The sequence below is a fragment of the Sorghum bicolor genome, chromosome 2, assembly GCF_000003195.3.
Source record: "Sorghum bicolor cultivar BTx623 chromosome 2, Sorghum_bicolor_NCBIv3, whole genome shotgun sequence".
Taxonomy (NCBI): domain Eukaryota; kingdom Viridiplantae; phylum Streptophyta; class Magnoliopsida; order Poales; family Poaceae; genus Sorghum; species Sorghum bicolor.
This window is the reverse complement of record NC_012871.2, coordinates 55,577,185-55,649,273: the sequence shown is the minus strand read 5'-3', so window position 1 is coordinate 55,649,273 and position 72,089 is coordinate 55,577,185. Positions and strand designations below refer to the sequence as shown.

The window sequence follows — 72,089 nt, the reverse complement described above, 5'->3', positions numbered from 1 at the left end:
TAACTGAAAGTAATATTTGTTGATTTATTGTGATAGAAAAAGCTGAATGATTGGTAGATTCGGCAGATAAGCTCAAGTGAATGAATAGTACGGAGTGTGGTAGTGTGCAGCATGCAAGTGCGTGAATCGATCGTTTAGGAGCCGTAAAGACCCAGTCATGCACTGATGTATCCAGGAGGTGAAGAAGAAGAAGAACGCGTAAGAATAATCTCTGGTCAGTTTTAGTAATCTAGTGCTGCTGGCTTGCTTTTTGTAGGCAGCTCTGCACTTGTTATGAATATTTATCCTTTTTGCTGGCTGGCTGGTTTCTCTCTTTGTTTGGTAAAATGTTCCCCAAACCCATGTATTACTAGTACTCGTATTCTTCTTCTTCTTCTTCTTCATGGTTTAGTTACCTGCGCACAACTTATGAAAGCCAGTCACAGACGTCGTTTGTCTGCCTCCAAAATTTCCACGGCGTACACAATGCATGTACTCAACGACTGTGAACGCTCGATCTCACTCAGAAAACTGACATCTGTGTAGGCGTACCGTTTTTTCTTCCTCGCTGACCCTGACCCAAACTGCATGCATGCTTTCCGGTCTTTGCTTTGCATTGGCTGCTCTACTTTAGGCCTTGTTTTAGTTCCACCCGACAAAAAAAAACTTTTTTTTTAGATTTCTCGTTACACCGAATCTTGTGACACATAGAGCATTAAATATAGATAAAAATAATAATTAATTGCACAGTTTATCTGTAATTTATAAGACGGATTTTTTAAGCGTTAATCTAGAATTAAATAACAATTACCAAATATAAGTTACAATATTTAATTTTTTTTACCTTCTCAACTAAACAAGACCATAAATTACCCGGTCCAAGTCAGCCGGATCGGAGTGTGGGACGTTTGACTAGATGGCCGTGAGACCCCATACGCGGTAGCAGGCTCCCTCGGTCAAGGTCATGCATCATTCAATTTCAATCAATCAGAAAAGGCCATGCATCATGCACAGCTGCACTGCACACGTCCGTCCCTATATATCTTCTTCACTGATCTTCACTAGTGATTTGCGCGCGTCCATGCGCGCGAGTCATGACGGTAGCTCTATATGGGAAGTGAAATAACGTTGACAAATAATGAAGATGACACACAAGATTTTCATACACTACATATGTATTACATGAGGCATATATAAAAGGTATCCCAGTACAAGGTGGACGAACTGGTTAACAGCAATGCTCAGATTCTCATCATCAAGAGTTATGCTAAATGGGAGCGCAGGTCCAAAGCTGATGCATGCGCGGGGGTTAAGACAGGGCGACCCGCTGTCACCTTACTTATTCATCTTGGCGATGGATGCTCTGAGCAGGATCTTTGATATTGCCACTGAGGAAGGACACTTATCACCACTAAAAGGACGACAAGCCAGGCTTCGCCTCTCGCTATACGCGGATGATGTCATGATTTTCACCAACCCAGTTAAGGAAGATATTGCCTGCATCATGAGGACAATGAAGGCGTTCGGAGAAGCTACTGGCCTGAACATAAACATGGCAAAAAGCTCAGTGGCTACTATCAGGTGTGCTGACTTGAACATGGATAAAATACTCTGTGACTTCACAGGAAGTAGAGTATCCTTCCCCATCCAATACCTGGGTCTACCTCTCACTATTGGGCGAACGAGGTTGGTACACTTGCAATACATACAAGATAGAGCAAAGAGCAAGCTAGCTGGATGGCAAGGGAAGCTTGTCAATATTGCGGGCCGGCGGGAGCTGGTGAAATCAGTGCTCAGCTCGCTGCCAGTGTATCTACTAACTGTTATCAAGGCGCCAAAACAATTCTTGAAGGAAATTGATAAAATGAGAAAGAAATTCCTATGGGCTGGTGATGGGGAGCTCACCGGTGGAAAATGTAAGGTGGCATGGCCAAGAGTCTGTACACCTAAGCCTAATGGTGGTCTCGGCATCAAAGACCTGGATTATTTTAGCCGGTCACTTAGGCTCAGATGGTTATGGTTTAGTTGGGAAGAAAGACCAAGACCTTGGGAAGGCCTAGAAATTCGTGTAACTGAGGAGGATAGTGCATTTTTCAATGCTGCCACAGTTATCCAGCTTGGAAATGGCAAGAGAGCTTCCTTCTGGAAATCAAGATGGCTCAGTGGTCAAGCTCTGGCTACACGCTTTCCGCAGCTGTACAAGCATAGCAAAAGGAAAAATAGGTCCGTGGCGCAAGCGCTCACTGACAATAGATGGATCAGTGATATTGACCACAGCTTAACACAACAGATCATTGTCCAATACATTGAACTTTGGGAGTTGCTGGAAGACATAACGCTCGTAGATTCTCAAGAAGACACCATCACCTGGGTGTTCACATCTGATGGCGTCTACTCAGCTAGTTCTGCTTATGCTGCACATTTCATTGCAAAAACCAAGTGCGAGCATGCAATGCAGCTATGGAAGATCAAGGCGCCTCCTAAATGCAAATTCTTCCTTTGGCTACTGCTACAAAATAGAGTCTGGACAGCAGCCCGTCTACAGGTCAGGGGATGGCCAAACGAATATTTCTGTCAATTATGCCTAAGAAATTTGGAAACTGCACATCATCTCTTCTGCGAATGCCCAACGGCCAAGGAAATCTGGAAGCATGTGGGGATTTGGATTCAGGTTCCCTCCCTGATGCCTGAAAACTGGACTCAAGAGGAAAACTTGCAAGACTGGTTTGTTGCGCTGATTGCTGACACTTCAAAGTCTGCTCGTCCTGGAGTGGGTTCGGTAATCGTCATTGCCATCTGGGAGCTATGGTTGGAAAGGAACAACAGGGTTTTCAAGAAAACTGCCAACACGGTCCAGCAGATTGTACACTCCATCCATGATGCAGTGCGGAACTGCATAACTGCAAGGAACAAAGGCCTAGTGCAGCTCATTCAACATCGGTCGACAACGACGGCTCCCGCTTAGAAAACTTGTTTTTACTTGTTGTCTTATTTTACTAATGTAAATCAATATTAGAGATTCAGGGGTGGCTTGGGACCATTCTTTGGTTCCTGAACAATTTGTATTAGCGGCGCGCCTTGTGCCGCTAACTCATACTGTAACTTGCCCTTTTCTAGATCAATGAAAGCCGGTAACGGATCTTTCGAAAAAAAAGGTATCCAGTAACCTACATGAAACAGTCTCGCCCAGGGACAGTGGATGACCAAATACGTAGTACATAATTTTATAACAAAGCAGTCTTAGAACACTAAGGAGGTGGTCTCGTTTTTTTGTTGCATCACAAAGGCTCGACATCCGCACATAGCAAAATTCATAGCAACAGATAATTAGACATAGCTCTTAAGAAAAGTGGCATCAGCTTTTGAGGTTCCTTTGATCTCTAGGGCCACTAATGAAGTTTCCAGCTTTGATCTGACTGGGGACAATAGCCTCTAGCTTTGCTGTCGGTGCTTGAACACCTGTTGATGGTGACGGCATTATCTCTTTGTCAGTCACATGCTCCATTGGCTGTGTATAAGAGAAGAAGGTGGCTATGATATGTCATGGCACATGAGAATATAAAACAGCAGACTAACACTCAATTGTTTTTGTCGATGAGTAACCTATAAATTAAGCACCAAAATAGAAATAGATCACCAAGATACAAACCAAAACATCTGACACAGCTTATCCAATTTAGTGTGATTCACAAAAATCAGTCAACATGGATTCATATCGTAGAAGGAATGCAAAAACAAAATCATGAGAAATAGTTGTAGAGAAAGTTACCTGGTTTCTCAGCTTGAAGCCACCGATCTGATACAACAGTCAGTGACTCAGTGTCCAAATACGTACAAAAAAACTGAATCTGCACATGTATAGAGGCTGGGATGTTATTCTCATGACCTTATCACTGTAGCCACTATAAAAGGGAGGTTACTTTTTGTTACCTCTGAGCTTGAGAACTCATCTGCTAAGGTAATAATCTTGTTATAGTAGCTCTTCATGGTATTACCAAGCTCAGCTACTGCATTATCTAAGTAGTTGATACTCTCAATGCTATGAGATGCCACATTGTACTCTTTTAGTAATCGATTGAAACCTTTACAGGCCTCATCTAAGTCTGTTGTGACATACGATGCACAACTTTGTAATAGACCGATGTGCAGACTGAGGTTGTTCAGGGAAGTTACCACCTATGCCAAGATTGGGTAGTTGAGGTCAACTATTTGATATCCAAGCACATTTGAAATTTTTTTAGGGAGCAGTAAATGGCAAGCGCTTCAATTGATGCTGCAGTTTTTTGAGGAACCTCGTTGAATCTGCGTGTGGATCCCTGTATGGTTACGGAAGCTTCAAAATGGCATGTGGATGTTTCTGTGGTTGTAATGATGCCTTCTGCTCCATATACCGCCTTGGTGACTGCAGCATATATAGCTTTTAGTCGAGTGACATACCTTGCTGGGACCGGAACCTACATTGGTAACGTCTATGTTAGTTTCTAATATCTGATGTAATTCATCCACAAAGGTAACAATGTTTCAGAAATATATGGTTCCTTTATATAGGGAGACTATACCTGATGAAACGGTGAAATTCTTTTGAAACCATTCAGGTTGATAGGCTCTTCAGACTGTGCTTGAATTAGATGTATGTGCTGACCTATAAAGGTATGTTTCATACAAGCATGGTTTGCATCACAACCCAAATGACCAGCAAAATCACAAAGGCATCTGTACCTATCATCCATGACATTGTTTGCAAGAGCTTGAATGGTGTCATGAATGGTGGTAGCTTGGTTCTGGAATTGCCGTAGACACCCTTGCAGCAGATGCTGCATCTGGATGGTTTTACTCTTGCATGTTCTGAAAATTTCAAACTTTTGGTGGTAGAAGTCTCGTAATTCCGCAATCACCACAGGTGCTGTGAGGTCATAATCGACGCCTATCATACTGGCATAGGTATCCTTGAGAGCTTTGTTGCCTAAATGGACTGTCAGAGTAAGGTTTGAAGTTCGCAGTATCTAGCTGAGGAAAAGAGGTGATGCATTGATTACCTGTCTGTGTTTGCAACTGGGATGGCACCGGTAGTATCGTCAGTGGGTCAATACTAATCTTTAGATCACCCGTTGGATCAGCTGTGTGTTTAGAACAAATAAGAGTTTTAGAGTTCAGCACAGTAATTTACAAACGGTTTGGTAGTAGCAAATCATGTCATATACTTATTTTACCTACAATCCAAGGTAGTTTAGCTAATTCATGTTCCTTTGACCATGGCACTAATTCTAGGCAAAAGCTTCTTGTCCATAGAGTCGAAGATAACAATGCCTGTCTCTGTAAGTGATGGTTGTGCAGATTGATGATGAAGTTTGGTGATTTGTATATTACATCAGAGGCAGTGATATATGTGCCTAGCTGATTTGCTATTGTGTCAGCAATTTCTTTTGAGATCCGGTGAAGTGGTGCTCTGTATGTATGTGTTGGCTTTGCGATAACAGCATACCACCAACGTGTTTCTGAAACATTGAATGCAGATATATTTGTACCAAAAAATGTAGGTGCTAAGATGATAATTATTGAGAATGAGAATCTGTACCTCGACTATTTTCTAGTATCTCCATGACCGTTGCTAACACATGGTTAGGCATCCTGAAGTGGTATGGAGAAATAAGACAGAACTAAACAGGCGGTCAGTGTGAAGACATAAAATGAAAATCTATATGAAACTACTGCCTATACTCAACCAACACCTCAACCACTACATATGTGATATATCGTGATTTCTTAGCAAAATAAAGAAGCCAAATAGGCAATGTAAAAAAACTATTCCAGTTTTTGACACTACATGAGCCTTAACCAAGCCAACCAGATCATCAACCTTGAGTATTAATGTTTTTTTAGTAAAGTCCTATAGGAATTGTAAACTAAACAAATCTGTGAAATCCTACAGAACTGTAGTGTCACAATGTGCTAAAGCCAAATTTCTCCTATCTTCCATTGAGAGACGCCAAAAGAAATAGTGTCCTTTCATTATTGTTCAGTTTTGGGAAGAATGGACATCCATTCAGATAAATAAGATATGAACAACCTATTTTCTGTTGACTGCAGTTTTCTAGCCTTCAAACTCTAATGTGTAAATAGTATATCAACAATGACATATTAATATAGAGGTTACATCCTATTCTGTGCTATCTTCTAATTTGTATAGAGAGTCCAGGTAAGTCATTTTTACGATGTCATACATAGTACATCTGCTTAAAATGGTCCAGACCTTGAAACAAGAGTGACTAAAATATCCCAGCTACAAGCACTGTTTCCACTCAATTCCTGACTTGATATGCTCCTAGGCAAAATGCCTGATTCTAGGACTTTCAAAATTGTTGATTCTAAGACTTTCAAAAAGCAGTGAAGTGATAACTAAATTACCTAGGTAAGCCTCTGCCAGGCTCCAAACAATAACAAAAATTAATTTAGTTTCAGCTTCAATATACACCTGGCAAGCGGCAAAACAAAAATAGAAAGCAAATCAATTTGTGGAGCATATTCATAGGACAATACCAAAATGGTAGCAAAACCTATAGGAATACAGGTTACTGGTGCCTAATTGTTCTCAAATTTGAACCTCGCACAATAGAAAAGGACATACTGAAAGGATCGGATAATTCAGTGTCAAAAGCTACAGAGGCGAACATATATTGCTTTTCCTATGCAATAATAACTGTATGACCAGAGTGTAGTTAACAGCAAAAAATAGCTGATAAGAAACATCATTCGTGCTTTCAGTTCTAGACCTTCCTGAACACCAGGCAACATTTAACCCAATCATCCAATAGTTTTAATAAATTTTCCAGTGTGTTGACATACATTTAACCCAACATGCTTATACACAACACATCAGTTGACTGTGACAAGGAAAAAAATATAGCCAGTGAACGAAACATCATGCCTCAACTAATCTGGTTGTGATGGAACCATCCAACCAGACAAATCAGTTAGCTGTGACAAGGAAAAAATATAGCCAGTGAACGAAACATAGATTTATGGAGCAATCTGATAGAATATGAGTGGAAGAACTGAACTGCAACAAACCAAAATTAACCTGAATTCAGTTCAGAGTACCTAACCAGTAGAAGCAATCTATCCCAAGCAATAAACCTGCACCTAACTTTACTAATTTTTTAGACACCACGTACAATCATAATGCTGCAAATCGAGCAACATCTTAAAAAATGAACTAAAATCTTAATTTCTATGGAATCCAAGCAAACAAAGCAAGCCAAACAGGTCAGCTAAACCATAAAACTTTGTCATCTTTACTAAGTAAATAAGGCAAGAAAAAAAAACTGGGACAATAAAGCAAAACAGAACCCATCAAGATATGAGGCACGTCTACGAGGCGATCTCATCATGAGCTACCAAGATCCCCATCTGTGAGCCATATTCCATGGACATTGTCGAGAGCAGGCATCATGAGGGACATAGTGCAGCACTGCTACACACCATAGATCTACTGCACCCTTTGAAGCACATTCAACACCTACAAATCACACACAGCGAGCCACGCGGAGAGGCAAGCCATGAAGCACAACAAATAGATGAAAAAAAATGAAGAAAAATCAAGGATGACGATAAGCCAGGGCAACTCACCTCGCACAGCCGGCAGGACGAAGCCCGGACGCCGCACCCACCGACAGGACCTGCCCTCGCCCCACCGCTGCGCCGTGCTCGCACTCACCGTGAAGAAAAAGCGAGGATGACGATAAGCCAGGGCGACTCATCTCGCACAACCAACAGGACGAAGCCCGGACGCCGTGGCCACCGACAGGACCTGCCCTCGCCCCGCCGCTGCGCCGCACTCGCACTCACCGTCGGGGCCCATCTGTGCGTCACGTCGACGGGCGCCCTTCCCCTGGTTAGTCCGCACCAGTGCCGCTGCTGCGCGGCGCCGCGTGAGGCTCAGAATGGCCCGGCACCCACGCCGGTGTGCCGCCGCCAGGCACCACTCGCCACGGAGAAGCAAACGATGAGGCGCGACCGATGGACGGTGAAACGAAGGAAAATGGAAAATGGGGAGAATTGGGTGTCCTACCTAGCGCAGCCATCAGGAAGAGGATTGGGAGACGAAGGAAGGCATGGGCTGCTGCCCAAGTATTGCAAGGTAGAGCACCCCACAGCCACCGGAAGACACTGAGCAATGGGCCCTTCTACGCCTGCAGCAGCATGACCCCATGGGCAGCCTAGCGTGGCTAGACGCTATTCGTGCTGCGAGCATGGACGCGAGGCCGCTGGAGCCACCCAAAAAGCCTGCAGAATGCCATGCTTTGGATGAGACAATGACTATTGGGCCCGTTGTGCTGCACCCAATCGTGGTTCGACAACAAATGTACATAGCCAACGGGCAGACGACAACGCACGCGACGCACAGATGCTCTGACCAACCACAACTCTACTCCCTGGGTCAACACCATCACAACCGTCCAAGGGACATCCAACCACCTGCATTCATTTCACTGACGTGGCCTAGGCCTTCTGCCGCCGGCGTCGGTGGTTCTCTTGTCTTTAGATGCATGCATGCTGATGCTGGCAAATGTGGTCCGAATTTTCTCTCGCCCGCCTCTCACATGTGTTGTCGGGGTTGTTGACCATAAGGCCCTGTTTAGTTCCCTACCAAAAAATTTTTCATCCATCCCATCGAATCTTTAGACACATGCATGGAACATTAAATGTAAATAAAAAATAAACTAATTACACAGTTTGGTTGAGAATCGCGAGACGAATCTTTTAAGCCTAGTTAGTCCATGATTAGCCTTAAGTGCTACAGTAAACCACATGTGCTAATGATAGATTAATTATACTTAATAGATTTGTCTTGCAGTTTCCAGACGAGCTATGTAATTTGTTTTTTTATTAGTCTCTAAAAACCCCTCTCGACATTCTTCCGACATATTCGATGTCACATCCAAAAATTTTTCATCTCCAATCTAAACAGGGCCTAAGTCAACTCTAACGATACCCTCAGTCACATGCATGCATGGCTCACCTCCAAACATGACTGCAAGTAGTACACACTTTACATCTTTACTGCATGTGATTTGGGCCTTGTTTAGATGTGAAATTTTTTTGGATTTTGCTATTTGTTGATGCAAAAGCTGATCTGCAAACACAAAGGGCTAATACCCGATTCAAACGTTAAAGCGTGCCAGTCGATTTGACCTCACAATCGACGAAGGTGGTAACTCGAACACTTTGGTCCCGACAACAGCGATGCGCCCGGATGTCACGGCCAAGAGGTGCTCACGCGGAACTCGAGAACACGTCGAGTTTGACTCGACGGATTCCTAAGAACTCATAGTAAAAGGAAAATATGACGAAGTCGTCGAAAAGTAGATGCTGGAATATGAGTAAAAACTTGTGTTTGATTGATTGATAGATGTTTCATTACATTGTCCTAGGGTCTACATTTATACCCTGTCCAAAGAGCTACAACCAGACATGACTAGGACTCGAATTCCAAATTAAACGGAACCTGTATACAAAACGAATCCTAATAACTAAGGAAAACATTAAACTATCCCCCGTAACCGATCGGAACACTGCCACGAATCAATCGGCAACCTCCGCGCTTTTCTTGAGGGTCATCGGCAGACTACCTGTTACAGCCATCGGCAAACACCGACACTGGTCATCGGCACGAATACGTCACCACTTCTGGGCTTAGTCATATTCAGTTATTTCCCCATCGGCAACCACCTTCATCGACAACTCCCTTATAGACTAGTCATCATTGCTCCATCTGCCGATCTACATCCTATTGACTCCAGGTGCGTTTCAAAAGATACGTGTCAAAAAAAAGTATCAACACATGCCCCCCAATTTCGGAGTATAAAATCATTAATGCTCCGAAATTCTCTGCAGTAATGACGCCTTTCCGCAATTACTTCTCCTAATTTGGTAATCAGCCGCCAAATCCGAACAACCTTGGCCCGATTCTCTTGTAGATTCCTCGAATTTCTCAACCTCTCGAACCAAACCTCCCCACTTATGCGTTCATCGGCAATATTACCGTTAGAGAAAATTACCGATGGGCCGACCAGGCGATCTTGCACAGTAAAATATCTTCAAAATCATGACCGCTTGCTGTCAAATCACCTGCGCAATCCCTTGATTATCATGCGAACAGTTACCATATCCACCTGAACACCCTTGGATTTCACGGATGCGGCAAAGAGATAAGTCAGATTTGCCGCTGCCTGTTTTGTCCTATAAATACTTCCTTCTCCGGTACTCTTTCTCCATCTTGTCATCATTCTACAGCCACAAATCCACCTTTCTGGCGGCGACATTGCCTGAGAACTCCAAGAACTCCAGCAAGGGCCTCCTCCACCAATCTTCCAACTCTTCGATCTCTCCTCTTCTTCGGGAAGAAATGGCCATCAACTTCATCGTTCCTGAGGTCAGTCTACCGTCCTTCTTTTATACTTTTACTGTACTCCTGTTCATCTGCAAATCTGGTTACTGAGTACCCCTTTTCTTTCCTTCTTTTTTGTTCCTTCATCCTCTATCTCTTTAGGAGTTGGCTGATAAAATTGTTATTCCTACCGATCAACCTCACTTCTAGTGCCTGGGTCCATTGGGAAACCCAGATCCTACCGATCTGATAAACGCAGAGACAAATAGGATCCCTTTTAGAGCCGAAAACTTCTCCTTAGATATGTGGAAAGATGCTTTTCGTTCCTGACCCAGTCCTACCAAGAGATGGAAAGACTGGTTCTTGAGAGTCAGCCATTCAAATGAAGTCCAATGGGGTGAGCGGAAACTAGACCAATGCATCAGATTATCTATTGCCGATATGGAGAGGAATGAGTCACTACTGATAGTTGCCTCGTACTTTTGGTCAGACACACTTAAGGCTTTTGTATTCGGCCATGGTCCTGCTTCACCCACTCTTGCCGATGTACTCATGCTTACTGGCTTAGACATATCAACTGCCGATAATAGTCATCTGTATGATACCAAGCCCAGTTCTAAGGTAGAGACTCGCGCTATCGGCGGTTGGTCTGGGTATATTCAGAAATACCGAAAAACAGGACCTGTCGGGGAAAGAGAACAAGCCATTTTCTTGAATATGTGGCTGGATAAGTTTGTATTCTGTGGCCGATCGGCAGGACCAACTTCTGTCTATCTATCGGCAGCAGAAAGACTGGCCAACGGTGGCCGATTTCCTCTTGGCCGATATCTGCTCGGCTCTGTTTATCACCTCCTTCACCACGTAGCTAAGAAACTCCTGCTAGGCCAACCCATCGGCAACTTAGGGGGACCCTGGTGGTTCATCAACATGTGGCTTAGTGTTCACATGCATAAGCGCCTTGAATTCAACCTTTTCGCACAGTGTTTCCCCAGAGATATAGCCGAAGATCATGAGCTAGACGAAGAAGAATCGGCAACTCGCTCCCCTTTGAACTATGGTGAAGCTGCCATAGTTCTACCTGGTACCGGTGGTAATGAAGATCAGGTTACCCGATTCTTTCAGACTCTTTATGAGGGTTTGACCAAAGAACAGCGGGCATGGATGCCTTATGAAGACCCAGACACCAGATTTCCCTTGACTTTCCACCCCTTTGATAATGCTCTCAACAAGGACCATGATCTGATGATGGCAATCATCACTCCGAGAGCTATACCAGTGAACTTCTTTGGTAGTGGGAAAACCTCCAATCTTACGTACGAGTTCTACAATCCATCGGCATTGGCTCGTCAATTGGCCTTCGGACAGCTGCCGATTGCGCTCTGTTATGCCGATGTGGTGAAACCAAGGGAGATCATCACCAGTGGTCTCGAGTGGATCAGAATAGCTCAACTCCCACCAAATGCCGATACATCAGATATCGACTTATCGGCTTGGATCCCAGCTCTCTTCATCACCCAGGCGTACAAACAATGGTGGGCGGAGTGGAAAGAGCATTTGTTCTGCAGATCGGCTCTTACATACCGCGGTATGATCGACTCCACGTACAAGGTCCCTGAGAACACTGTAAGTCTTCAACCGATGCCTCAATCCTATTACTTTTGCTCTTATTGGCAACTTACTTCCTCTGTTTTACACAGGTCGATGATACTCCACCATCAGTCAGCAGAAGTGGCAAACCGATCGAACTCCTCCCATCGGGCCCGATCTCCTTGATCGGCAACAATGCACCAAGTTTGGCGGGTCTAATGCACTGGGGTGTGCGTTTCAAGAAAATCACCACCAAGCGGGCCAAGACATCTCCATCGGTCGCTGCTGCTGCTTTGGTGCAAGCTTTCAAGGTAGAAAGTTTTTATCTTTTCAATTTATACCGATTCCATTCTATACTTACACAGCTCTTTCAGGATACATCGGCTGCTATGGGAACTTCATCGGTAACTTTCACTGTTTCAACCAAAATTCTATCAATACTCTGTTACACTTGTACTTATGAAACTTTTATCGTTGTATCAGCAAACTGGCAAATCAGCAAAGACTAGAAGTACCAAGACAACTGCCGATGTCCCCCAGTCCAGCCAAGTAAAGAGAAAGGGTCCCAAGAGTACTAAGTCACAAGCAAAACGCCAGAAGACAGCAACGCCTCCTCCTCCTCCTCCAGGGTCACCGATTCATGTGGAATCGTCCCCTTCTTCACCAAAAGCTCAGACACAACAAGCACCGTCTCCACCTCAGCCACAAGAAGAACCTCAACCAGAAGAGACATCGGCCGATGTACATGAGCAGACCGCCGATCCAGTGGGGTCAATCATAGCATCGGTAGTTTCCTCAATTCAAACAAGCACTGCACCCCCTCAAGGTAAAGCATTGTCTATGAAATCGTTGCCGATGGATTTACCTTTCCAACTTATAATTATCTTTATTAATTTTCAGCTGACATTGTCTCATCGGCAACTCCAGCTAATCAACCTGTGGTACCATCAGCCTCAACTAGCCAGATGCGAGAGATAGCTTTGAAACAAGTAAGCTATTTGATTCTCATCCTTTATTTCACTAACATTTCATCACCAAATAACTTATCTCCTTTTCCTTTTTAGAAACAAGACTCTCCCGACAGCCTGTTCTCCTTCGCCATTGAAAATTCTGATGATGAAGGCGAGGAAGCAAGCTCTTCTCAAGCAGTCGGGATTTCATCGGCAGAAATCAGAGCAAAGTTGGAAGATTTGCTGGCCCTGCTTCATCAGGATACAACCTAACTGGTTGATGACTCCGATCCAGCCAAGGCTCTGTTTAAAACTCTCAGAGGCCAAATCCCTGCCGATGCCGAGGAGACTCTTTTTCAGGCTGCACACTTAGAGAGCCGCCAACTTCAGTATCAAAAAGCTGCCCAACGCCTTGCCGATAGAGCCACTCATGCCCAGCTTTCAGAGGAGGCGATGAAAGTGAAGCACCTTGCCGATGAGAAACACAAGAGCATCGGCATTCTGAAATCCTCTGGAGATACGCTGAAACAAAAGATCTCCGACCTATCGGCAAAAAGGGAAGCCCTGTTGGCAGAGCTTAAGCAAGTAGAAGAGGCTCTGTCCTAAGCTCAACAAGAAGAAAGTCAGCTGCCTGAAATGATTAAGACCCTTGAACAAGAGCGAAACATTCAACCCCGCAAGGCATTGCAGATGAAGAAGAAGCTGAAGCCAGTGGAGGGTTCTGCCGATGAAGACATCAGGGAGATAGAAGAAGCCGATCAAATTCGTTTGCGCGCTATATCGGCGATCCAAGCTCTACTAAATGTATAAGCTTCTCATCGACGGCGTGTTTTGCTCTTTCTTCAAAAAACTTGTTGATTGTTTTGGTCTAGCCGATAGGACTGTTATCGGCATCCTTTGAAACATCGCATTCTGTCCCAAATACATTTCAATCCAGCCGATAGGAGTGTTATCGGCACTTAAACTTTTATGCATCGACCCATATGCTCGGGTAATACTTCTTTAAATATTTTCCATTTAATGCTCTAGGAAATTCAACTCCTTCGAGAGTTTCCAAAATATAGGCATTACCAGGAGCAGACCGACTTATCCGATAATGACCTTCCCAATTAGGAGACCACTTTCCAAACTTTGAACTTTTAGTTCCAATCAGTAATATTAGTTTCCATACCAAATCTCCATCGGCAAATTCCTTAGTCTTTACCTTTTTATCATACCATCTGGCAACTCTCTTTTTATTTTCTTCTATACTTATCAAAGCCCTCAACCGATGCCCTGCTAAATCATCTGACTCGTCTTTCATTAAAGTAGCATAGTCATTGGCAACCAGCTGATCTTGAAAAGATAATCGCCTAGATCCGGTCTTAATTTCCCATGGTAGCACCGCATCGTGTCCATACACTAACTGATAAGGTGAAACTTTAGTTGACCCATGACATGCCATCTGATACGACCATAAAGCCTCACTTAGCAATGTATGCCATCTTCTAGGATTTTCTTCAATCTTTCGTTTGATGAGTTTAATAAGTCCTTTGTTAGACGCTTCGGCCTGCCCATTGGCTTGAGCATAATAAGGAGAAGAATTCAACACTTTAATTCCCATACTGATTGCAAATTCATCAAACTCTCCTGATGTAAACATAGTACCCTGATCGGTAGTTGTAACTTTCTTCAAAGGAATAGCTTCAACCCACTTAGTGAAATAATCAGTGGCATCTAAGATGAACTTATGCCCTTTGCTCGATGGTGGGTAAATCTGACCAATTAGATCAATAGCCCATCCCCGGAACGGCCAAGGTTTAATAGTGGGATTCATGGCCGATGCGGGTGCCCTTTGAATATTACCGAATTTCTGACATCCTTGACACCCTTTGAAATATTTAAAGCAATCCTCAAGTATAGTCGGCCAATAATACCCGTTTCTCCTGATCATCCATTTCATCTTAAAAGCCGACTGATGTGCTCCACACACTCCTTCATGGATTTCACCCATCAAACTTTTAGCTTCATCATTACCTAAACATTTGAGAAGAACTCCATCCATAGTTCGAAAATATAATTCATCCTCGAGGAGCACATACTTGGTAGCTTGAAATCTGATACGTCTTTCAACCCTTTTAGATGGATCCTTTAAATAATCAATGATCTCCTTTCTCCAATCATCGGCACCGATTGCCGATAACGTGTTTAATATGGGTTGATATCCCGAGGCATGATGGGCCAACTGATTAGCCTCCTCACTATGTAATCGAGGAATATGCTCTAATCGGAAATTCTTGAATTCCCTTAATAGTTGCATACTTTTTTCATAATAAGTTATCAAGACTTCGCTTCGGCATTCGTAACTTCCAGCCAACTAATTTATGACCAGCATAGAATCCTCGAAGATTTCGACAACATCAGCACGAACTTCTTTTAATAATTCCAACCCCTTGATCAAAGCTTGATACTCAGCTTGATTATTCGTCGACGTGGCAACAATCGGCAAAGAGAATTCATACTTCCTTCCCTGAGAAGAAATTAGTACTATGCCGATTCCTGCCCCCCGATCACAGGTAGATCCATCAAAGAAGAACGCCCAAGGAACAATTTCCAAAGTTTCCACTACACCGCAATGTTGAGTCACAAAATCGGCCATAACCTGTCCTTTTACTGCCTTAGCCGATTCGTAACGTAGATCAAACTCCGACAGTGCCAAAATCCATTTGCCGATTCTACCACTCATAATCGGCATAGACAACATGTATCGGACCACGTCATCCTTGCATATAACAGTGCATTCGGCCGATAGCAAATAGTGCCTCAACTTAATGCATGAAAAATATAGGCATAAACATAATTTTTCTATTGCCGAATACCTGGTCTCAGCATCAATCAGTCTTCTACTTAAATAATAAATTACACGCTCCTTCCCTTCAAATTCTTGAATCAAAGCTGAATGGATGACCAATCCATCAGTAGACAAATATAATTTGAAAGGCTTTCCTTGTTGAGGTGGAATCAGAACTGGAGGATTTGTTAAATAATTCTTGATTTCATCCAAGGCTAATTGTTGCTCTTTTCCCATATAAACTCTTGATCAGCTTTCAATTTAAGCAAAGGACTAAAAGCACGAATTTTACCAGACAAATTAGATATAAACCGTCTGATAAAATTTACCTTGCCGATCAAAGACTGGAGTTCGGTTTTGTTAGTAGGAGCAACTATTTTATTGATGGCATCAATAGATCTCCTACTAATTTCAATTCCTCTCTGATGCACCATGAAACCAAGAAATTGCCCTGCCGATACACCAAATGCACACTTATTAGGATTCATTTTTAAACCATGCTTCCTTATGCATTCCAACACCTTTCGCAAATCGGTAAGATGTTTTGTGAAATCTCCAGACTTAACCACCACATCATCAATGTAAATCTCTACCAGCTTGCCGATGAACTCATGAAAGATAAAATTCATAGCCCTTTGATAGGTAGCACCAGCATTTTTCAAGCCAAAGGTCATGACTATCCATTCGAACAGCCCAACATGACCAGGACATCTAAATGTAGTCTTTGGAATATCTTCCTCAGCCATGAATATCTGATTATATCCTGCATTGCATCCATGAAGCTAATAATTCGATGTCCAGCTGCAGCATCAACTAGCAAATCGGCAACTGGCATTGGGTAACTGTAATACCCGATTTTAAGAACAAAACCAGATATACACCATATGTGAGTCTTAAAGGCCAAATCTCACATATAGCTACAAGTAAGGGGTGATATTAAAAGATAATGCATAAATATATAACGTACTTAGTATAAAAGAGATAACCTTTAATAGCAAACAGCGGATAGACAACTCTAAACTTCGGGTATTAACTCCTCTCCACAGGATCCAAGTGACTGGTTGATCACAAGCCCAAAACTTCTCCTGAGGTGTGGGGGAAATTGCAAGAGTGAGCACATATCGTACTCAACAAGTATAACCAGGGGTTCATGAAGCTCAATAAGCTGACACTGGTTTGACTGCATTTAGCTTTTATATGTGGATAGCATATTTAATCATTGGATAGCAATATCAAGGTAGCATATGAAATCCCATAACCACATGATCAATTGTATACAGGAATTATGAATAACACATATAAACAACATAATAAACCATCATTTATCATTATTAATCATGTTCATCAGTGTCCATCTATTCTGTCAGTTTTTCGGGCCGCCCGTATCTGTGGGCACGACTAGTATACCAGATTTAACACTCTGCAGAGGTTGTACATCTTTACCCATGAGTCATGATTTACCCTTTCGCCCGAGGCCCATCGACCTCTTAGCTCACTTCCAAGGAAAGCCAGCAAGGTTCACTATGAAGTCTTTCAAAGGTTCGTCTAACAAGTTAGGGCCGCTTGGTTTCATTAGTCAGTCCATGTGATTCACCCGCAGGAATCCACGGTCTGCTATTCCCCAATTGCGCCACAACGGGTAACTGCTAACGAGCTAGAAAAGTTACTCATACTTGACTAAAGCCAGAGCCATATAGCCCTCATGGTTGTATGAGTTGTCCTAGCTTTTGCCAAGAGATTATGGAGGGTCAAGATCAATCTAGCGAAAGCCAGAGTTCTTTCCACCCTTTATATTCAAGTTGCTAGAAAGCTTATTTTATTGTGTATTGTATATCCAAACATTCATGTTACAAGATCATGGATTATATTCAAGCACTAGCAAGAACTACCCAAATGCATATCCAAAATAGGTAACAAGGAGTTTAGGATAACAATCATCTATGATTTTGCTAAGGTCATCAAGGTAGACACATGCATATGATCTATTGTATTAATTGTGTATAGGTAACAAGGATGATCCCAAGTTATACTTTCCTTGATCAAAGCTCTCCTGAGCCTGCTGCTGGTCGTTAAAAGCTTGATCTTGATCACCAACGTATCGCTCACCGTCTATACCCGATCATCAATCAACAACACGCAATCCAATATAGACAATCATACACGAAGCAAACAAGCTATAATTAGAACAATACAACAAACAGTGGTAAAACAAATATAAAAGTTTATCAAAATGTTCTATGCAGCGCTACGATCACACAAACGTAAAGTTCACGAAAATCAGAGTTAAAACGTAGAAGTTATGAATTTTCCAATATTTCCTATAGATAAATAATTAATTAATTGCTACTGCGAAAATAAAAAGTTTCAAAACAGAGAATAAATTCTTCTAACATGTAGAACTCGTAAATACAAATCTAACGAAATTTGAATGGACCAAATCGGATTTAAAATGAGCATTTTATGGCCAAAAGAAAATCAGTGGCAATTTTGTAAATACCAGAAAGCGTATTTTGAAGTGTCCCGAGAGAGATTATGTTTTCAAAACGACAAAACGTATTTTCTAAATATGTGAAGGACTGCGGGTCTGATAAATAAAAACGTCAGGGTCTCTTTAGGAAGATGCGCAGCGAAGGGGTATTGGCTTATATGGGCCGTTGGATCGGCGATGGATGGCACAGATTAGACAGAGGGGAGGAGAGAGAAGTCGCCGGCCGGCTACAGGGTCAGCCACGGTGGCGCCATGGCCGGAAGGAGGAGGAGCTCGCCGGAGTTGTCGTTTTCGCGATTTAGTGCACGATTTGATGGGCCAAAAGCACGGGAATGAAGAGGGGAACAAGGGGAACTCACCCCGGGCTGAAAACAAAGGCGAGGTGGACTCAGAGATCATCGGCCGCGTGACCTGACGGATAACAGAGGCCTGCACAATTTCGGCGTCGGTGTGAGAGCTACGTGATGCAATAGAGAGTAAGTAGAGGGGCTAGACACCTTCGTAACCTCGATCCGAAACGCGGCACACGGTCTTTGGTGCCCAGAACGCGATTGAGTACCAAGGCCACGGCGGCGGGCGGGTGATGCTCCTCAGCGAGATCCGATTCGAGGCCGAGATAGGGCAGACGACTTCTAGGCGTGTAATAGGAGGAAGAAGGGGTCGCAGGCGATCAGCAAAGGTTTTGTAGGGGTTTGATGTTGCTCTTAGGCAACGAATCCCGTGGGAAACGGGATTGGAAGGCGCAGCTTCCCTGGACAGAGGCCGGTTCGGCCACGACGCGAGGTAGAAGATGAGGGTGTCCCTGTCAAGTGGGTCCCAGATGTCAGCTGCAGGAGAGAGAGGAGGCGCGCTGGGCTGCCTGGTCAAGCAGGCCGATGGATGGGCCGAGGGGAGAGGGCGCGTGGGGAGGAGAACGGGCTCCGGCCCAAGAGAGAAGGAGGGGGAAAGAGGAGCTGGGCCGAGGCCGCGAGGGAGAGAGGGAGAATTTCTGTTTTTATATTTTTATATTTTCCTTTCTTTTATTTCGAAACCATTTTCCAAAATATTTAAAAAATCACTTTGAAATATTTTTAAACTTTAGTAAAACCACTCAGCACAATAAATAAAATGCAGGAGCATGAGTGCACAGAAAATGTTTCTACTCCCTATGATAAATTTTATTTTAATGAAAAATATTATTTTTCCTATGTTTCATGAGCACAAAAATACAAAATTAAATTAATTTTCATCTATTTTAAAAAGAGCAAATTTTAGGGTGTTACACTAACCATCCATCGGCGTAGCCTTGTTAAGATTTCTAAAATCAATACAGACTCGAAGCTTCTCATTTTTCTTGTAAATTGGAACAACATTGGAAATCCACTCGGCATACCGACACTGCCGAATAAATTTAGCTTCGATAAGCTTAGTTATTTCGTTCTTAATATCAGGAAGAATATTAGGATTACATCGGCGAACTGGCTGCTGATGTGGCCGAAATCCAGATTTGATAGGCAACCGATGTTTAACAATGGATCGGTCTAAACCAGGCATCTCAGTATAATCCCAAGCAAAGCAATCTTTATATTCCTTTAACAAATCGGTTAACTGTTGCTTACACTTAGAATTTAACTTAGCACTAATAAAAGTAGGTCTTGGCTTATCACCACTACCTAAGTCTACTTCTATTAAATCATCGGCTGATGTAAACCCCTGGCCTAACTTTCCATCATCGGCGAACCTATCCATTAAAACTCCTCATCAGAACCGACTGCTTGGATCGGTGGAATTTTATAATCGGCAACTTTGAGGAAATCCTTCTCCCAAATCTCCCCTAAGATGCACCTGGTCCTTTCATAGGTATCTGCTTCTGCCGATGCGATGACATAAGAAGAATCTCCTAGGACAATCTCAATCTTGTCACCTACCCACTGAACCAAGCATTGGTGCATTGTTGATGGAATGCAACAATTGGCATGGATCCAATATCTCCCTAGTAGCAGATTATAAGCACCCTTTCCACTGATCACAAAGAAAGTTGTCGGCAAGGTTTTGCTGCCGATGGTCAACTCGACGCATATCGCTCCCTTAACTGGAGACACATTTCCTTCAAAGTCCTTCAGCATCATATCGGTCTTGGTCAAATCTTGATCTCCTCTCCCAAGTTTCCGATATACTGCATATGACATAATATTAATAGCAGCCCCACCATCAACTAATATCTTGGTCATTGGCTGCCCATCAACCCTTCCTTTAACGAACAGAGCTTTAAGATGTTGCCTTCCATTGTCGGCAGGCTTTTCAAAGATAGTCGTCATCGGATCAAGAGCCAACTGAGCTATTTGGTCGGAAAATTCCAGCTCCTCATCATCACTGGACGGTGCAAGGAACTCCATCGGCAACACAAATACCATGTTAACATCTGTCGATGGCCCTTTCCCTTTAGGATCCGGTTGCTGCTGATTTTCAGGTTTGCCAGAATTCTCTCCTTTGCTCCAATCTTCTCATCTCTCACGCTGCAGCCTTCTTTTCTGTGTCCTAGTCAGCCCCTCTGGACACCATGGAGGAAGTTGCGGTTGCCTTACCGATTGCCGACGAACTCCTCTTGACTCCACTCGGTAAGTATTGGCATCTCTACAAAATATGAACTCATCGGGAACTCATGCATCTGCCATCTCCTCAAGTTCCTCTTGGTTCCTAGGAAAGTATCCAACACGGTCACCAAGTCGGTCGTGCACACTGAGCCTGCCCCCTAGCCGATCATGAACTGAGGCTCTTCCCCTAATCGGCTCATTAAATCGCCGATCATCGTTCTGATACTGCCGACTAGGTCTATCATACCGATCATAACCATTGCACTCAGGGCAGTCTCTAACAGTGGGCAACTTGATGTTCTGTTCCCAACAATGGATAAAGAACGGGCAGTTCCAATGATCCTTATGCCGATTCCATTCCTGCCGGCGTCTTTCTTCTTTCCGATGATGATCCTCCTGTTGGCGCCGATACCAATCCTCATGTTGCTGCCAAGTGTCCCGATGCCTTCTATGAGTTATCACAATGCCAGATCGGGGAAGCCTTGCTGAGCTGGTTCCTTCCTGCACCAGACCCTTGCCTTTAGCGTCATCGGTAGTAATCTGATGTTGAGGATCCATCGATGCACTTCTTTCAGCTGCCTCTGACGTCAAGACCTTGGTTTTTACCTTAGCATCCAACATATTTGTTGGGAAAGGATGTTGATCGATCTTCATCGGCTTCTGAGCTTTAGAATTATCAAACTTGATTCTCCCAGATTCTATAGCCGATTGTAGCTGCTGCCTAAAAACCTTGCACTCATTTGTACCGTGAGATGTTGCATTGTGCCACTTGCAATATTTCATCTTCTTTAATTCTTCAGCCGATGGGATCACATGATTGGGTGACAACTTGATTTGCCCTTCCTAAAGTAGAAAGTCAAATATCCTATCGACTTTGGTGATGTCAAATGCAAATTTCTCTAGCTCTTTATGCCCGAAAGGGCAAGACATCGGCTTCTTATTTTTCACCCATTCTGCCAAGCGATGACCGGTTCCTCATCAGAATCTGAGCTTGCTGCCTCATCAACAAATGACACCTTTTTATTCCATGCTCTCTGTTGACGGTCCTTAAGTATCAAATTTAATTGTCAAATAAACAAAGAAAAGGATCCAAATGAAATCAACATCTAGACTTAGGGTTTTATCTAACAGAATTCCACGAGTTTTGGTGTTTGTCTATTTCTGCAGGGGGTTATCAGGAAATACAGAAGAAAGTCCCACACATCGGGATTACAAAGAGATATTAACGTGCCGCGCAATTATCTTACATCTATAAAGACTCCAGAAGCCACGGGAAGGAAGCGGAGGCCGAGCGGGGCCAGGCCCTGGGCGCCCGCCCCCCTTCTGAGTCCAATCAGGACTCTCTTTCGGGAAAGATCTCCACCGACCTAAAGGATCAAGGATAACCGTTCAATCAATGTCGGTTTGATCCAACGGCCCATATTCACTTGAAGGGACTATAAAACCAGACCCCCTGGCCCGTGGAGGGGAGAGCCTCTCAACCCTAATTCATTATTCCTCAAGGGAGAAGAAGCCTCTGATCAAGATTAGAGCCACCACATCAATTAGATATCTAGATTAGCATAGCTACATAGGATTAGAACTAGAAGGAGTCAATCTTCGATTGGTTTCCGGATCTGTCAAGAGGATTCTTGGTAATTCTCTAATTGTGCTTCTAATTGTTTTCTAATCATCTTTCTTCTTCAATATTATGAATATGACTTTGTTCTACTTCAATATATTGCTTATGACTTTGCTCTACTTGTTTATATTCGCAATTATATTGTTCTTAGTTTATCATAGTTATATACTTGGCTTAGTTAGATTGGATCTATATACATTCTTAGGATCATATAGCGTTTATCCATCGGATCCATGGGTAAATGATAGATATTGTGTAGGCGTGGTGCTTATACCGTATTTATCTGCGATTGTACCCAATATGCCAGATCGTGGGGTAGTTCGTGATAGTGACAGCTTCATTGATTCTTATATAGTCCCCCTCTCGTGTATTGGGCTGGCAGAGCAATATTATTACAGGGGAGTGATTGTTATGTTTCTCATTTACCTTGCTAATATCACTATGCATGGGCGTTGTCTTATCTCGCAATGATTGCTAAGTATACTTGCACTAACTATGATAATGCTAGACTATATAGTTGAGAATAACTTAGGAAATATTCTTGTAGTTCGTTCTAATTCCATGCTAATGACTTTCTAGAGTATCTAATGGAGGTGCTTATCATATTTATTATGTGGCTAAGTTATGCTGATCAGATTAATTATCTTTGTCACTATTCATTACTTCATATATCCTTTATGTGACACTTACCCCTGTATGAAAGAGTTAGATAAATGTTCTCAATTATATATGCAATGATAGATACTCAATCTCATATTCTATTCTGTAATCAATTTTGATGATTGTTAATCTCTTCCCAGTGGTAAAAATATAAATAACGATACTTGGAATACTTCCCGGTTAAAATACTACATCGGTATTAATCTGTGCGCTTGTAGATCCCATTCATTATTTATTTAGAAGAGCAATTGCATATTTCAATACTGCGTCTCTCATGTCATGCTGGGGATGACAACTTGGCTTAAGTGGTATGAGGGATAGGTTTGGCATTTTTGGCACCGTTACTAGAATTAGAAAACTGTCTACTTTTGGTAATGATGTTAAGAATACCCAACACTCTCTTAGGCTCAAAGGGTCTGATGTCTTGGTCAGAAATCCTCTGCACCAAGTGACTTAGGCTCTCGAACTCTTGAGAAGCATACTTGTCTCTGATATGTGGCAGCAATCCCTGGAAAGCCAAATCGGCTAGCTGCCGATCATCTAGAACCAGACTATAGCACTTATTCTTAACCTCTCGCAACCTCTGCACAAAACTTTCAACCGATTTCATCATTGCGTTGCTTCAGCCTGACTAAATCGGTAATCTTCTTCTCATGAACTCCAGAAAAGAAGTATTTGTGGAATTGTTTCTCTAGATCGGCCCAAGTGATTACTGAGTTAGGAGCTAACAAAATAAACCAAGTAAAAGCCGATCCAGATAAAGATGATGAGAACAAGCGAACCCTTAATTCATCTCTGTTAGCAGCTTCTCCACATTGGATGATAAACCTATTAACATGTTCCATAGTTGATGTATCATCCTGTCTAGAAAACTTGGTGAAATCTGGTACCTTGTACCGATTTGGAAGCGGAATTAAGTCATATGCGGGAGGATACAGTGTCCGATAAGAGTAAGTGTTGACTTTGGACTTTATCCCAAATTGGTCTCTCATCATTTCAGCTATCTTATCGGCCCAATAAGCATCGGCATCTTGCCGATGAGGCGGCTATGGATCTGGCACCTACTGATAAGCTTCTACGTGTCTCTGAGGTGCACGATCTGCATGGAACATTGGATTAACCATCTGACCACCAATTTGCTGACCAAGATTCATCGGCTGGTTGACCAACCCTTGATTCTGAAACCCAGGTTGGATTTGTCCTTGTTGAAACCCTACAGCCTGATGATTCTGCTGAGGCATCTGTGGAAAGACAAACTGCCTAGTCCATCCATTGTTAGCATTCATCGGCATAGGCCCTGCCGATGACTGGTAATTGGGCATCATCATTGAATTGACATACCCTAGCTGTGTCATGAACCTCTGCTGCGTTGGCATTGAATCTGCCGATGCATTAGGCATCTGGAACGTTGGGGCTTGAGAAGTCCCAGTGTAAGGTCTTGCAGTAGTAGTTGTAGTGTACTGGGGACTCTGATTCATCGGCGGATTTGGAGGTGCCGATGCCATAGGAGCCTTGCCTGTCACGTCAGCCACTTGAGATGTTCCAGGACCTTTTGCCATGAATTCTAGGGGCATACCATAACCCCACCAGTTGGGAGGAACAGTCCCTGACATTGCCGATGCCAATAGATCTATGGCAAGCTTGATTTGCCCGTCTGATGTTGATGGATTGGTCGTCATTGGTGTAGACTGCGCATTAGTGATCCCTAATGTGCTTGGAGGAGAAGTAACTTCTGAACCCGCAACGGCTGTGGTAGCCGATGGAGCTGTGACCAATGATGACCCTGGCTGATGATAGGCAGGACCCACATAAGTTGGTGGTACTTGTCCTTCTTTGAAAGTTCTAGCCACAGCATTGAAAACTGTTGGACAGCACACCAGCTTGATTGATCAAGGCACGGTTAATAGCACTGTCAACCATGTCTTGAAGTTTACTAGAATTGGCTTCAAAAGTTACCTACCGAGGTGCCGGCAATGCTTCCTTTTGGATCACCTCGCCGCTCCTGTTGATACTAATGGATTTCAAGCACTGCTGCTTGTATTCCTCCATGGCTTTTGCCATAGCTTGCTTCTGCTCATCCCTGAGATTGGCTTCCGTCACTAGGATGACGTTCTCCAGGTCGAAATCGGTGTTCGACATATTGATCTTGATCTTGAATCTGTCCCACCAGGCGTGCCAAAAGATGTGTTGACGCAAAAGCTGATCTGTAAACACAAAGGGCTAATACCCGATTCAAACGTTAAGGCGTGCCAGTCGATTTGACCTTACAAGGGAGAAGACTATAAAACCAGACCCCCTGACCCGTGGAGGGGAGAGCCTCTCAACCCTAATTCATTATTCCTCAAGGGAGAAGAAGCCTCTGATCAAGATTAGAGCCACCACATCAATTAGATATCTAGATTAGCATAGCTACATAGGATTAGAACTAGAAGGAGTCAATCTTCGATTGGTTTCTAGATCTGTCAAGAGGATTCTTGGTAATTCTCTAATTGTGCTTCTAATTGTTTTCTAATCATCTTTGTTCTTCAATATTATGAATATGACTTTGTTCTACTTCAATATATTGCTTATGAATTTGCTCTACTTGTTTATATTCGTAATTATATTGTTCTTAGTTTATCATAGTTATATACTTGGCTTAGTTAGATTGGATCTATATACATTCTTAGGATCATATAGCGTTTATCCATCGGATCCATGGGTAAATGATAGATATTGTGTAGGCGTGGTGCTTATACCGTATTTATCTGCGATTGTACCCAATATGCCAGATCGTGGGGTAGTTCGTGATAGTGACAGCTTCATTGATTCTTATATAGTCCCCCTCTCGTGTATTGGGCTGGGAGAGCAATATTATTACAGGGGAGTGATTGCTATGTTTCTCATTTACCTTGCTAATATCACTATGCATGGGCGTAGTCTTATCTCGCAATGATTGCTAAGTATACTTGCACTAACTATGATAATGCTAGACTATATAGTTGAGAATAACTTAGGAAATATTCTTGTAGTTCGTTCTAATTCTATGCTAATGACTTTCTAGAGTATCTAATTGAGGTGCTTATCATATTTATTATGTGGCTAAGTTATGCTGATCAGATTAATTATCTTTGTCACTATTCATTACTTCATATATCCTTTATGTGACACTTACCCCTGTATGAAAGAGTTAGATAAATGTTCTCAATTATATATGCAATGATAGATACTCAATCTCATATTCTATTCTGTAATCAATTTTGATGATTGTTAATCCCTTCCCAGTGGTAAAAATATAAATAACGATACCTGGAATACTTCCCGGTTAAAATGCTACATCGGTATTAATCTGTGCACTTGCAGATCCCATTCATTATTTATTTAGAAGAGCAATTGCATATTTCAATACCGCGTCTCTCATGTCATGCTGGGGATGACAACTTGGCTTAAGTGGTATGAGGGATAGGTTTGGCATTTTTGGCACCGTTACTAGAATTAGAAAACTGTCTACTTTTGGTAATGATGTTAAGAATACCCAACAAGCATTTTTGGCGCCGTTGTCGGAGAAGGTTGATTACTGATCAAGAATGAATAAAGGATTTTGAGTTATCATTCGCATCACTAATATGATTGAGCTTATCAATTCTCTCATACAGTTTTATCCTGATATTTTCTATTTTTATCTTATGCAGGGGAATGTATGAATAGAAGACATCTTCCAGGAAGTTTTGTTGACAATCCCGAAGCGTTATTCAGAAAAACAAGAGCCAAGCTCAAGAAGAGATCATCAACACTTCAGCAAGAAGCTTCATCCAATCAAGAAGATCACCAGAACTTGTCTTCAGAGTTCAAAGCCATGGCGAACAAATCAATCCGTGAGTTCTCAGCTCCCACTACGGACAACATCCGCACTGGACCTGCTGCATAGATCGATGGCAACTTTGAGCTCAAGCCTGGACTTATCAACATTGTGCAATCCAACCAGTTCTGTGGGAAGGCACACGAAGATGCTAGTGCTCATCTCCAACACTTCCTGGAGATATGCAGCACATTCACCATATCAGGAGTTTTCAGAGATGCTATACTACTTTGTCTCTTCCCATTCACACTGTTAGGGAGAGCGAAGCAGTGGTTCTACGCTACAAAGGAGAAGAATACTACGTGGGCACTCTGCTCAACAAACTTCCTGGCTAAGTTCTTTCCCATGGGCAAGACCAATGCTCTCCGTGGGAAGATTACAAGTTTTCAGCAACAAAATGATGAATCTGTTCCAGAAGCATGGGAGCGCTTCCAAGACTACATCCTAGAATGTCCCCATCATGGAATGGAGAGCTGGCTACTAATGCAGACGTTTTATCATGGGCTCGGCAACAGTGCCCGAGATACCATGGATGCTGCAGCTGGAGGAGCATTCCAATCACTTACCATATCACAAACCATAGCTCTTGTGGAGAAGATGGCGTCCAACCAAGGCTGGAATGAAGAGAGGACCCAGACACGCAAGAAAGGTGGAGGTATGCATCAGCTCAAGGAGGTAGACATGCTGTCTGCAAAATTAGACCTGCTCATGAAGAAGCTCGACAATAGAGCCGGAGATAAGAAAGAAGTTATGCATATCTACGACTCTCACATGACTTGTGAGGAGTGTGGAGATACTGGACACTCAGGCAATCACTGCCCTGGGATGCTTGAGGATGTAAACTACATCAACAACAACTACTACTACTACAACCGTCCTCAACAAAATCAAGGTTGGAATCAACAGAGGCCTAACTACTCAGGTAATTATCAAGGTAATAATTCTTACAACAATAACAATAATTTTCCACCTCTGAGAGAGTTAGTGTCTAATCAAGGAAAGCTAATGGATAACCTATCTAAGAAATTGGCATCTAATGATAAAATGCTAGAAAATATAAATAATAGAATGGATAATTTCTCTACTGCCATCAAGAATCAAATTAGCTTTAATAAAATGATTGAATCTCAATTAAATCAAATAGTTGCTGCTGTTCCTACTACTAACCCCGGTATACCATCACAACTGGAAGGATTAGAATCTGCAAATCTTGTAGACATGTTTGATGCAGGTAATAACTGGAGTAACCCCGTCACTGAATTCACTACTGACCTTCTGCCGGTCAAGAGAGGCGACCCAGGACGTCCCGTCATCCCGATCTCCATCGGCATGGTGGACGTCCCAGAAGCACTCTGCGACTTTGGCTCCAGCGTCAACATTATACCTAGGGTACTCTATGAAAATTTCTTTACATATCCTTGAAAGGTCCTAATATGGCTAGAGGGGGGGTGAATAGCCTATTAAAAAATTCTACAAACTCACTAGAGCAAGAGGTTAGTAAATAATGAAGCGAAGCTTTTTGCTCTAGCTCTAATGGGGTAATTGCAAGCCACCTATCAACAATTCTAGTTGATATAATCACTAGGCACACAAGAGCTATGTCACTACTTACACTAGAAAGCTACCTAAAGTTTCTATACAAGTAAGTAAGCTACTCTAGTTTGCGGGAATGTAGAAGAGATGGTTTGAACTTTATACCGCCGCGTAGAGGGGATGAACCAATCAATAATATGAAGTCCAATCAGCGGGAGAAATCCAATGAACAATCACAATGGAGACACACAATTTTTCTCCCGAGGTTCACGTGCTTGCCGGCACGCTACGTCCCCGTTGTGTCGACCAACACTTGGTGGTTCGGTGGCTAAGAGGTGTAGCACGAACCTCGTCCTCACTAGGACACCACAAGAACCTACCCACAAGTGAGGTAACTCAATGACACGAGCAATCCACTAGAGTTACCTTTCGGCTCTCCGCCGGGGAAGGTACAAGACCCCTCACAATCACCGGGAGATGGCCACGAACAATCACCAACTCGTGCCAATCCTCCTCTGCTGCTCCAAGCCGTCTAGGTGGCGGCAACCACCAAGAGTAACAAGAAAACCGCAGCCAAATCGATCCCCTAGTGCCACTAGATGCAATCACTTAAGCAAATGCACATGGAATCACTCCCAATCTCACAAAGATGTATAATCTATGAAGGAGATGAGTGGGAGGAGTTTGCTTAGGCTCACAAGGATGTCTAGTAGTCAAGAATACCAAGAGAGTGAGCCCCAAGCCGGCCAAACACGTATTTATAGCCCCTCAAACAAATAGAGCCGTTGGCTCTTACACTGGGCGAAATACGGGGTCACCGGACGCTCTTAAAGGGGCACCGGACGCTCAACACCAGCGTCCGGTGCACCAACGTCAGCCGCGTGTCAGAGTCTAACGGTAACCTGCAGAGCACCGGACGCTGAGCAAGTTAGCACCGGACGCGTCTGGTGCACACCAGACTCATGCGCAGAGAGCTCCGCAAACTTGCAGGGTCACCGGACGCAAGCCACCGGACGCACCCTAAGCGTCCGGTGCTCACCGGACTCATGCGCAGAGAGGTTTGCAAAACCTCCTCACACCGGACGCACACCACCGGACGCTCAAGCCAGCGTCCGGTGCCTATCGTCTGGTGCCTTACCCTAACTGGGCCAGGCACTGTCTGCACCGGACGCTCAACACCAGAGTCCGGTGCTCCAGAAGCCAGCGTCCGGTGAGTGTTCCTCAGTGAGAAACACTCCCGCGACTTCTCCAAATTTTCCCACTGGCGCAATAGAAAATATGCACTTCGTTTTCTCGAAAAGCGCCGAATCATTTTCTCGAAAACCCATCCTCTCTCTACCCTTCAAACTCCACCTCCTTATCAAAGTGTGCCAACACCACAACGTGTAAACCAACATGTGCACGTGTGTTAGCATTTTCACAAACAATTTCTTTGAAGGAGTTAAGTTAGCTCACTAGGTTCTAAATGCATGCACATGAACAATGACACCTAGTGGCACTTGATAACCGCTTAGCCAAAGAATTCCCCACATTATAGTACGGCTATCTATCCTAAATGTGATCACACCCTCTATGGTGTCTTGATCACCAAAACCAAAACCCTAAGCAATACCTTTGCCTTGATCTCCATAGGGTTTTGTTTTTCTCTTTCTTCTTTTCCAAGTTGAGCACTTGATCATCTTGTGGTCATCACCATCATCACCATGATCATCACTTGCTCCGTCACTTGGCATGTACCAACCTTATTAAGTCTACACACACTTAGTATAGAGGTTAGTACTTAGGGTTTCATCAATTATCCAAAACCAAACTAGGGCTTTCAATCCTTTATTAGATACAACCATGTGTTTGCAGTTTGCAGATCAGACGATAAGTTTTCCAAATGGAATATTGAAGAACCTTTGTGTCCGAGTTGGTACCTTATACGCCCCAGCAGACTTCGTGGTGATAGAGACTGGTAATGATGAGAGGGCACCCATCATCTTAGGGAGGCCATTCTTGAACACCTCAGGAGCTGTCATCTATGCTAGTGCTGCCAAGATCAGTTTCTACATCAAAGGGAGGAAGGAGACGTTTTTCTTCAAGAACAAGACTACACAAATCCTAGATCAATCCAGACGTGAATCAAGGAAGAGGACCAACAGGAGGAACAGAAACAAGCAAGTGTGGACCGAGTCAGCTAAGATGGTCACTGCAGTTCATGGAGGTCAAGATCATCAACTTAAGTCACCGTTTTTGACCAAGAAGGACGACCCAGGAATGCCAAGCATCTATTGCTCCATAAATGGATACAACTTCTACAAGACGACTTGCGACACTGGATCGGGCGTCAACATAATGGCCGCAGTCACCTATCGGCTCTTGTTCGGAACCATGCCCCTAAAACCAACATACATTCAGCTCCAGATGGCAGATCAGACATTTCGAGAAGTTAAAGGAACAATAACTGATGTCCCTGTCAAAATAGACGATCATTTTATCTACATAGACTTTCAGGTTATTGACATGGGAGAAGAAGAATACGATCCACCCATCATCCTTGGAAGACCGTTCCTCAGCACCGTTAAAGCAATCATCTACATTGGAACCGGAGAAGTCCATATGCACTTCCCCTCAGAGAAGGTACGCCGTTATTTTACTGACCCTAACTACATCTTTGAAGAATCTAAGCAGGTAAGCAAACGACGCAACCGCAACCAGAGGAGGCAAATCATCAAGGACGGATGGGCAGACTATGAAGGAGAAGTGATAAGGTCAGAAGACATTCAGTTTAAACAGAATTATCCAGAGGAGACCGAAGCACCGAGTCAGGTATGGAAAGAGAAGAAAACTATACATAGAGAGGAGGTGCCGCCGGAAGTACCGACTCCGCCACCCATCGAATCCCAGGACTATTGAGAAAGAGAAGAGTCCCGTTCGGAGGACTTAAAAACACCGAACGCCTTGCCAAGAGGTAAACTTGGTAGTTATCCTTTCCCTTTCAATTATTTCAAATAGTTTACTTAGTTAATTATGTTCATACTATCCTAAAAATAAAATAAAAATGAAAAACAGTACGCCCCATGTGAGTATACGAGTGGCATAAAACCCATAAGTACATTCACTGTGGTGGCATAAAAATAAAATAAAAATTTCTTTTCTACTTTATAAAATGAAAATATAAAAATAGAGAGTAATAATTATTAAGGAGTCTCAACATGATAAAGGCTAGATATTTATGCTAACACTTAATCAGTTCCACAAGCTTTGTTGTCTATTTGAGCTCTACAAAATTTAAGAATCAAGAAGACTAGCAGACGGAGGACATTCTAATCGCTGTCAGAATGCTGCTGACTTTCAAATACACCTCTGCCACCTGCTAGCTACATCAAGAGAAATTACGTCAAAATTCAGCTTGAGGGAGAGCACCCTCATTTATCCCGATAAGTATTTCTATCTATATTTATACTTATACTATATTAAAATATAGATATACATAATTATAGAAAAACAAATAAAGATTTTGTGCTTATATATATATGCCTTTTGCTTAGTGTGTTTAATAAATAAATAAAGTGGCTATGCTAATGTGAATCTTAATAATAAACTCTAGCATGGATATGATGAATAGTTGCTCTGCTTAATTTTTAAAATTTGAAGTTCTCTCTCAAGTTTAGACATAACTGTTATAATTTAAAGCTTGCTCTAGACCTAAACTTGTGGGATGAAAACTTGATCTGAAGTCTAAGTTGTTAACGGATATGATATGGGAAGGTTGAGTTGTTGTTTATCTGTTCTTAGAGATGCTAGAATTCTGGAGAATTTTATCTTTGAAAATCTTCAAAATATTACATGATGAGTTCCTGTAAGATGAGACTTTAAATTCCTACCACAGCCATATATACATGCTTGCTAGACTTTGAGCCACACATTTACTTTTTACTGCTTATGAGCATTGAGTGTGGTCAAGCTGTGTAGACCCTTAGGAGCTTGTCATGTGGTTAAATCAAGATTCACTTGCACGTTCACTCACACATGCTACTACTATTCTGGAAGTACCATCCACATATATCCATCCATTTCCATCTCCAGAACCACCCAAAAAATATTCTACTCCTAATCCGGGAGAGAATAGCCGAAAATATTTCTGTTTTTCCCTATGAAATAAATGCTCAAGTTATCTTGTTACTACCACTTGCTATATTATCTCAAGAGATGAGTGCTCTGAAAAAAAGAAAAAAGAAAAAAGTATACGAGGAAATAAAAAGGGGCAAGTGCCCGGAACCTCGAAAGAAAAGAAAAAGTGAGACGAGATGTAAAAATGGACAAGTGTCCGGCAGTAGAATTAGAGGTACAAGATACCCACTGTTGACGGTTCTTAAGTATCAATTTTAATTATCAAATAAACAAGAGAAAGGACCAATATGCAACCGACACCTAGAATTAGGGTTTGATCTGACAGAATTCCATGAGTTTTGTTGTTTATCTGTTTCTGTAGGGGGTTATCAGGAAATAAGGAAGAAAGGCCCACATGTCGGGATTACATAGAGATATCAACGCACCGCACGATTTTCTACCATCTAGAAGACTCCAGAAGCCACGGAAAGAAAGCAGAGGCCGAAAGGGGCCAGGCCCAGGGCGCCCGCCCCCTGCTGGAAGTCGTTCGGGACTCTCTTCGCACACGATGTTCCACCGACCTATTGGATCAAGAATAACGTAGTACCACCTCGCATACCGACCCAAAAACGCATAGAGGAGGAGGACTATATAAGGAGACCCCCCTGGCCCCTGGAGAAGACAAGAAATTATCATAGAGATTGAGGGGTGCCCTCAATGGAAAACCTCTTCTCTAAATAATATTTCTTTTTAGGCTTAGCAACCAATGTAAAGTAGAAATAGATCTTCTAGTTTCTACTAGATTGAGAGAGATAGAGTGGAGGTGTAGATTGGAGGAAGCCCGGCCTGTCGGTGTCTACTCCAAGCTTGTACCTGCGGGATCAAGTTCTCCTAACCCGAAGCTTGCTCCTAGGATTCTTCAGTATTTCGACTTCTAAATTCTAGTAAGTTCTTGTTTTATTGTTCTTCTGGTTTATGAGTTTGCTTTAATCTCTTTGTGTAGAGTTTAGAGTAATCATTGCTGGCGTAAACGTGGTGTTTAGGCTGGGGTACTCATAGATATTCCCTGACTAGCTGGACTGTGGTAGTAGTGAGGAACGTGACAATTCCGAGTTACCTTTGCAGACCATATCTCGTTAGCAGGAAGGATAGGGTTTATAGGTGCGGGTTGAACATCCTTTGTGGTGTCTAGATTCCGTTAGCCTCCCCAATAGAACAGTAGATCATCCTTACCAAGGTTAGAAGGAGACTACGGTTGCAGTCTTCTCTATTTATCACTCACATCGAGAGACATTCTTTGTTGCCTAAAGGGTTAGAAGTAATAGACCGGTTAGTCAGATGCACTCTTTCTCCTAGTGGTAAAAAAATAAATACGATACTCTCGATAATTTCCCGGGTAAAGTGCTCACCGATATCTGTGCTCTTGCGGATCAATTCCTTATTGCGTTCCCAAATATCAACAAGCATTTCTGGCGCCGTTGCCGGGGAGAAAGACGGTTTGCTGAGATAACCTTGAGTCTTACTACTAGCTTGTATCTATACTTTTATCTTTTCTTATCTTTTATATTCTTTATTTATTTTATTTATTCTTACCTTATGGAAAACCAAAATTCTAAATCGATCCATGAATCTGCAATCCCTTCAGTAACTGACCTTTTACCATGGGAATCATCACAGCCTATCCAAACATCCCAGTATAAGTTAAGTTCTAGGTTGATTGCCATGATTCAAAACCTATCTTTTTGGGGAAAGGAAGACGAAAACCCTTACCTTCATGTTAGAGATTTTGAGCAAACATGTGATTGTCTTCGCATTGAAGGCATTTCTAATAAAACTTTACGTTGGAAGCTTTTTCCTTTTTCTTTAAGGGGAGAAGCTAGACAATGGTACAGTCAAAAGGTAAGTCAACAACGAAGTGAATGGGGAGTTTTACGAGCCAACTTTTGTCTAGATTTCTATTCCCTCGACCGTATAGCCGACCTTAGACTCGAAGTCCTATCTTTTAAACAAAAAGATAATGAAACTTTGGGAAAATCCTGGAAACATTTTTCTAATCTTTTAGAATCTGGTCCAAACCTTAATCTTGAAGACCCTGTTCTTTTATTTCACTTTTTTCGAGGTCTTCAGAAAAATCATAAACAAATGCTACACATAATGTCTAGAGGTTCTTTCTTTCGCATCCCTACTGATGAAGCTAGAGTGATCCTAGATAGAATCCTAGAAGCTGAGATGGATAATACCCTTCATGATAAAACCTACGAAGCCGAAGTAGATACTCTGCCAAATTCTTCATCTACTTTAGCTATCCCAAGTTCTGAGCCACAAGAGGAAGAAATTCCACCACCGGACTTCATGCTGGATATAGAATCTGATCTTTTTGCCGATTTTGGAAACATTTCAAACTACCATTCTATTGACAAACCCCAAGACGGCCAGTTTAGCATTTATTTGCCAAGTGAATATCAATTAAGAGAGCTTGTCTCAGTCATAAGTAGCGAATGGTTGGAGGAATCAGAGCTTTCCTCTGATGTGATCCGTTTGGACACACCCTCTATAACTATATATTGTGCTTATAATTCTGATCGATTTAATGCTCTCTATAATCCTGTTGTGGGGATCAACATCATGTCTGAATCTTTTGCACTTAAACTATTTAAAAATCTTGTCTTAACCCCCACAACAAAGGTCATAAAGGAATCTTCGGGACGATTAGTCCCCAGTCTTGGAATTATTAATGTCCTACCTCTTACGGTAGAAGGCTCCATGGTTCATTTGAACTTCTATATCTTTGATACATGGGACTTCGACCTGTTGATAGGACAACCTTTTAGAAGACTCCTTTACGAAGGTCATACTGGAAAGCTACACATTTCTTTTAGAAAAAACTTTAAATTCCCAATAACAATTTCACACTCCTTAAACAATAAGGCCGAATCATATCTTTTGCCTGATCCTATGGAGGAGGTAAAGGCTGCATCTCTAGAGCTTTTAGAAGAATCAGACTTTGAAGACGAAACTCCATTCTTCATAGAAGAAGAAGCCGAACCTTCTAAACTTGAACCCTTAGATGAGTTTGCAGAAACACCTAGACCCCCCATAGAGCTTAAAACTTTACCACCCGGTCTTACCTATGCTTTCCTAAACAATAATCCAGAGTTTCCTGTGATCATTAGCGATAAACTCACTCAGGACCAAACTCTGCGATTAATGACTATTCTTGAGAAACATCACTCAGTGTTCGGCTACTCACTCCAAGATCTTACAGGAATCAGTCCTATGATTTGTACCCATCGTATTCCAACAGATCCTTCTGTTTCACATTCTCGAGAACCCCAACGTAGATTTTATAACACTATGAGAGAGGTAGTTAAAAAGGAAGTTATAAAGTTGTTGCATGCAGGGATTATATATCTCGTGCCGCACAGTGAGTGGGTAAGCCCAGTGCAAGTTGTGCCTAAAAAGGGAGGCATGACTGTTATTATGAATGAAAAGAATGAGCTAATTCCGCAACGCACCATCACAGGATAGCGGATGTGCATAGACTATAGAAAACTAAACAAAGCCACGAGAAAGGATCACTTTCCTTTACCTTTCATAGATGAGATGCTAGAGCGGTTAGCGAACCATTCGTTCTTCTGTTTCTTAGATGGATATTCAGGGTATCACCAAATCCCGATCCATCCTGATGATCAAAGCAAAACCACTTTTACATGCCCATATGGAACTTATGCTTACCGTAGAATGTCTTTCGGGTTATGTAATGCACCAGCTTCTTTTCAAAGATGCATGATGTCTATATTTTCTGATATGATTGAAGAGATTATGGAAGTTTTCATGGATGATTTCTCTGTTTATGGAAAAACTTTTGATAGTTGTCTTGAAAACTTAGACAAGGTTTTGCAAAGATGTGAAGAAAAGCACTTAGTCCTTAATTGGGAAAAATGTCATTTTATGGTTAGAGAAGGAATAGTGCTGGGACACTTAGTGTTTGAAAAAGGTATTGAGGTAGATAAAGCTAAAATTGAAGTAATTGAACAACTACCTCCACCTGTGAATATAAAAGGAATTCGAAGCTTTCTTGGCCATGCTGGTTTTTATCGTAGATTCATAAAAGATTTTTCATTCATTGCTAGACCACTTACTCTTTTGCTAGCCAAGGATGCTCCTTTCGAATTTGATGATGCATGTCTAACATCTTTCAATTTATTAAAGAAAGCACTCATCTCTGCACCAATCATTCAACCCCCTGATTGGTCGTTGCCTTTTGAAATTATGTGTGATGCTAGTGATTATGCTGTAGGGGCAGTTTTGGGACAAACTAAAAATAAGAAGCATCATGCAATTGCTTATGCCAGTAAAACTTTGACAGGAGCTCAACTTAATTATGCAACCACTGAAAAAGAGCTTCTGGCTGTTGTCTTTGCCATTGATAAATTTAGATCTTATTTAGTTGGAGCTAAAATAATTGTTTACACTGATCATGCTGCATAAAAATATTTGCTCACTAAAAACGATGCTAAACCTCGCCTGATTAGATGGATCTTATTACTCCAAGAATTTGACTTAGAAATAAAAGATAAAAAGGGAGTAGAAAATTCTGTTGCTGATCACTTGTCTAGAATGTACTTTAAGAGTCCACAGGAAAACCCCATCAATGATTCACTCCGGGACGACATGCTCTACGGGATTAACAGGTCTGACCCCTGGCATGCAGATATTGTTAATTTTATGGTTTCAGGGTATGTACCACCAGGAGCAAACAAGAAGAAGCTTATTCAAGAAAGTCGTTCACATATATGGGATGAGCCATACCTCTTCCGAGTATGCTCTGATGGCTTACTTAGGAGATGTGTGACCACTGAGGAAGGATGGAAGATCATCGACAGATGCCATTCCTCACCATATGGAGGTCACTATGGAGCATTCCGTACACATTCAAAGATCTGGCAGTGTGGATTCTACTGGCCTACAATGTATGAAGACACGAAGCAATATATCAGAAGATGTGGGCCATGTCAAAGGCACGGAAACATAAATACAAGGGATGCAATGCCACTCACCAACAACCTTCAGATTGAGCTCTTTGATGTATGGGGAATAGACTACATGGGACCATTTCCTCCATCAAAGAAGTGCGAGTACATCTTGGTGGCAGTTGACTATGTCTCCAAGTGGGTAGAGGCATTACCTTGCAAGCATGCCGACAACATCAGTTCAAAGAGGATGTTTGAAGAAATTATATTTCCAAGATTTGGAGTCCCCAGAGTAGTGATAAGTGATGGAGGAACACACTTCATCGACAAACGCTTCAAGCAATATCTATCAAAACATGGAATTCGTCACAACGTCGCTACCCCCTATCATCCTCAGACAAGTGGCCAAGCAGAGACTTCCAACAAACAAATCAAGAATATTCTTCAGAAGACAGTAAATGAAATGGGAACAGCGTGGAAAAACAAGTTACCTGATGCACTCTGGGCATACCGAACAGCATACAAGACCTCAATTGGAATGTCTCCATACCAATTGGTGTACGGGAAGACTTGCCATCTACCTGTTGAACTAGAGTTCAAAGCACAATGGGTCATAAAGAGATGGAATATGGACCTAGATGCTGCTGGAGATTATAGAAGAATGCAACTATCAGAATTGGAGGAATGGCGAGAGAAAGCATTTCACAATTCGAAGATCTACAAAGAAAGAGTCAAAAGGTGGCATGACAAGAGAATCAAGAAGAAGGAGTTCACACCCGGAGATAAGGTATTACTTTTTAATTCCAGGGTGAAGCTTTTTGGGCATGGAAAACTCCGGAGCAAATGGGAAGGACCATTCAAGGTAATTAATTCATCATCCCACGGAGCTATCACACTTCAAAATGACGAAGGTACGTTATTCAAGGTAAATGGTCAGCGTCTTAAATTATTTTTAGAGCCCAATAAAGAATTAGAAGAAATAGACGTAGTAAATTTTTACCTTCCCATGGAGAATTAGAGCCCGACCTTTTTAGTCTCACGTTTTCGGGTCATATATATATTTTTCTAAATAGTTTTGCATCTAATGACACGCTCGAGGAAGTGGACCCACAGAGGGGCCAGAGAGAGGGCGGGCGCCCAGATCACGTGGGCGGGCGCCCAGCTCCTGTTCCCCCTCGGTCCCAACTTTCTCTGTTATGGAAAATGCACTTAAGGAAATCCGAATAATTCCTGAGATGGAAAGCTTCGCAAGCACATCGACGGGAGCAACCCAAACAACCCATAGAGGTACTTTTTGACCCCTATATAAACAGACCCCTGACCTCAGTTTTCAAACACCAAGCCATCAAGCCTTCTCTTCTTCTTCAATTAGAGCTTGATTAGTTCCTTGCTGCTCCAATGGCCGAGAAGTACCACGATGATTAGGAAGTCGTCCCCTTCAACCTCAACATGGAGCCGGTGGAAGACCCCGATGCCCGTGCTCTCGTCCCGGCCAACACAGAGCGACAGCTAGAAGCCATGCCATTACGCCAACGCAGCTCCGCCCAATCCTACCATGCTCAACCAGTTCTCACCGCACCGCCACAACCCCTACTCCTCAAGGGATCATCATCTAAGACGAAGACCACCATCAAGGTGCCAACCGGCACAAGGATCCTTCCACCTAGACCCAATGAGAGAGTCGTTGGAGTCAAGACCAATCGGAGCGGCGAGATCAGCAGCGTACGCTACACTACGGAGGAGGAAAGGCCTTACTTTGAAGAGATTAGAGCAGCCAAAGTCCGTTTCATCCCTCCAAAGGCAGCCCCGAAGCACGCTCTCAATGCTTTTGAGACACCTCCCAAGCGTCGCAAGACTATAATGGATATTGATGAGGACGTTCGCAGACTAGACAGAGTTATCATAGACCTCCAGTCCTCGATTAATTCCCTCACTAGGCAGCTCTCTAACCACAACACCATCATACTAGGCCTTAGGCAGGATCTTGCCAGTGCCAACAAGAAGATTAAGGAATTAGAGCGCCGCTAAGTTATCTAGATTAGATCTTGAGGCAATGCATCTTAGTCATCTATCTTTAAAATTCGGTTTAGGTTTACTATTATTATCAGTTTATTACTATCGTCAGTTTGCTACTAGTTATTTGTAATAAATGCCTCAAGATTAATAAAGAATAATAATAATAATAATAATAATAATAATAATAATAATATTATTATTATTATTATTATTATTATTATTATTATTATTATTATGTCTCGTGTGTCTCTACTTTATTTTTTGTGCAAGAAAGCAGAAAACAAGTATGGGGGAGATCCCTCGACATGCCAAACACACTCCGACTACACCACTCCACGATTCAGGTACACACTCCGCACACTTTACTTTACACATACACATATCTTGGATTATGCAGAATACTGTTTCCGATATGACAAATTAAAAAGATTAAAATATTTCTAATCATGATTAATCTCAATCTGTTATATTTCCTGAAACTTGCAATTATTATAAAATCATTTTAAAACCCTGTGTTACTTAAGACAGTGTGAAATGTGAGATGGTAGAGTTTCTTATTCTTGATATCATTGTTGCTTGGAGAATTTATTTCAAAATCTTTAAAATTCTAGCAACCATCCTCAGTGTTTTATATGCCTGATAAAAAACTGAAAATACTAATTATGATTATAAAAGCTATCTACTGTGTATTGAGTTTGTTCAAAATGAGTTAGACCCTTGTTGAGAGATTTATCATGCTCCTAAGATCAAGACATTTATTCAGAAAGATTCACTCTTCCGAAGTATTATTGCATTAGAGGCATGGGCTATGCAAAAATAAAGATATTTTTGAGGAAATAAAAAGGAGCAAGTGCTCGACAACCTCGCAGGAAAAATGGACAAGTGTCCGGCAGTAGAATTAGGGATACCTCGGTATCCATTAAAAAAAGAAGAGAAAAAAAATGATAGCCCATGGTCCCTCTAATAAGCAATATGCCAGCAAGAGTTGACAATGATTTTAATTTCCAAAGTCTTTGATCTAAGAGTATGACATTCCCCTCCTCGGATCCCGTTTTGATCAGGCAATAAATGCAAAGTAAGTATGCTTAAGAATTTTTGCAAATTAAAACAGCCTCAGTGAGATATATAAAAGATAATGAGTGATTTGAGAGAACCTATGAGGATAAAAAGGTATGCTAGCTTTCTTTCAAAATTATACAAAAACTCCAAGTAACAGGATTGAGAAGAAAGGATCTTTACTCTTAATCATATACTTCCCTGACTACAGTACACAGAGGAATTTTAATACCCTGCAAATATAAAGAATGTTTTACCCCAAGTATTGTTCTTAACCATCCTTTTCTCGAGGACGAGTAAAAGCCTAAGTATGGGGGTATTTGTTGACGGTTCTTAAGTATCAATTTTAATTATCAAATAAATAAGAGAAAGGACCAATATGCAACCAACACCTAGAATTAGGGTTTGATCTGACAGAATTCCACGAGTTTTGTTGTTTATCTGTTTCTGTAGGGGTTTATCAGGAAATAAGGAAGAAAGGCCCACATGTCGGGATTACATAGAGATATCAACGCACCGCGCGATTTTCTACCATCTAGAAGACTCCAGAAGCCACAGGAAGAAAGCAGAGGCCGAAAGGGGCCAGGCCCAGGGCGCCCGCCCTGGTGACCTGGGCGCCCGCCCCCTGCTGGAAGTCGTTCGGGACTCTCTTCGCACACGATGTTCCACCGACCTATTGGATCAAGAATAACGTAGTACCACCTCGCATACCGACCCAAAAACGCATAGAGGAGGAGGACTATATAAGGAGACCCCCCTGGCCCCTGGAGAAGACAAGAAATTATCATAGAGATTGAGGGGTGCCCTCGAAGGAAAACCTCTTCTCTAAATAATATTTGTTTTTAGGCTTAGCAACCAATGTAAAGTAGAAATAGATCTTCTAGTTTCTACTAGATTGAGAGATCAAGTTCTCCTAACCCGAAGCTTGCTCCTAGGATTCTTCAGTATTTTGACTTCTAAATTCTAGTAAGTTCTTGTTTTATTGTTCTTCTGGTTTATGAGTTTGCTTTAATCTCTTCGCGTAGAGTTTAGAGTAATCATTGCTGGCGTAAACGTGGTGTTTAGGCTGGGGTACTCATAGATATTCCCTGACTAGCTGGACTATGGTAGTAGTGAGGAACGTGACAATTCCGAGTTACCTTTGCAGACCATATCTCGTTAGCAGGAAGGATAGGGTTTATAGGTGCGGGTTGAACATCCTTTGTGGTGTCTAGATTCCGTTAGCCTCCCCAATAGAACAGTAGATCATCCTTACCAAGGTTAGAAGGAGACTACGGTTGCAGTCTTCCCTATTTATCGTTCACATCGAGAGACATTCTTTGTTGCCTAAAGGGTTAGTAGTAATAGACCGGTTAGTCAGATGCACTCTTTCTCCTAGTGGTAAAAAAATAAATACGATACTCTGGATAATTTCCCGGGTGAAGTGCTCACCGATATCCGTGCGCTTGCGGATCAATTCCTTATTGCGTTCCCAAATATCAACACCCACCTGAGAGGAAAGAAAAAGAAAATATAGAGCATCTCATTCTCTTCAAAAGTTTTAGAAAGCAAGGAAGGTATGTATCCCCTCAAAAGAGCAAAAGTAGAATTAGACTTTCACCATTGTTATCACCATCATCACCATATACCATTCATTCGCCACACATGCACATCTTGATTTGACTTATTGATTTGTTTCTTTGGATCTATGGTTTGACTATACAATAAATGTCTTGTAAGTATGTATACTTTATCTCCCACCTATGAGCTCCAGATATTAAAGCCTTATTAGAGTAGGGTGAGAGAGAAGGCATATACCATCACTGCCTTGGTAAGGATCCAAAAATACCACAAAAGAGAGATCTGAGAGAGTAATACAAGGAATCTCTGAGTTTTATTTGAAAATCTGTAAAAACTCCAGAACTATAGCTGATCAAGAATAAGAGACATTGCACTTGACTAGACTGTTCTATCTTTTAACTACTCAAGACAGAAGTGACAGTTACAAGTCCCATGGTGAAAGGTAAAGTAAGTAAGTTTTAAGTCTTGACAGTTTACTCTAACTCAGAGATAAGACCTTATTTAGAAGCATGTGTACCATTAATTTTTGAAGATATTGTAACAACTTCTAATCCATCGCTGAGATTATCCTTGCTCAGGGACGAGCAAGAGGTAAGCTTGGGGGAGTTTGTTGACGGTCCTTAAGTATCAAATTTAATTATCAAATAAACAAAGAAAAGGATCCAAATGAAATCAACATCTAGACTTAGGGTTTTATCTAACAGAATTCCACGAGTTTTGGTGTTTGTCTATTTCTGCAAGGGGTTATCAGGAAATACAGAAGAAAGGCCCACACATCGGGATTACATAGAGATATTAACGTGCCGTGCAATTATCTTACATCTAGAAGACTCCAGAAGCCACGGGAAGGAAGCAGCGGAGGCCGAGCGGGGCCAGGCCCTGGGCGCCCGCCCCCCTTCTGAGTCCAATCAGGACTCTCTTTCGGGAAAGATCTCCACCGACCTAAAGGATCAAGGATAACCGTTCAATCAATGTCGGTTTGATCCAACGGCCCATATTCACTTGAAGGGACTATAAAACCAGACCCCCTGGCCCGTGGAGGGGAGAGCCTCTCAACCCTAATTCATTATTCCTCAAGGGAGAAGAAGCCTCTGATCAAGATTAGAGCCACCACATCAATTAGATATCTAGATTAGCATAGCTACATAGGATTAGAACTAGAAGGAGTCAATCTTCGATTGGTTTCCGGATCTGTCAAGAGGATTCTTGGTAATTCTCTAATTGTGCTTCTAATTGTTTTCTAATCATCTTTGTTCTTCAATATTATGAATATGACTTTGTTCTACTTCAATATATTGCTTATGACTTTGCTCTACTTGTTTATATTCGCAATTATATTGTTCTTAGTTTATCATAGTTATATACTTGGCTTAGTTAGATTGGATCTATATACATTCTTAGGATCATATAGCGTTTATCCATCGGATCCATGGGTAAATGATAGATATTGTGTAGGCGTGGTGCTTATACCGTATTTATCTGCGATTGTACCCAATATGCCAGATCGTGGGGTAGTTCGTGATAGTGACAGCTTCATTGATTCTTATATAGTCCCCCTCTCGTGTATTGGGCTGGCAGAGCAATATTATTACAGGGGAGTGATTGCTATGTTTCTCATTTACCTTGCTAATATCACTATGCATGGGCGTAGTCTTATCTCGCAATGATTGCTAATTATACTTGCACTAACTATGATAATGCTAGACTATATAGTTGAGAATAACTTAGGAAATATTCTTGTAGTTCGTTCTAATTCCATGCTAATGACTTTCTAGAGTATCTAATGGAGGTGCTTATCATATTTATTATGTGGCTAAGTTATGCTGATCAGATTAATTATCTTTGTCACTATTCATTACTTCATATATCCTTTATGTGACACTTACCCCTGTATGAAAGAGTTAGATAAATGTTCTCAATTATATATGCAATGATAGATACTCAATCTCATATTCTATTCTGTAATCAATTTTGATGATTGTTAATCTCTTCCCAGTGGTAAAAATATAAATAACGATACCTGGAATACTTCCCGGTTAAAATACTACATCGGTATTAATCTGTGCGCTTGTAGATCCCATTCATTATTTATTTAGAAGAGCAATTGCATATTTCAATACTGCGTCTCTCATGTCATGCTGGGGATGACAACTTGGCTTAAGTGGTATGAGGGATAGGTTTGGCATTTTTGGCACCGTTACTAGAATTAGAAAACTGTCTACTTTTGGTAATGATGTTAAGAATACCCAACACTCTCTTAGGCTCAAAGGGTCTGATGTCTTGGTCAGAAATCCTCTGCACCAAGTGACTTAGGCTCTCGAACTCTTGAGAAGCATACTTGTCTCTGATATGTGGCAGCAATCCCTGGAAAGCCAAATCGGCTAGCTGCCGATCATCTAGAACCAGACTATAGCACTTATTCTTAACCTCTCGCAACCTCTGCACAAAACTTTCAACCGATTCATCATTGCGTTGCTTCAGCCTGACTAAATCGGTAATCTTCTTCTCATGAACTCCAGAAAAGAAGTATTTGTGGAATTGTTTCTCTAGATCGGCCCAAGTGATTACTGAGTTAGGAGCTAACAAAATAAACCAAGTAAAAGTCGATCCAGATAAAGATGATGAGAACAAGCGAACCCTTAATTCATCTCTGTTAGCAGCTTCTCCACATTGGATGATAAACCTATTAACATGTTCCATAGTTGATGTATCATCCTGTCTAGAAAACTTGGTGAAATCTGGTACCTTGTACCGATTTGGAAGCGGAATTAAGTCATATGCGGGAGGATACAGTGTCCGATAAGAGTAAGTGTTGACTTTGGACTTTATCCCAAATTGGTCTCTCATCATTTCAGCTATCTTATCGGCCCAATAAGCATCGGCATCTTGCCGATGAGGCGGCTATGGATCTGGCACCTACTGATAAGCTTCTACGTGTCTCTGAGGTGCACGATCTGCATGGAACATTGGATTAACCATCTGACCACCAATTTGCTGACCAAGATTCATCGGCTGGTTGACCAACCCTTGATTCTGAAACCCAGGTTGGATTTGTCCTTGTTGAAACCCTACAGCCTGATGATTCTGCTGAGGCATCTGTGGAAAGACAAACTGCCTAGTCCATCCATTGTTAGCATTCATCGGCATAGGCCCTGCCGATGACTGGTAATTGGGCATCATCATTAAATTGACATACCCTAGCTGTGTCATGAACCTCTGCTGCGTTGGCATTGAATCTGCCGATGCATTAGGCATCTGGAACGTTGGGGCTTGAGAAGTCCCAGTGTAAGGTCTTGCAGTAGTAGTTGTAGTGTACTGGGGACTCTGATTCATCGGCGGATTTGGAGGTGCCGATGCCATAGGAGCCTTGCCTGTCACGTCAGCCACTTGAGATGTTCCAGGACCTTTTGCCATGAATTCTAGGGGCATACCATAACCCCACCAGTTGGGAGGAACAGTCCCTGACATTGCCGATGCCAATAGATCTATGGCAAGCTTGATTTGCCCGTCTGATGTTGATGGATTGGTCGTCATTGGTGTAGACTGCGCATTAGTGATCCCTAATGTGCTTGGAGGAGAAGTAACTTCTGAACCCGCAACGGCTGTGGTAGCCGATGGAGCTGTGACCAATGATGACCCTGGCTGATGATAGGCAGGACCCACATAAGTTGGTGGTACTTGTCCTTCTTTGAAAGTTCTAGCCACAGCATTGAAAACCGTGTTGGACAGCACACCAGCTTGATTGATCAAGGCACGGTTAATAGCACTGTCAACCATGTCTTGAAGTTTACTAGAATTGGCTTCAAAAGTTACCTACCGAGGTGCCGGCAATGCTTCCTTTTGGATCACCTCGCCGCTCCTGTTGATACTAATGGATTTCAAGCACTGCTGCTTGTATTCCTCCATGGCTTTTACCATAGCTTGCTTCTGCTCATCCCTGAGATTGGCTTCCGTCACTAGGATGACGTTCTCCAGGTCGAAATCGGTGTTCGACATATTGATCTTGATCTTGAATCTGTCCCACCAGGCGTGCCAAAAGATGTGTTGATGCAAAAGCTGATCTGTAAACACAAAGGGCTAATACCCGATTCAAACGTTAAGGCGTGCCAGTCGATTTGACCTTACAATTGACGAAGGTGGTAACTCGAACACTTTGGTCCCGACAACAGCGATGCGCCCGGATGTCACGGCCAAGAGGTGCTCACGCGAAAATCGAGAACACGTCGAGTTTGACTCGACGGATTCCTAAGAACTTGTAGTAAAAGGAAAAATGACGAAGTCGTCGAAAAGTAGATTCTGGAATATGAGTAAAAACTTGTGTTTGATTGATTGATAGATTTTTCATTACATTGCCCTAGGGTCTACATTTATACCCTGTCCAAAGAGCTACAACCAAACACGACTAGGACTCGAATTCTAAATTAAACGGAACCCGTATACAAAACGAATCCTAATAACTAAGGAAAACATTAAACTATCCCCCGTAACCGATCGGAACACTGCCACGAATCAATCGGCAACCTCCGCGCTTTTCTTCAGGGTCATCGGCAGACTACCTGTTACAGCCATCGGCAAACACCGGCACTGGTCATCGGCACACTTCTGGGCTTGGTCATATTCGGTTATTTCCCCATCGGCAACCACCTTCATCGGCAACTCCCTTATAGACTAGTCATCATTGCTCCATCTGCCGATCTACATCCTATTGACTCCAGGTGCGTTTCAAAAGATACGTGTCAGAAAACGGTGTCAACACTATTGTAGCATGTCTGTTTGTTTGTAGTAAATAATGTCTAATCATAGACTAACTAGGGTTAAAAGATTCGTCTCGTGATTTACAGGCAACTGTGTAATTAGTTTTTGTTTTCGTCTATATTTAATGCTTCATGCATATGCCGTAAGATTCAATGTGACGAAGAATCTTGAAAACTTTTTGGTTTTTTGGCGAACTAAACAAGGCCTTGGAACTAATTTTATTTCTACTCATTCTCTGCATCACATATGTGTCCCATTAGTGGCGGACACAAACAGACTAAGATGAGGGCTAAATAATATAGGCTAAAAACATTTTTCCTCGTTCAATTCAGTACACTAATAAATATAGTTAAGCTTGATAATTTAATATTGATTCAAAGTGCTCAAAGGCATAGATTCATAGAATAAACGGACATAGAAAAATACCAAATACATGGAGTTTTTTTGCTAAAAAAAGACTGTTAAAAAAATTTTGAGCCCAAGAGAGTGGCTGCAGCCACCCCAGCCCCCCTGCGTCCGCCAATGTGTCCCATGAACTGAACGTGCAGCGCCCCACAAAGTGTTCAACTTCAACAAAACCGGTGAAACGGACAGGAGCCAAACCGGTGACATCGTCGCATGTGTGCAGTCACATCGATCTCTTGTCTCCAGGCCTTGTTCAGGTACCGTAGCACTTTCATTTATATTTGGTAAATATTATTTAATTATAAACTAACTAAATTTAAAAGATTTATCTCGCAAATTACAGGTAAATTGTGTAATTAGTTTTTATTTTTATCTGTATTCAATGCTTCATGCATATGTCGTAAGATTCGATTTGGCAGAGAATCTTGAAATTTTGTTGGTGTTTTTTGGAAACTGAACAAGGCCTCGGTCTTCTCCCATTCCCATTTTCCAAACCCTAGACGGCAGTGATCGCCCGACAATTTGTACACGTTTGTAAAATTGTCAGCATTACTTACTTATAATAATTTACTGATATTAATCTGACTTAATTTTTAGGTCTCAAATACAGAGAGAAGGGACAGTGGCACAAGAGATTTAAGATCTTTTTTATTGGGAAATAGTTGTTGCAAAGAAGAGGAATCACAAGTATTTCTTTCACGAAAATTTTTGGCCTTGGTACTATAGCATTTTTGTTTATATTTGACAATTATTATCCAATCACGGACTAACTAGGCTCATCTTGCAATCACAAGTATTTTAGGTTCGTCTTGCAAATTATAGGTATACTGTGTAATTAATTTTTGTTTTTGTTTATATTTAATACTCCATGCATATGTTCAAAGATTTGATGTGACGAAGAATCTTGAAAAATTTTGGAAACTAAACAAGGCCTAAGTTATAAACAGTTTAAGTGACGGAAAGCTATGTTTTGCCTTTATCCATAAGTTTAATTATGATTTTATCTTTTTTTTAACTTTGAGACCTCCTCCCTTCTCGTGTGAAATAGAGACTCGGACCTAAGGTATTTGGGATGTCAGGAAGGGCAAGGAATATGTAGGCACGACGGGAGGTCTCAAATCCACAACCATGGAAGAGCAAAGGTGGTTTGTTCAACTCTTGTTAGTTTTGTGGTTTTTGTCAAAGTGAATTAGCGATGGCTTCAGGTCGGATAAGCTAACTACATGTCGGGTGTTTGGACTTGTGGTCCTAACACCAGCTAGTAAATTTATATGTGTGTGCCTTTGATCCGGATGATGTGCAAGAAAAACACAAGTGGTTTATACTGGTTTAGGCAAGGAGTGCCCTACGTTCGGTGAAAGGGAGGAGTCTTGTATTATCTTTGCACTAAAGTACTTGTAGAAGGGGTTACAAACTGCGCAAGAGAGGGAGTGGCTCCCAAGTCTTAGAGTGGAGTGTTTTGTGTGAACTTGAGTGTGTTCAAGTGCCCATAACTTGTCTGCTCGTTGTTCTCTATATATATTCTACGAATTTCTGCTACCTCTTCCTTTTATAGTTGCAAGGAGCAGCAGAGCTTACATACATATGTACTACATTATGTTTCCTGTTAAATCCATGGCCCTGTAGCCCTACATTGTAGAGCATGGTGCAGCGTAGTGGCGGCATGGTCTTTGTCCTTCAGTCTCTACGGGTACTCGAGGTCGCAGTGCGTGACGTGGCCCTCTCTGTAGACGTTACGCTCAGCCATGCTGGTCCTATGCAAAGCATGTGTGGCCCTGTAGATGACGCGCCATCCCCTGTTCGTTGTTCATCAGTGAGTTCTGAGGCCTCTCGAATTGGGAATCGTGCCCTTGCTCGGACGAGTTCGTGAGCACAGGGGCTTGGATTGATACTTGTATGTCTGCACAAGTCTCTGACGTACACACAGTGACGGGAATTGGCAGTATAGTGTTCGTCATGCCTTGCCCTATGTAATTGTCTGGGTGTACCGCAGCCTCGTCGTGGGATCATGGCGGACGTCATGGAGGGTCTCGACCGCACAAATGGTATGAAAGCGTCTGAGCCTTGGGGTCGAATGAGTCGGAGATTGTAGGACTGCTTTCTCGAGTCGGTCTCGGACGAGTTGGAGAACTTGCTAGGTCTCGGGCTCGCCCAAGGCTTGGTCATTAGGCCTCGGGCGAGGCGAAGGATGGATTGGTCTCGGTTGCATCCAAGGCCTCGTCGTCAGGTCTCGAGCAGGACGGAGGATGGTTGTTAGTTAGTTTGGCCTCTTCTCAAGAGGAGTAAGGGGGTGTTTTTTAGTTCTTAGCTTTGGGTACCCGGTACCCGACACTACATACAAATCATAGGGATTTAAAACTTGTTGTTAGAGTTCATTCTTTTCTGAGGCTTGCTAGATAATGGGCCAAAGTCATAGCAACAGGCAAAACTTTACCAACTAAAATTGTTGACATACATACCTTTGGGTTGCTATATTTGGTTAATTTTATACGTGAGCATCGCATGTGTGTTCTAAGCAGTACATTACTTTGTGGCATGATCGGTCAACAGATTTAGGCATGCATTTGGGCATGCGGTTAACTTGGAATTGAAGACATGTACCTGAAAGGATTGACAAGTGATTGGAAAGCTTTGCAGTCGTGATCTAGCTTTCGTCGCAAAGCTTGGGAGGTACAAATGGATGACTTTGTCCATGAGTACTCCTCTAACCATTGCTAATTGTGAAATTATGTTTCTTCTTTTTTAGTGGAAGTGCAAGTGCTACCGAAAGGGGGAGGATGAGGTGAAGGGGAAGAGAGGAGAGGAACAATGACCCAATGTAAGCCATAATTGCATTGGTGCTCACTTCTATTGAATACTTTTCAGGCCAAGCTCCATTGAAATGGGAAGGGGAAGAGGCAAAGGTAGAGGGAGGGGAAGAGGAGTATGACAAATAGGAGGAACAACGAGAAGGCTAGCTAGTTTGTTAGGTCTTGTTGATATGGTGTATACTTATAGCTTTTGTGGACATGATGACATGGTGCAGACTTGTAGCTCTTGTGGATATGTTGACATGGCGCATGTAAGACATTTGAAATATGATATGGCCACGTTGCTTCTCCATGGTTGTTGTCATGTTTTCACATCATATTGTTGCCACAATGCTATCAAAAATTTGCTAAGATGCTGCCAAAAGTTAAATAGCTTTTTTGAATATTAAATTTGATTTGAAATAATTGCAAACTGTGCCAAATGTAATTTACAAAATCTAACCATTTTGTTCAAATACAATACAATATTAATGTCTTATTCCAAATTAGGGATGAAATCACAAATAGCCCTAAAGATTAGGTGCAAAATCACATGGGCATATTTGTCTTATGGTACAGAAGTTAACACCATTAGAGGAGGATGACAAAATATGTGTATAGTGGTGCTTCATTTTGAAAAGAGCAAAGTGCATGGTCGGCCCCTAAACTTGTTGAACTGTGTCAAGCCAGTCCATGAACTCTCCAAATGATTACTTAAGTCCATAATCTATGTTTTGGTGTCATTTAGGCTCAAATCCACTGTTGACCAAGTGTTCTCGTTGTTATATTTACAGATGACCCCCTAGACTGCTACAGAGTAAAATATCCTCATTTGCTCTCACTCATGCGCGCCGCTGCAACCTAGCCGTCGCTGCCGTATCTCCGACGGGTCGCCGCCACTGCCAATCACGAGGATGGGGCTGCCGTGGCGAGCCTGAGGATGAGGCTGCGTTGGCGAGCGCAAGGCTGAAGCAATCGTGGTTGTAGCCATCACCGTCATCGTGGCTGAGGTCGTCACCGCCGTCGTGGCTCAGGCCACGTTCAAGAGCCGCGCCATTGGGTCCGCGTGCAGGAGGCCACATCCAGGAGGCGTGCCATCCAGGAGCAATTGCCGATCACAAAAACTAAGCTAATGCTGTTGTAGTCCCTTCACCAGGAGCAATTGCCGATCACAAAAACTAAGCTAATGCTGTTGCAATTATCCAGGAGCAATTGTCGCTGCTTTTTTTAGGAACTGGTTCATATGTGATACAAGTGTTTTGTTCTTATGTACGTGAATCCTGCTTCACTAGGATGTACATGTAAGTGATCTTACAGTTTGATGAATAAATTTGGTTGAAATTTGAGAGTCAATTGCATGTGAAAAAATGACTAACATCACATAAGACTGACAAAAAAGTCACTGGCATTTTGTAACATTGACAAAAAAAACCCAGCACTATTATGGACTGAATGAGATGGCATTTCACAACACAGACAAAAGATGTGACATCCAACAATTGTTTTGATAGAAGCTGCAACATCCAGCAAGGTAAACAAAAGTCTAAACAAGCTAATTGTTAGCTTCTAAACAAGCTACTGCAATATCCGGCAAAGGTCGTTCTAAAAAACATTTAGCAAAGGTCTAAACAAACAGCCCTCCTCGCCGCCCTCCGCCGAGGAGCACGAACAGACACAACGGGCGGAGAATAGTTTTGGGGATAGGGCTGATTTGTTTGATGTAAGGGAGGGCCTAATTGCAATACAAGATGATGGCATCCGTAGGGTCAACAGCAGATTGGGCTTAAATGACACCAAAACATAGATTATGAACTTAAGTAATTATTTTGAGAGTTTATGGACCGGCTTGACATATCCCAACAATTTTAGAGGCCAGCCATGCACTTTGCTCTTTTGAAAACATAGGAATAAATTCACAATTATGAAAAAAGGGCAAAACCACAATTTTGATACAAACGCAGGGGATATGATGCAAGAGCCCACTATTTCTATTCTATTCTTAAAATGAACTTAGAGCTAATGTTTCACGGCTTCGGCTCTAGCTCCAACTTCAGCTCCTGACTCTACCATGCACAGCAAGGAGCTGGAGCTATTTCGAACCGTGCCAAAGCGGCTTATAAGTTTAACTACGACCCTTTTCGGACTATAGGAATTTAGTAGAAATTAGAGTTTAATTTATTTTCACAGGAAAAAATAGAAAATGAAACAAAAAAAAACTCAAATATAATGGGACTTAATTTTAATGGAAAGATCTAGTAGTTGAACATGCATCAAGATTCTAGGATTACTAAACCAAATATCTGATTTTTAATCTGTTTTCACCATCATATTCCTTATGATTTTATTTACAAAAACAAGATCACACATCACACATGGTTAAGTTTTCATGTGATTCTCATCAAATAAAACTTTTATCGGCACTGTTCAAAATTTTGACGTAGCCATGAGGCATGAATTAAACAATTGGCACTGCCCACCCTGGCCAAATTCTGGCTTTGCGTATCTTGTTCTACAGGCGCTCAGTGACGTCGGTTTCCGCCACCCTCATATGGCCATACTCTACTGCCTCGCCGCGGCCGAGCAGCTGCGGACCCTTCCCCGTCCCCGGCCACCAAGGAATCCGGTGGCAGTACCGGTAAGAACCCAGGATGCTGATCCCATAGTTCTTCCCTCTACCGGCGATCCGTGGCCGTGCGATTAGAACCGGGGTTCCCTTTGGGAATTTGGGTTGACGGGTGTGGTCGGAGGTTTGGGTGGTGCAATGCCTGGTGTTTGTTGAAATGTCTGTGCGGACTATGTCTCTTTTTGCCTCTCTTTTCTTTTTTTTCTTGGACTGTTAGCTGCATCAATGCTAACTAACTGAACATCGGTGCTTTCCACCTTGCAATATTCAGTACAACATCGTAATGCATCAGAGGATGCTAACTGAACATCAGTTCTGGCCACATTGCATTGTTTGATTTGGGCATTGCGGATTTGAATACCGGTTTTGGACTTGTTTAAAACATTTGGGATTAAAGCTAGCCATTTGCGTTGCTGCTGCTGCCATCTGAAGACACAACACTGTACGAACAGTAGAGTTCAGCAGCAGCACTTGTAAAGAAGCCAACCGAACAGGCAATGACATGCTGTCTGTGTGCATAATATATGTCTCTGCTGTCTGTTATGGTTCGCTTTTTATTGGCCCTGGCCTATAGGCACCGTGGTTTAGGTGCAGAGTTCAATCTATTAGTTGTATGAGTGATGCTTATAATTTATCTTATTTAGTCTAGTTATTATAATTCTGTAGCTGCTCTTTGACAGTTTACTTTCTCTGCAAAGTGTTCTCGTGCTGTTATTAGTTTTAGCGATATTAAACTGGCTTTATTGAAACGTCAGGCTGTTCCTACTTCTTTACTCTTTAGAGAACTGTATCATTAATGATTTTCTAGTTCCCAATTCTCATTTCTACTGAACTTGTCATAGTCACTGAGTACCTGATGCAACAATTGATTGCAGTAGGCACCCTTTGGAGTTGACAAGGATATTTGTGAAACTAAATGGAATTCAATACCAATTTATGCTATGAATTATATATAGCATTATCCAGCAAGTATGGTGTGCCTCATTTTTAGGTACTTTGTCTGAGCTTGCTTGTAAATTAGATTTTGTTTCAGTGTAATCAATTCTTGTTGGTGCTACAATCACAGGAAAAGAAACAACATAGGATAGAACTTGCATTTAATTAATTGTAGTGGTCGGAGGGTCTCAACAACTTCTGGATCAACTGTTGCTACATGCTATCAGCTGGATAATTTGTGATGCCATTATCGAGCCATGAACTTCTGTATATGATAACTTGATAAGGACGTCATTTTGCCAATGGATGCTGACAAAATACTGCTGCATGGTTTATTTAAGCAAGAGCAACACATTCTTGTTGTCTGGTACAATCACGAGGCCACGAGGGTGTTGTGCATGTTGATGTTTCACTTGTAGGGCATTCAATTTAACATGGGGAGACACGAGATATCCTCAGACTCTTCAACCTTATAAGTTGTGTTCCAGAACATTTGCTAAAGAGGACATCTGAATAGTGAAATAACAGTATTTTGTGATGGTGCCTTTTTATTTGGTATATGCTTGAGGTGAGCTGAGTTAATGAGTACTTAATTGGTATCAGTTCATCTCCAAGTTGTAATTTATAGTTAGTAAATGCTAGCAGATGGAGTATTAATGGCAAATTTTTTATCTTTTTAGAAACAAAAGAAAAAGATGGATAAGAGCTCAGAGACCATAGTCCATAGGGTACTTCCAGTGTTCTGTCACAGACATCTTCCTCAATATTCCCATGGAATCTGAAACAGAGACTACTAAAATGCATAGGGCCTTACCTGCACTAGACATTAGTATGCTACATTGCTACTTGCTATTTACATTGCACTGGTGAACTTGATACAAATATGTTGGCCTATCCCTAGTAGTTCCTACATGTAAACCTAGTTCATGATGCACATCCACTACATCTAACTTACCAGTGGTCTCAGAATACCATCTATATCAATGGTCGATGATTCATTAGTATCACTGCATGAGGCTTGTGCTGTCAGGCTCTGACTCTCACTTGGGTTTTGCCAGAAGTTCCTGCGTACACCACTTGAGCTGAGGCTATTTGCTGCAAGGCTGAGATCTGACAGCAAAGGCTGCAAAGGGGTGCTGCCTTCAAGCAGGCTTACAACTTTTGACATCTTTGGTCTGAGTGTAGGTGCTGCAGTTGTGCATAGCAGGGCAACATTCAGCATGAGGAGCGCTTCTTCTGATAAGTAATTGGATCCTAGATCTGGATCTACCAATTCCAGTAGAGTTCCTCTCTCATGTAAAACACAAGCCTGGAACAGATTTGGGAGATGCAGTTAACTTACTAATCGAGGTATGTACATCTGAATAACATAAGAACTGGTAAGGTTTGACATTCTGATATAACCTAATTTCCTCTGGTAAGGTTTCAGAAAATGAGGTACTATTTTCTCATTTGGTTACTCTAGACTAGAGGTAAAAATCATAACAATGACCAAATCCCCCCTTACAGTTTCACCTGGTTTTCTCCTCTCTCTTTTTCCTATTGCAACTTACGTTTTTGTACAGTTTCTTAGCCCCTTTTTTTATATATATGTATTTGTACAAAAATAAGATCTCCTCTACTCTATCCGTTTTTTTTAAAAAAAAACACTCTGGGATGGCCAGAATATTTTTCTTAAGGACCAAATAAGTCAGAATTTAATGTGCCACGGAAATTCATGTATAACAGAAGTTTTTTAGTAAGTACAAAAGGGCAGGATTTGAGCTAATGCTACTGTTGATATGACAAGTTAATATTAAATTCGCTTCCATATGAAATATCCTAGTCCTAGTGTTTTTAAAAAAGGATCATGTCCAACAATATGGATAACTCATATTTGTAGCAGAAACAACTATATGAGGTTATTGCTTTAACGTAAGGTGATCATACAGCAAACCCCCAGCCAACATGGTGTAAACTCCAAACTGATGTTTACGAATGGATCAAGATTCAGGAGTTACCCAATCTAAAAGATAAACAAAGTCTTCCTTCGGCCTGTAGTTTGTATTACTTTTTCCACTGACAATTTCCAAAACAACAACACCAAAACTGTATACATCAGCTTTATCTGTTAAATAACCACGCATAGCATACTCAGGAGCCATGTATCCGCTGCATGAATGCAAAACAATCAAGTCAGCTGTAAGCTATGCAGTTTTATAGACTTACTATCAAATGCTCAGATAAGTTCTTCAAACAGGAACTGATTAATATCATTAAGTGTCTTATTCAGGGAAACTGTCAATATGCTTCTGACTTCATATTTCTCCAGTGTTTTCTCTATGTTAAATTTTTTCGGTGTTTTCCATTAGGTCAAATGTTCTCATGTTCGTTGTGTCCATTGCTTTCAAAGTTCAAACTGTCTTCCCTTCTAGAGATTCTTATCTGTACCCTTAAGGTCAATAGGATTTTAAAGAAAACAAGGTTATGGGATGAAAACACTTACATAGTTCCGGCTACTTTTGTGCTTATGTGGGTGTGATCATCTTCATTAAGCTTTGCTAGCCCAAAATCTGAGATTTTGGCATTCAAATCTTTGTCAAGCAGTATATTGCTGGCCTTGATATCTCGGTGCACGATCCTTATTGCAGACTCCTCATGCAAATATGCTAGACCTCTTGCTATTCCAAGGCAAATCTTATGCCTTGTTCCCCAATCTATTCTCAGTCTATACTGTTCGACTGGACGCAGCGATAACATTCCATAGAAATAGTCTGAGTTCTATGTAGCATAAGCTTAAAAATGGTAAACCAAGAAACATGGAGAGTATGTTTACCGAAAAGAGCTCGTGCAAGGCAATTGTTTTCCATATACTCATAAACTAGTGACAGCTGGTTTCCTTCTGTACAGCAGCCGTAGAGTTTCACAAGGTTAGGATGCTGGAGTGCAGATATCATGCCTATCTCATTCACGAATTCCCGATTCCCTTGTTTAGACCTTGATGATAACTGCTTGACAGCGATGATGGTGCCATCAGATAATAAACCCTGTCGAGTCAGTGAAGGCAATGTTCCAGTGTAAGAGTGTACTTTAGCAGTATTAACCTCAGCATAACTTACGTGTGGAAAGCAATGCTAACTGACCTTGTAAACTGAACCAAATCCTCCTTCACCAATCTTGTTAGCTGCATCAAAGTTCCGAGTTGCTGCTTTGATTTGACGCAAGGTGAAGGAGCCAATTTGCAGGTCAAGGGCTCTGAGTTCTGCCGGAGTTATGTTCGCTCATTATACTAAGATACATAGGGATGATTTCTTTGTTCCCACAGCAATATGCAGAAGCTTTACTATGCTGGCTTAATTGTTTTATTTTCAAGGAAAAATTTTAAACTATGAGATCTCTGTTTATTTTGGATCCACGTATTATCTTGCAATTCCTAGTGCAGCTCAGTTAGGTGTGCTCTAGCATTTGGAGTTCACCAAAAATTGAAGCATAGTTACCAGTTTATTAGATAACACAACATTTGAAATGAAAAAAATAACCATAATACCTTTATGCATCGAACTCTTTCTCTGCTTAATACAATAAATGCCGACAATCAGAGCAGTGAATATTGCTGCAATAGGAATTCCAATTGCTAAAGCAATAGATGCCCTTGAACTCCGTTTTTTGCTACTTCCAGCTTTGGGAGGCTCAACAGCCAATGGAACCTGGAAATCTGAACATGATCAACATAAACCACAACTCCCAGATCAGTATGGGAAATAACAGCTTTCTTTTGAAACTACAATCTGCAAATGTTCAATGTTTGTGTCCTTGCCATAGTAATTACTGAAATTAAATATGTAAAACTGACAAATTCAAGATTCAAAGGAACAGACTTGGAGTTACTGATATTGCAGATATTAGTGGGCCATAAGAACCTCTATATGGAATGCCAGTTGTCCCTCTTCCTGCCCAATAGAACTGAATCTCTAGAGTGTGATTTGTGACATTTGTTTGAAAAGTCTTGATAATTGGCTTTGCAGCCACACCGGCCGACTGTTTAATGTCAAAATCCTCTAGCACCATTCTTCCCTGAGGTTAAAGAGCCCATCTTTTATATCACTGCTAACAAAGGGAAGTGTTATAATAGAAAGGAAACAAGCTAGTTTACCTGTATAAGCACGTTGAATCTTCTTTTGCCAAGGCTATAATATGTGCTGTCATTTGTGAAAACAATTTCAGCAAAGTGGAGATTAACTGTGTAGCTCCCACTTAACATGCAAAGCCCATAATATGTGAGGGAAAGAGGAGAAAGACGGGCTTTGGTGTACAGATCTGAATTCGACACGGCCAATTTCGATGTGCTTGTTGCAATGTAGTTGTCGTCATTTATGTTGTCATCCATGAAGTTCCCGGTGCTGCTGAACGCCCAGTTTGAGCCTGGGGATACATACAGGAATGATGCCCCTTTGGGTATTGTGTCAGCTTCATATTCAGTTCCATTAATAGTTGCTCCTTTGTCACCGCAATTGATATGCAATGAAGAGTGATCTGCGAACATGTGTAGGTAAGTTTTCCTTGCAGCTGAAACAAGAACACTAGCTATGAGCTTTATTTACTAAAAAACAATGTACCTTTGTGTAGGAAGTAAGCCCTAATTACCAATAAAGACTTATTCGTTTAGCCCTTGTTCGCAATGGATTCATTCCAAATGATCAAAAATAGTATAAATTTACACAATGTTCCTGGCTGGAATCATTCCAGGCCTCCATTCCGTGAGAAACGAACAGGGCCTAAGTGATTTTAAGGGGTTTGTGTTTAGCACTTTTACTAATAATCCTACAGGATAGCAATTTTTAACTTATCCAAAGTTCATTAATCATTATCATTACTGCCCTTGTCTGTGATATGACGAGGTGTATCTCAAGGCATTATGGTGTAGCGATCCTTTAGAACTAACTGTGAAGCAATACTAGGGGTCAACTTACATTGTCCATTTGAAGTAACACATGGAAAATTCCTCTTGAAGCATGGCTGAATACTATTTCTGTGCATGGAAGGCAAATGTGGGAGTTAGAACATTTTATTTTGTCTAGACAGGTCCATGGTCTAAACTTTTTTTGTTAAATTGAAGCAACGAGCTAAAGGATCTTACAAACTGTTCGCTTCAGCTGAATAGCTCTCCACGAGATTGCTGCAGTTGAAGGATTCGTAGGAAAAGGTTATGTTATGTATTTTCTTAAGGATTCTGAAGAGCAAGAAGACAAGGTATCATGCTAAAGCTTTCTTACACACTCCCTTGAAGGCATTGGCTAGGACCTGAACTCCCTGTCGTGAAGTTATTAAAAGATATGTCCCTGCAAATGATCGTTTTCTATTATATTGGATTGTATTGAAAGCTTGACTTCTTGTCACAAAAAAAAAGAAACAAAAAAAAGAAGAAGAAAAAGTAAGAAAGCTTGACTTCTTACTTCTTAGTTCTGTAATATGGGGTACTTAGTTACATGTACATACAGGTATTGAGCAATCTTTCTCTATGCAGCCACCAGTTAAACAAGAGTGGACATAGGAAGAAAACTCAACTGGTTCAATGCTATTTCCATCATGAAATGTATCATGGATGCATTTTAAAAATAGAAACATTTTATCAGTTTTCTACTATTCGTGTATGAAGAACATTTATCCAGCAATTAGCATAGTATTAACACACCAACATCTTGAATTAGAAAGTTGAAGTTGTACTTTCTTAAGTTCTTAACTTTTATGATAGCTCTAAAACGTCCTGGAAAAGAAAGGTATGTGTTATTTTCATGGATGTCTGTAGGTATCGGCTCATTGACCTATCTATTTATAAGAGATATGGGTTCTTGATTCAGCATTGATGCCTCAGAGTGTGGAAGTAGGTTATTACTCACGCAATCTTGTTTCTTCTTAGTAACCATCCAGGTATGTTTCCAGTGAGTGAATTTCCAGTTAGATATCTGCAGGCAATTTTGGTAGAAGCACATTCAAGAAAGAGGCACAATGAAGTATCATGTTTATTTCAATTTATGAAAGTGCCACTACTTACATGTAATCTACAGCTCTCATGCTAGCAAAAGAAGGTGGTATTTCTCCACTCAGTTTATTAAAGCTGAGATCCCTGCACAGACAATGTTATAATAAAATATGTGAATAATAAAAACATTCTAGCACTTACATAAATTGTGATTTATTACAGATGCTTAAGAGTTGTCCATGTGCCAATGTAAGGAGGTATGCTTCCACTGATGGAACAGTTCCTTAGTACCCTACATTTGAGTATCATATGAGATATGGCAGACAGCATATGGCAAGCTTGAACTTCAGTAAACCACAAACTTACAATTTGTTCATGGATGTCATTCCACTTAAATCAGGGAAAGATGAACCACTACCTCCCAGGTCACTAATCCTCCTGTTTCACGCAGAAACGCAAACAGGATTTAGTGAAAACTAATAATATCTTTTTTTATGGTGGAGCAGTAAGGACTACCCAGTAAGTGATTGTCATTATATATATGTAAAATTATGAGAACAATAATTTCAAGCATTTTTGCTGACATACAGATCAGAAAGGTTTGTCAATTCAGATACACTCGAGGGAATTGGCCCTTCCAACAAAGATCCTTCGATTTGCCTGCACCAAGAGGAGTTACATACTTACATTACATAAAGAAGGTATGAGCATGTGATTTCTGCGGGTATAAGATTTGTTTCTTCATAAATTCACTGACTCACAATTTTTCAAGCCTTTTCAATTTTCCCCAAAAATCAGGCATCCTTCCGGAAAAATTGGTGCTAGAAATCCTCCTGTTGCCAGTTTCAATAGTTAAAATTTACAAAAGACTCAAAGTGAAACGAAGTGGGAAAAGAATATAGATGTAGTGGTCTTACAAATCAGTTAAATTACTGAATATCGAAAGAGCAGTTGGAAGGGGTCCAGTGAACTCATTGGTTGATAATATTCTAAGTTACAGGATGAGAATGTAAGTCATCAGAAACTACATTGACCAATAATCACATCTTCTCTGTGGGCATTTTAAGATAAATACACTCACAGCTTCTCTATTCGAACTAGATGTCCAATTTCAGGAGGTATTGGCCCATAGAACTCATTGCTTTCAATGCTCCTGCAAGTTAGTTTGCCAGCCATAAATTGGAAAGGGAACTCATGAAGTAATTAACAGAAATACTAGTTTCTTTCAGGCTCTTACAAGTTAGTCAGGGTTGTGATCTTTGTGAGAACCATGGGAAAAGGCCCTGACAATCTGTTCGCCATCAGTGACCTGCATGGCTTTCGCATCAACAGATGAACAACATGCTATGTGTGATTCTGTTTATTGTACAGAATGAATTTATTAAAATGCGGGCCATGGATATTATAGTCAGATGAACAAGAATTCACTAATCTAACAATATATTAATTTATGCTAGTAGGTGTTGGTCACTGCTAATTTTTTTTCTTGTGTTGAACCTAAACAATATATGAACTACTGAAAAGGTAGGTATAAGTGCACAGATGATGACTAGTATTCACAAAGTTGGCTTTTGATATGGGACAAAAGCCACCTAATCTATCAGAGCATCCTGATGGGGGAAATTGTGCTTGGGAGTGGTCTAATTTGTTTCTATCTTAGATATTCCTTGCCGACACCCTATACCCTACACCACAGACGAGACAATGACTGTGGCTTGACAAAGTGCAGGAAAATCACTACCCAGTGGCACGAATCTTTCCCTGAGTCTGCATGATTAGGCTCCACACACTACATTTTGTTCTACTACCAGTCAACCAGTCAAGCAGACAATGGGCAGGTAAAGTGCAAGGGCACTCACAGTCCTTGTAACTTCATCCGGGCCCACTGGTCAGGCACTCCACCGTGAAACAAGCTCCTGCTTAGATCTCTGCAGCACGGAAACAACACGTTTACGTTTTCTTTCTTTATGCTATTATATTTTTGAATGTAATTCTTTATGATATTATTCCTATATGTATTATGACTCCGTTGCTCTTAACAGCTGAAGCTTATGGCACCGATCATTTTGACCAACAGTTGACTAGTTGAGATTGAGAACTCACAGCTGGAGGAGGTTTGGGAGGTCAGCGAAGTCTGGCGGGAGCTCACCAGAGAAGTTCTGCCCCTTGAGGAATCTGCAAATTAAAGATTATCATGGTGCCAACTGCCAAACCGGGTGGATGTGGTTATGTTGGCTCAAGGAACTAAAAGAAAAGAAAATTGGGTAATAAAGGAGTGTGGACAAGTGAAACGTACATCTCGGTGACATGGCAGACTGTGCCGTTAGAGAAGGAGCAGTCACAGTGCACCCCGGAGTCGCCGTGGTCGTCGTCACAGGGACCGGCGCTGGCGGTGAAGTCCCAGCTGGACACACCCAGTCTGACCGCGATCCGACGAAGGACACGCACTGCAGAATGAGATTGCAAGAACACGGTTTCAGCAGATGGGGAGAACACAGCATCCAGCTGAAGAGAAAGAGGAGGAAATTAAAACGAATTTGTGGTTAGTTGCAGCCTTGCAGGCAGCAGCATGCCGGGCATTTTGCCCGTCTCCATTGCTGGTTTGGTTTGCAGCTGAGACTCTGATCAGTGATCACATTCACATTTGCCAGATGATCTGTGAACATCCAACCAAAGACCCGTTTTCCCTGTGATTCATTTTTTCCCCCAAAACGGGAAATTTTGTTTCAAAGAAACTGTTTCTTGGAGATTCTTTTGGCAGGTGTCGCAGCAATTAGGCAGCTCAAGAGTGAAGAGTCCGAAGCAAGGGTTGGAAGCTGAACAAGAAGGCTGCCTGCCAGCAAATTAAGAACATGCTCCATGCACAACTGAACTGAAAAAGAAGGTGCAATCAATCAATGCAGTAGAGCAGCGGGGCGAGAGTAAACACCTTCAGCTGGAACGAGGCTAGGAGTCGGAGCCGGAGCAGAAGCCGGAGCCTCCTCCGGAGGAGCGGCCGCCTCACTCACTGCGCCATGGACGGCCTCGGCGAGCAGGAAGCCGAGGAAGAACAGCATGCAGAAGCAGCTCCAGCCACATGGACATGAACATGGCGCCGGCCTACACGCCATCTCTTTCTTTGTTCCAAGTGGAGGTGGTGACTGGAGGAACCGCTGGACCGGAGAGGAGTGAATGACTTGGCTTCTGTCTCTAGGCGAAGAAAGAGGCAGAGGTATCTATATATTTTTTTTTCCACTCTTGTATAAAGGCGTCGTAGTCTTTTGGAGTCTTGGCGGCATGGCAGATGGGTGTCGCTGCACTAGTGCACCTCTCCATACGATACGACTCACTGGTGCGCGCAGGTGAATTGCTTTTTGGCTGCGCTGCAGCTCGATCTCTCTCTGTTTGGGATGGGAAGCCGTTGGCGACGAGGAGCAGAGGTTGGTCTCCTTGCATGGTCTACTTCCAGTTCCGGATGCAATGCACTGCGTGCCCGGTCCCCTTAAATCTTTGACATAATCCATGTCAAAGATTTAAGGGGGTGTTGACCTTGAGAAAATTGTATGATTCATGCTCTTTGAACCGAGAAAAAAAAAGAGAACCGAATGAATTAGAGGAACAAGGGATAGAATAATAATTTTACTAAAATTTGTAAAATGAACTCATGAATATTTTAGACAAGATGATTGCTTCAACTGAACACCTCGTGCGCGTGTAGTTACTCTTATGTATATATCTCTACATTTAAGATGTATTTGATCGGACGAAATGTATATAGACAAAGTATATGATCATACTAGACCATCTAGAGTGATATGTATGTTAAGTATGCATGCATACATAGAGTATATGGTTATACTTATTGTATATAATATAGTAGTGGTATTTTAGTAATATGTTTAAAATATAATTTTTTTAAAAAAAAATTCGCGTGGTAAGATCTAGAGTATCTTAATATGAGTATATAAACATACTCAAACCGATAAATAAGTATGAATAAATACACAATATAGTTTATTGAAGATGAGAGTAACTACACGTACAGAATTTCTCTCTCTCTCTCTCTATATATATATATATATATATATATACACGGCAGCGCTATTCTACACCCTAGGTGTAGAATATTATTCTACAGCGCAAGTCAAAACTGAGTAGAAAAAATACTGAGCAATACTGAACAGTAACAACGTTCAGTTATATATATATGGAACTTATCATGCATTTCCCATAATATAGTAGTATCACATAGTTTTCATGCACATTTTTCAGGGTTCCTCACTCTTTTGTTCTCCGGTCCAACTTTCCAGGCTGGCGGTGGCGGGCTTGTCGGTCCCCATCGGGGTCAACCTGTTGACTCGCTCGCTCAAACGACGTCTACGCTGAACGGCTAGCTAAAGACTGATGCAGTAGATGATGATGCATCGATGTCTTGCCAAGCTGGAAGATTGGGACCCGAATTGACGTGTCTAGTGGGACAATACATACAAGCTAATAAAAAGCTCTTCTGATCCGCAGCTTCGCTTCGGGTTCGCATGGATTTGGTTTGGACCCTGCCTACTGGTCTCTTCCATCATCAACCTCGAGGTCCACTGCTTGTGGGCTCCGAGCCAGAATTTTGTGACCCTTTTTCTTTCTCTCTCCCACTTGTCATATTTTCTATGGCCGTTCGCTCTGTTCACTTGGTTGATAAGTCATGACTGGAAATATTGTTCGCTGATTTGTTGTGAGAGAAAAATACTGCTGAATAGCTGTCAGATTCGACAGATAAGTTCAAACATAATATTCTTTGATCGATCTATCCGCCTGCAGAAATCTGTATGTGTGACTGACCCTGTAGGTCTGCATTGTAAGTTTTTCCAGTCCTGAAAATATAACTATAGCTTGGGGTACCATCCTTTATTAAATCTAGAGCATAAAATTTTGGAGTGTCACATTGGCTACAACTTTACTATAGCACCACATTATTAAATCATAGACTAATTAGATTTTAAAAAATTGTCTCGCAAAATAGTCAGTCTATACAATTAGTTATTTGTTTAGTCTATATTAAATACTCATACATATGTCCAAATATCTGATGGCATAGAAAGAGTAAACTTTAGGGGACGAACTAAACAAGGCTGACCAAACTGCACATGTTGTTACATTCGCAACTGATACTATATATTTATCTAATATATAATTAGGTAGACCACAGACGACCTCTATTAGATTAGGCAGTTGTCAGTGTGAGGTCCTTGAAATAAGGCCCTATTTGGTAGAGCTCCTACTAGCTTCAGCTTCTCTGACGTATTCACTGTTTATGCACTATTTATAGGAGTTCTTTATCTCTCTCTTATCTCCTCTCACAGGGCCAGTAGGAGCAGGTGAAGCTAGTTTTTTAGCTTCATCTGCTCCAACTGGCTTTGTGAGAGGAGGAGATAGGAGAGACAAAATAAGCTTCCATAAACAATGCATGAACAGTGAATGCGTAAGCTGGAGTCAGTGAGAGCCCTACCAAACGGGGCCTAAAAGTCTCTTTCACAGGTTGATCACCCATAATTTCCAATCAGTGCAGTGACCTAGTCAACTAATAGCATGCGTCTTATCAAGATTTGCTTGAGCCCATAGTTGATAATAATAATAATGATAATAATATGATTTTGAGAATTTAATGTTTATATTTTCTTCATGCCTCATGAGTATTTAGGTTTTTAATACTACCTCCGTTATCTTTTATAAGGCATGAGTAGACATGACAAAGTCTCCCAAACTACACTTTGACTATATATTTATTTTATTGTATATAAATTATATTTATAAATTGATGATAATCGGATAATACATTTAGTTACAAATCAAACCATATCAAATTTATAGTATAATAATTAAAGTTGTTAGCTAAATTATTGGTCAAAGATTTTAAAGTTTGACTCTTGGTATGTGTGTGTGGCTTATAAAAGATAATAGAGGGAGTAACTATTAAGAACCATATGCTATACAACACTCAGAGTATTTGTACCCTTCTTAAACACTCATATTTTTATTCTCCTCTTTGTTCCTTCTCCATCTCTAGTGACCTTAAGAGAAAAATACAGGGGAATCAGAGGGTGGAAGGCTAAACTAGCGGTCATGGCAAGCATGGGGGTGGTGAGGCTAGGCGGTGAGGGTGCTACTGGTTTAGGTGATGGGGGACAATGATTGGGCTAGTGCCACAGTGGCGGCAATTGAAAGGTCCAAATGGCTAGGGGGTGAATAGTCTATTTAAATTTTCTACAAACTCAACTAGACAAGTTGATTAGTAAAATAAAAGGCGAAGCTATTCTAGCACTAGAATAACTAAGCTATGCAAGCCACCTAAAGTCTAGTACAAGGCTAAACACTAAGTCACAACAACAAAACACAACTAAAGCTAACTACTGAAAGGTCCAAATGGCTAGAGGGGGGGGTGAATAGCCTAATTAAAGCTTCTACAAACTTCACTAAACAAGCGAGTTAGTAAAACAAATGGCGAAGCAAATCTAGCACTAGCTCAACTAAGCTATACAAGCCACCTATACAAACTAGTACAAGGCTAAACACTAAAGCACAACAACAAGAGAAGGCTAGTTACACTCCTAAACAAGAAGACTAAACTAAACAAGCTAAACAACTAGCAGGGTATACAAGTAAGTAAAGGAGTGGAGAGTGATTGTTATACCAACGTTGTAGAGTAGAGATATAACCAACCAATCACTCACAATCATAAGAGAATCCTCGGCAAGAGATGACACAATATTTTTTACCGAGGTTCACTTGCTTCCCGGCAAGCTACTCCTCGTTGTGGCGATACACCCACTTGATGGATCACGAGCTAATTGGCAATCCAAAGCCAAACCCTCAGCGGGTGCCGCACATCCACTCACAAGATGGGGATCCTCCAAGCCACGAGCAATCCACTAGAATAGCCAATTGCGATCTCCCGCGGGGAAGACTCAAGAACCCCTCACAAATCACTTGGTGAGGCTCGAAACAATCTCCAATCACGAGCTCAACACCACCACTGCTCCAAGCCGTCTAGGGCGTCGGGAAACACCCAAGAGTAACAAGAAATCCGCAGCAAACTCAAGAATCAAGTGCCACTAAATGTAACTCTCAAATCAATGCACTTGAATCTCACTCAATCTCACTAGGATGAGCAATCAAGCAAGGAGATGAGTGGAGGGAGTGTTCTCTAGCTCAAAGTATGCCTCAAGTATTCAAAAGTGCAAGAGTGAACCTCCCAAAGCCGGCCCACCTTCTATTTATAAGCCCCTCACAAAAACTAGCCGTTGGCTGTTTTCACTGGGCTGAAAACGGGGGCACCGGACGCTACTAAGTGGTCACCGGACGCTCGACCCCTAGCGTCCGGTGCTCAGGGGTACGCCACGTGTTCGTCCTGAAATTCGCGTGTCAGATCCTAATGGTCACCTGCGGATCACCGGACGCTCTACAGGTCCACACCGGACGCGTCCGGTGCACACCGGACTCATGCGCAGAGAGTTTGTCAAACTCGCGACCTCACCGGACGCTGGGCACCGGACGGTCCGGTGCTCACCGGACTCGTGCGCAAAGAGGGTTGCAAAAACCCCTCACACCGGACGCTAACCACCGGACGCTCTCAGAGTGCGTCCGGTGCTCAACCCTAGCAGGGTCAAGCGCACCGGACTCTGAGGCCAGCGTCCGGTGCCTCCGCACTCAGTGTTTGGTGAGTGTTTCTCAGTGAGAAAACACTCCCGTGACTTCTCCAAATTTCCCACCGGCGCAATAGAAAATATACACTTAATTTTCTCAAAAGCGCTGAATCCCGCCTCGCAAGCTCGGCGGGATGGAGAGAGGAACCCACACCCCTCTCTACCCTAGGAACTCCACCTCCTTTGTAAAAGTGCTAACACCAACGAGTGTCTACCACCAAAGTGCATGTGTGTTAGCTTTTCACAAACATTTTCACAAAAGGAGTTAAGTTTAGCACTTTACTAGATCCTAATGCATATGCTCAAGATATGGACCTAGTAGCACTTGATTCGAGAGATGACCGTGATTTCCCCTCTTGATAGTCGGCTATCTATCCTAAACCCGGTCAATCACTTCTCTACTCATCTTAGACCGGCAAAAGTAAAACCCTATGTTTATACCTTTGCCTTGATAACTTTGCTCCTCGTCTATCACCATGATCTTCACTCATGCTTCATCCTTTGTGATCATGTGGACACCTTTCCATGCCACCATACACCTTCATCACATGTGTTGCTATGCCTAACTCAAATCACTTAACCACAAGGCATTAGCAAATTGGTGTCATTAATTACCAAAACCAAACTTGGGCTTTCAATCTCCCCCTTTTTGGTAATTGATGACAACCATCACAAAGATATGAAATGAAATCATAATGAACTTGAATTGCCTGTCCAAAGCATTTTTATCAAGAGACAAGGTTGGACAAACATTTCAATTTCAGTTTTGGTAGTATTAGCTCCCCCTACATATGTGCTTCCATGAGTTTGGTTCAAGTTTGCACATATGCATGAATTAGAGTTTTGGGAGATTTATTACTACCAAAATGATGCTAAGGTATATAGAATGGACCTTTGAAGCGTGATACCAATCGGAGTTGCCAATATACCATCCTTAGCACCAATGTAGCTAGACATACATCAAAAACTCAAGATACCTCGTGAGATCACATTATATGTCTAGATACCACAAGAAAAAATAAAACTCTATGCTAGAATTCAAAGCATCATTCATGTTCTATTTCTAGCAAACACCAATCAAGCAAGAATAGTGAATTTAAACTTGCAATGCAACATCTCATTATGTTAGTGCACATTCAAATGCAACAAATGGTTCATGAGCTTGCTCCCCCTATTTGTGTGCTCAATCAATTTTCAAAAGTTATCTCTCCCCCTTAAGCACTTTTCTCTCCCTTTATGACTTTATCTTTGTTTCTCTCCCCCTTTGTCATCAATGACCACAAAGGTTCAAATTTTAGTGAGAATTAAGTCAATCAATGTGAGTGTCAAATTATGGTTCAATCTAGATCACTTGCCTAAAACATGTAATTCGGTTTGATCCAAGGACAAGCTTTTTCACACCTCATGAAGTATAAGGGTTATCTTGACCATGTTCAATTACACATCATAAGCTCATATTCTAGATTCAACACTAGGCTTGCAAGCTCACAAACATGTCATATGCTACCACTAGATCAATCAAACATAGAAGCAGTAGTGGTACCATACATACATCAAACTCTTTTGATTTTCATGAATGAGCCTATTTGTCATGCAAACATGTCTATATGTTCTAATCATGTCCTTAGCAAAGTATGAATGTTATGTCAACCAACTTTACCTTGCTTTGTTGGAGGAGAGGTATGTCATATATAAATGTGGGGGTGCACTCATCTCATGTTGGAGAAGTCAAGTATGTTCAATTCATTTCTCAACTTGCAAAATCTCTTCTCATCAAGTGGCTTTGTGAAGATGTCGGCTAGTTGATCTTCGGTACCAACGAGTGTCTACCACCAAAGTGCATGTGTGTTAGCTTTTCACAAACATTTTCACAAAAGGAGTTAAGTTTAGCACTTTACTAGATCCTAATGCATATGCTCAAGATATGGACCTAGTAGCACTTGATTCGAGAGATGACCGTGATTTCCCCTCTTGATATCGGCTATCTATCCTAAACCCGGTCAATCACTTCTCTACTCATCTTAGACCGGTAAAAGTAAAACCCTATGTTTATACCTTTGCCTTGATAACTTTGCTCCTCGTCTATCACCATGATCTTCACTCATGCTTCATCCCTTTGTGATCATGTGGCCACCTTTCCATGCCACCATGCACCTTCATCACATGTGTTGCTATGCCTAACTCAAATCACTTAACCACAAGGCATTAGCAACTTGGTGTCATTAATTACCAAAACCAAACTTGGGCTTTCAACTACACTCCTACCTAAGAAGACTAAGCTACACAAGCTAAACAATAAGCAAGATATACAAGTAAAGGAGTGGAGAGTGATTGTTATACCAACGTTGTAGAGTAGAGATATATCCAACCAATCACTCACAACCACAAAGAGAATCCTCGGCAAGTAATGACACAAGATTTTTTGCCGAGGTTCACCTGCTTCCCGGTAAGCTAGTCCTTGTTGTGGCGATACACCCACTTGATGGATCATGAGCTAATTGGCAATACAAAGCCAAACCCTCAGTGGGTGCCGCACATCCACTCCAAGATGGGGATCCTCCAAGCCACGAGATATCCACTAGAGTAGCCAATTTGCGATCTTTCGCAGGGAAGGCTCAAGAACCCCTCACAAATCACTTGGTAAGGCTCGAAACAATCTCCAATCATGAGCACAACACCTCCGCTGCTCCAAGCTGTCTCGAGCATTGGGAAACACCCAAGAGTAACAAGAAATCCGTAGTAAACTCAAGAATCAAGTGCCACTAGATGCAACTCACTAAGCAATGCACTTGAATCTCACTCAATCTCACTAGGATTGGCAATCAAGCAAGGAGGTTAGTGGAGGGAGTGTTCTCTAGCTCAAAGTATGTCTCAAGTGGTCAAAGGTGCAAGAGAGAGCCCCCCAAGGTTGGCCACCTTCTATTTATAAGCCCCCTCAACAAATAGAGTTGTTGGCTCTTTCACTGGAGAAAACTCGGGGGCACCGGACGCGCAGAAGGTCAGCCATTGGACGCTCAAACCCTGCGTGCAGTGCTCAGAAGACAGCCACGTGTCAAACTTTTGAATCTCATCCGTCGATCTCTAACGGTCACTTTCAAACCATGGTTAAGTACCCACCGGACGCATCCGATACACACCGGACCCGTACGTAGAGATGTTGTTTTTGACGTCGGGTCACCGGACGCAGGCTACCGGACACTCTCCTGCGTCCGATGCCGCTAGCGGTTCTATAGTGAACCACTGGATGCACATCACCAGACTCACACATATACCGAGGCATGCAGCCTGAGCCTGTGAACACGGCCCAAAGCCTGTCATTTTGGCGCGACCCTAGCCCAGCCCGGCCCGAAGTTCATTGGGCCCAGGCTAGAACAACATAGGGGTGCAGGCCATGCTTGGGCTGCACTTCAGGCCCACAGGCCGGCACGGCTTGGCCCGCCAAATAATGGCAGACCCGGTACCGGCCCACACCCCCACCAGGCCGCCCTCATAGCTAGTAGGCCAGCGACCTAGTGCCAGTCGCCAGGCGGCCAGCCCACCTCCATGCGCCCCCATATAAATCCCCCCATGGCTCTTGCCCCTCTCACCGTGAAAATCCTAACCCTCTTCCCCAAATCCTCACTTGGCCAATCCCGTAGCCTCCGTTGCCCTCGTAGCCTCGCTCTCTCTCGCTCTCGGATCAGATCTGAGATCTCGCCTCCTCAGCTCCTCCTCTCGACTCCTTCGCTGTCGTCGTCCTTCGATCTGGTGACATCGCCATCGCCCGTCGGCTCTCCCTGAGTTCCCTGCTCTCTACCTCCCTCTCCCTCTCTGTCTTCCTTCTTCTTCTTCCTTTATCCTGTCCATGAGCATGTGAGTCCGCCTCCCCATCTCCATTCTATCATCGCTCATCATCCTTCTTAATCTCGTCTTCTCCAGCACCAGGCTTCGGTTACGTAGGTAAGAATAAGATCCCTTCCCTTCCCCATTTGTAACCCTAAACGGCTAAACCTAACCCTAGATCTAGATCCTTCTCCTTTCCCCATTCTAACCCTAGATCTTTTATGTCTTGTGCAGGTCTATTGTTGATGCCTCGTCGTCCACTAGCCTTGGTGGCGTAGACGGATGACGGGCAAGGGCAATGGCACCATGGCCAAGTCGTGGTCGCGCACCATTGAGGAATGGTGTTGGACGAGTTCAGTTGTTCGTGGCTGAGAGCCCTTAGCGACGACTAGCGATGATACTTATGTTGTGTGGACTAGGAATGATGACTTGATCGCTATTGGGTTGTCCCTGAAGAGGGACGACGACAGTCGTGACCCCTTTGATGTGTTTGTCAATGCATCCGGTGGCGGCGGGTCACAGCCTTCCATGAACGACGTTGATACCGTCGATGCAGGGGCAACGGGGACAGGGACAACGGTGGACTCCAACACCCTCACCATCAGCACTGGTGTTAACAGTAATGGTGATGGTAATGCTACTCCTTCCTCTGGTACATATGGTAAGCGACGGTCTAAGTGTTGGGAAACATTTGATGAGGTTTTTGAGATGATCAATGGTAATCGTGTGCGTGTTAAAGCTATCTATAAGATTTGTAGAAAGGTGTTGAGTGGTAGATCTGCTGCTGTTACTAGTCATATTCTTAGGCACGCTAAAGGTTGCATTGTGAAACTTGATTAGCAAAATAGGGTTCAATCTTGACTAGCTTTTAGTGTTGATGGGGCTTTGCATAATTGGAACTATGATCCTACTGTTGCTAGAACTGAACTATGCAGATTGATTGCTACGCTTGATCTTCCTCTTGGTTTTGGTGACACTAAT

At 42.1% G+C, this 72,089-nt stretch overlaps 2 protein-coding genes and 1 long non-coding RNA gene across 7 annotated transcripts in view; 1 reads left to right on the top strand and 2 right to left on the bottom strand.

Moving 5' to 3' along the window:
- LOC8055549 (probable LRR receptor-like serine/threonine-protein kinase At1g07650) overlaps window positions 1-161 on the bottom strand; it is a 7,975-nt gene extending 7,814 nt beyond the window's left edge. The window contains exon 1 of the mRNA XM_002460042.2: window positions 1-161. This exon is cut by the window's left edge and continues 369 nt beyond it. The gene's annotated coding sequence lies outside the window, so the exon portion shown is untranslated.
- Window positions 52,585-53,910, top strand: LOC110432542. The gene is made up of 2 exons (XR_002449976.1): window positions 52,585-52,730; window positions 53,594-53,910. It is a non-coding gene; the product is annotated as an uncharacterized LOC110432542 (long non-coding RNA).
- LOC8054595 (probable LRR receptor-like serine/threonine-protein kinase At1g07650) lies at window positions 54,345-62,972 on the bottom strand. Of its 5 annotated transcripts, none has more exons than XM_021453191.1 (24): window positions 62,543-62,972; window positions 61,910-62,060; window positions 61,717-61,788; window positions 61,473-61,541; window positions 60,851-60,922; window positions 60,695-60,766; window positions 60,531-60,602; window positions 60,375-60,446; window positions 60,202-60,273; window positions 59,980-60,051; window positions 59,834-59,905; window positions 59,686-59,757; window positions 59,531-59,596; window positions 58,907-58,972; window positions 58,771-58,809; window positions 58,604-58,662; window positions 57,787-58,199; window positions 57,554-57,707; window positions 57,181-57,348; window positions 56,777-56,895; window positions 56,470-56,680; window positions 56,140-56,374; window positions 55,655-55,805; window positions 54,345-54,963 (listed from the first exon to the last, which is right to left on the bottom strand). In XM_021453191.1, the coding sequence occupies exons 1-24, from the start codon at window positions 62,721-62,723 to the stop codon at window positions 54,601-54,603; spliced, it is 3,093 nt and encodes a 1,030-aa protein (XP_021308866.1). In that variant the 5' UTR covers window positions 62,724-62,972; the 3' UTR covers window positions 54,345-54,600. The 5 variants fall into 5 exon arrangements, with proteins under 5 accessions (XP_021308866.1, XP_021308863.1, XP_021308865.1 ...); XM_021453188.1 differs by having other exon boundaries at window positions 57,512-57,707; window positions 62,543-62,971; XM_021453190.1 differs by having other exon boundaries at window positions 57,512-57,707; window positions 57,787-58,166; window positions 62,543-62,970.

What these genes read in the sequence shown, in the direction of transcription:
- LOC8054595 (XM_021453188.1), bottom strand. Translation starts at nt 62,723, where the DNA reads ATGGCGTGTAGGCCGGCGCCATGTTCATGTCCATGTGGCTGGAGCTGC. An exon ending in ATCACAACCCTGACTAACTT is followed by an intron (nt 60,767 to 60,850) that starts GTAAGAGCCTGA and finishes ACTAACTTGCAG; the next exon opens with GAGCATTGAAAGCAATGAGT. An exon ending in TTCAGTAATTTAACTGATTT is followed by an intron (nt 60,447 to 60,530) that starts GTAAGACCACTA and finishes AACTGGCAACAG; the next exon opens with GAGGATTTCTAGCACCAATT.